Source organism: Pagrus pagrus (assembly GCF_965226575.1).
Source record: "Pagrus pagrus genome assembly, chromosome: 22".
In the NCBI taxonomy this organism is placed as follows: domain Eukaryota; kingdom Metazoa; phylum Chordata; class Actinopteri; order Spariformes; family Sparidae; genus Pagrus; species Pagrus pagrus.
This window is the reverse complement of record NC_140204.1, coordinates 5,950,880-6,021,690: the sequence shown is the minus strand read 5'-3', so window position 1 is coordinate 6,021,690 and position 70,811 is coordinate 5,950,880. Positions and strand designations below refer to the sequence as shown.

At 43.2% G+C, this 70,811-nt stretch overlaps 2 protein-coding genes across 2 annotated transcripts in view; both read right to left on the bottom strand.

Moving 5' to 3' along the window:
• LOC311251876 (actin-binding protein WASF3) overlaps positions 1-32,053 on the bottom strand; it is a 38,395-nt gene extending 6,342 nt beyond the window's left edge. The window contains exons 1-8 of the mRNA XM_084344524.1: positions 32,038-32,053; positions 30,327-30,627; positions 9,990-10,134; positions 7,574-7,708; positions 3,026-3,179; positions 2,214-2,331; positions 586-654; positions 12-56 (exon numbers count right to left, since the gene is read on the bottom strand). Of these exons, the coding sequence (XP_084200650.1) occupies positions 12-56; positions 586-654; positions 2,214-2,331; positions 3,026-3,179; positions 7,574-7,708; positions 9,990-10,122 (654 nt within the window). The 5' untranslated portion in view covers positions 10,123-10,134; positions 30,327-30,627; positions 32,038-32,053. The remainder of the gene's footprint in view (positions 1-11; positions 57-585; positions 655-2,213; positions 2,332-3,025; positions 3,180-7,573; positions 7,709-9,989; positions 10,135-30,326; positions 30,628-32,037) is intronic.
• Positions 32,054-40,520: 8,467 nt separating this feature from the next.
• htr2cl1 (5-hydroxytryptamine (serotonin) receptor 2C, G protein-coupled-like 1) lies at positions 40,521-64,601 on the bottom strand. Its single transcript, XM_084344922.1, has 6 exons — positions 63,553-64,601; positions 52,708-52,908; positions 45,419-45,582; positions 45,158-45,311; positions 43,289-43,524; positions 40,521-42,429 (listed from the first exon to the last, which is right to left on the bottom strand). The coding sequence occupies exons 1-6, from the start codon at positions 63,965-63,967 to the stop codon at positions 41,857-41,859; spliced, it is 1,743 nt and encodes a 580-aa protein (XP_084201048.1). The 5' UTR covers positions 63,968-64,601; the 3' UTR covers positions 40,521-41,856.
• Between the last annotated feature and the right edge of the window lie 6,210 nt (positions 64,602-70,811).

Below are 70,811 nucleotides of genomic sequence, written 5' to 3'. Positions count from 1 at the left end.
TGTGTACTGACCTTCTTCACCTCCCTGCTCGGGTCCTCAACCTGCCTCTGCTGCTCCTAGAGCGGAGACAGAGGAGGACAGACGGATAAAACAGTGGAGAGAAAAGTTAGCCGTCGATTACTGATTTCTCTGGGGCAGAGGAGGAGAACAGGACCCCATCACCAGCTCCTTCACCATGGGGTTAATTCACACCAAACCAACCGCGCACACACACACGCACACACACTAGTCTATTCACCACCCAGTCACTGTTAGACACACCAACACACATTAGCAGACAACGGAGCCAAAAAAACGTCCGGGAACACAAGACAGGAACCAAACCAAACCAAACCAAACACGGAGGGTTAGAGAAAGAGGGTGAGGTGGCAAGCGAACGCAACGCGACACACACGGACACAAAACAGAAGGGGAGGTGGTGTGTTGTTCGTGTTTTTTCCCTATGTGTGCGACTGCGTGTGTGTGTCTTACCTGCGTTTGTACATCTTGTGTAATAGGTGAGTGTGTGTGTGGTGTGTTAGTCGGGTGCACAGGGGTGAAGTGGGGAGCAGGAGAGGGCAGGTTAGGGGTCGGGGGTTGTCTTACAGAGATGGACAGGGGGCTCCTGGGTGGGGCCTGTCTGGAGTGGGGCCTGTCAGGGTGGGCCGGACAGCCCTATGGAAACATGGGAGAAAGACAAGCTAGTGCGTTAGACTGAGCAGAGGTGGAGGAGGAGGAAGAGGAGGAAGGGTGGGGTGCGCGTGTCGAAGGCGAGGTAACCCTATGGATAAGAGTTTTTTAAAAAAGCAAAGAGGAAGAGAGCGTAGAGGAGGTCCTCCTGCAGATCCTCCGGTACACAGACCTGTTGTTTAAAGACTGACGACTACTTTGTTTCTGAATCTATCTTTTTACTCTGCAGAGTTTCCAGGTTGGAGGGAGGGAACAGAGAAACACGTGAGCAGCATTAAATCGTAACAGAAATATCGACAAAGTGCGGCAAACACACACACGCGCACACACACGCACACAGCAGCAGTTGTTCAGGGGGTTTGAAAGTGATCTGATGGAGAGAAGCAGCGCTGCATTTTAAATTGAGTTTGCATCAAAGGGGGGGAATACCACTGAAAACCAGCTCTGAAATATTTAAATCTCTCAGCCGGCAGCGTCGCTCGCGAGCGGACAGAACTAACTGGGAAAGACAGAACTGTCAAAAATGATCACGACCGCTGTTTCCATTATTTCCCCTCGGATTGAACAAATACCCACGGCCGGATTAACCCACAAGGGCGCCAACTAGGTCCCTGCCGAGGAGCCAAACCTCCCGCTGCTGCTGGAGATCAACGCCGTCCGCCCCGAATATCATCCGTTTAACTTGTACCCTCTAGAGTGCAGAGCGCACCATCCATAACACACACTGGTCTTAGCTTATGATCCTGAACTGTTACTGGCCCGTTTATTTGTACCCATCTCTGCTCAACTTGGCCAATGAAGCTGTATCCTGCAGTGGTTTCTTGTCATTATCACACTGTTTACATTTGTTTATCCACAATATTGAATTCTACCATAATCGGGTTATTAAAAAAAGTTTAATTGGCTACTAAATGTCCGTCAGCACATAATATTTATGAAATTATAATAAAAACCTTCTGTTCCATTCTGTTAAGGCTCATTTTTACTCATAATAATAATAATAAAAACTGTGTTCTACCATCTTTCATTTAGTTATTTCCGCCTGTGACCGTCTGAATGACTCTCGTGAAGACGGCCCATTAACACACACGCTTGCGCAATAATAGCTGTGAACTGATAAAACAGTAGGCTCTTCATTTAATGTATAAATGTGTTTACATCATCGCTCGTGACTCATTCAATTCATTGTTTCGAGGCAGTATTCCCCTCAGGCCGTTTGTTTGTCTCTGGATAATGAGCCCGGCCCAACTGCTGCTGTATCAATAACCAATTACGCCACAAAGCGAAGCTAAATGGTGAGCACGGTGCGTCAACTGAAACAACGGCTTCAAAAAAAACAACAAAAAACATCTAGGCAGGAAAAAACAGCAAATTAGCAAATTAAAGCAGAAGATGAATTTAAATTTTTACTGTCTCATTCATCGACACACATCCAGCACACAGCATGTGTACAAATACGCACACACAGTACAAACACACGACGATAAACTCCAGCAACACACACTGACACGCACACACACTGACACACACACACACAGCCACACCTTCTGCCGCCTCTTCTCCTTGCGTTTGTCCTCGGTGGCCTGCAGCATCTTCTCCTTCCACAGGTTGAAGAAGTACGACGGGTCGGTGTAAAACTTCAGCGCGTCCTTCTTGTCGTCCCTGAACGAAGACGTGTTGAAATGCAGCAACATGTTTAATGCTAATTTATTCAGTTGCTAAATGACCCACATACTTAACTGGCTAATCTGCACTGAACACCAGAGTTAGCACAGAACTTGTACTAATTAAGTCACCACAGGGGAGGTGTTTAAAATGGAAAATATTCAGAGCGGCGACCTTTGACCTGCGAGCATCTTTACGACTTTAAGTGTTTGTTTTTCTGTACATATTCAAGGCTAAATGGGCTTTGACTGCTAAAATGGCATTAAAATGTGATCGACGAACCAATTTGACCAACTTAAATCAGCAACATCTTCCCAAAAACAATCAAAACTGTTTGAAGTTAATCAAACTAATTACGTGAACTAATTCTGTTTACTTGTAAAAATCCAGATCAATGCAGGTCCTGGTTCAGTTGTATTAAACTGGAAACTGACAGTTTCTGTTCTTTGTCTTCATCAAGGTTATGACAGTAAATTTAAATGAAATATAAAAGCAAAACTAGGTGTGAACGAAAAGAAAATCAGACTTCAGATAACTGGAAAAAACAGCAAAAACTGCATTTCGGAAAAGAAAACTGGACAGAAAAAACAAAACTAACTAAAATAAAATAAGTGCTTCCTTAAATATCAAATGTAAAGAGTTAAAGCCGTACCGAACTACCGGTATAAAACAGTTGGGCTGAATGACTGACCTGTAGGGGCTGAGGATGTTGAGCGGAGGAGGTTTGTCGCAGCGGTGGTACATCTCCACCACGGGGTTGGGGACGGAGGTCCTCGACACCACCTGCTGGTCCTGGATGGTGCTGCTCTTGAAGGCCTTCCTCATGTTGATATCCTGCAGGGAGACTGGGAAGAGGGAAAAAAAACAGTTGAGTAAACAACGTGACAATTAGGCAGAATTATCTGCTGCGTATCGTTTACAGTTTGTGACGAGATAATCCCCGAAAACATCTGTTTTAACTCTTCATGCATCGGCTTAGCGGCTAAATCCCGCATGTGGAGAGCTGCTGTCCTCTGATCTGTGGTCTCAGCTCTGCAACGTTTAGGATGATCTCTTGTTTTGTTTATTTAATGGACGTATTAATCAGGCAGGACTTGATTACTTCACTTCAGAGTTAGTCGGCTTTAGTGGTCAAAGATAGACTAACTTCTGCCATTAAAAAGCAGATTCATCATCACTCTCGTTAATCAACCCGACTGCGGCAGCGACCCACAGAGGTGACCTCCGTCATCAGGTGTTTATGTTCTGTAACGTCGACTGCTGACTGGAGCTGGAGGGGAAATGTACTTTACTTCATGAACAACTTTACAGAGAGGAGAGGGGAAGAAGAAGAAGAGAGAGAACCAGAGTCTCTGGTGAGTGCTGAAGTCACTCAGAGTTGACCTACATCAAGGCGACAGATAACTGATAATCATTTGCAGTAAAATGTAAAAATCTTAGTGTCGAGTTATGGAAAGTCCTGTTCTTAAGTACGATTTCTCAGGTTCTTTACTTGAGTATTTCCATTTTCTGCTACTTTATGTTTCCACCCTGCTACAGTTATTTGATTAATGGAGTTAGAAGCAAGTTTATTTTATCCGCAATCTGACAAAAAAATCACAGATATTGTTAAATGGAAAAAATGCTGAATACCCGCCCCGATAGTCGGTCTAACGTTAGCTTACACAAATGATCCTGGGGGCAAACCCTCGCGCTGATGTTGAGTTTAGCCTCATTCACCGTTACCTGGAGTAAACCTGAGTTTGGCATATACGCAACTCAACAACATATTTAACAAAAGGTTTGTTTTTTGTACATTTTAATGCAGGTTTCCTACATATTATATCTTTAAGCTGGAACCTCAGAATGAATTTAATAGGATTGAAGAACGATTGTGCATGTAACCACAGCCCGTGCCACACTGGTTCTGAGAGGCTTGGACACTGAGATTTTAGGAGATTATGGATTTTGTTGAGGGGCAGAAGCGTAAATACAGAAGATCAAATATTAAGAAGCAAAAGTTGAAAAGTTTGGACACAAAAACATCCAACTAAAACACTGCGTCTACATATTTTATTGAACTGCTTTCAATCTACACATCATAATTAGGCGAACACCAGCTATCTGCTCAGACGTCCCTACAATAACACACACTTCACATGCACATCGACAGCTTACATACTGAACGCACTCTGACACAAACACACACACACACTGAGGAGGTGATAATAGGACGGTGGGGACGGATTAGTCCGAGAGCTTGTTGCATCAGCTTAACAAACACTCTCACACACTACTGCAGCAGCGGCAAGCATGCGAGGTGTGGTGCGGGAGCAATATGGAGGTTGCGTGCCTCTGTTCGAGTCTCGAATGCTTTGTGTGTCGTTATACGCAAGCGTGTGCGACGGTGTGATGATACGTGATACGCGATTTGTCTGCGTACAGCCGGAGTGAGAGGGAGAGCGGCAGACAGAGAAATGCTGCACGTATGTGTGTCAATCCCTCCACCCCAGAGGAGATTTAGCGATACAGCTCTGCAACGCTATCCAGGATCTGACAGATGGCCACACACACACACACACACACACACACACACACACACACACACACTGGCATGTTCAGTGTACATCAGCCGCCCCAGTATATAATAAGGTTAAACCGTGTCAATGAGACATATGTTCCTACCAGTGATTTACTGGACTGGACTGTCGTGTGTGTGTGTGTCTGCTTGTGTGTAACCTCAAGACTTGTTCCTCAAAAACTAAAGAGCGATTGGCTGTGTGATGTGTGTGTGTGTGTGTGTGTGTGTGCAGTCAGCGCAGCCTCCTGACTGTCTGCTCGCTGTTTGATCATTCCCTCCTAAGCTTCGGTCCCCGCGGCCAAATGAATAATCCACAAAACTAGCAGCTAATGCAACTTTCATTCAGACACGTCTTCAAAGAGACCTCGAGCTCCCCGACACACACTCTTCTCCCAGCATCCTCTCTCCCTCACACACACTCATCTCGCTGATTTTAACATCCTCTCTGCACATTTGCATGCATACAAACATGTTGATTACTGCTCATTAGCAGATTAATGTATTAAAAGGTCTCATTAAGGGACTTTTCACGGGTCGTTTTCGTTTCACCTGAATTTACGTGGAGGGGTTTTTAATACGTGGCAGGATGCTTCCTTTCTTTCCTATTTACGTTAATTGTCCGCCTTTCCTTCCTTCCTCTCCTTCTTCTTTCTTTATTTCTTCATTGTCACCTCGTCCTTCCCTTTCTTCCTTCTTTCCTTGTCATTTCATTATGCCCATTTTTCGATCCTTCGTTCCTCCCTTCCTTCTTTCCTTTTCCCTTTATTTATTCCTTCTCTTTCCTTCCTATATCCTTTCATTTTCTGTCTTATTCCTTCCCTTTTTTATTCCTTTCTTCTTTCTTTTATTGTCCGTCCCTTCCTTTGCTCCACACCCCATTCTTTCTTCCTCTTTCCTTATCTTTTTTCCGATTTTCTTTCTCCTTTCCTGTTTCCTTAATTTCTCACCCTTTCTTTCCATCCTTCCTTCAACTGTCTTCTTTCCTCCTACCTTACTTTGTTCCTTTCTTCCTCCCTGCCTTCCTTTTTCCTATAATTGTCCCCTTCTCTTCCTTCCTTTCTTTCAATTACCTTGTTTTCTTTCTTTTATTTCTTCGTTCCTTCCTTCCTTTATTTTTTTCTTTCTTTCTTTCTTTCTTTCTTTCTTCCTTCCATCCTGACTTCTTTCTTTGTCACAAAACTTGTATAGCATCTCTCGCCTTCCGAGTTTGAAGATAGTGAGCCGAGAAAGAAGGAAGACGGACAAAGAGCGAAATAAGAAAGAGAAGGGAGAAGATGTGGCTGAGATGCGAGAGGGTAACAGATGACAGAGGGAACGACGTGTGGTCGGAAATTGAAAGACAGACGAGTTTTTTCGTGCGTAGGAGGAAGGACGAGGCGTGGAGATGGACGGAGGAGCGGGGAGGAGATGAAAGAGTGTGAGCGGGAGGAGGAGGAGGAAGAGGAGGATAAGACAGAGAGGAGTGCTGAGCTTTTCCTTTTCATCCCCGTCTGTGCTGCTCGATCTGACGCTCTCCGTCTGAGCCGCCGTGCTGCAGAATGACTGTGCAGTATCAGCAGGAGGGAGGGAGGGAGGGAGGGAGATAAAGGGGGAGAGAAGAGAAAGAAAAAAGAGGAGAAAGGAAAGTAGGAGGAAGATGGAAGAAGGAGGGAGGGATGATGGGATGGAGACGATATAAAGACAAAATGAAGAGGAAGAAGAAGAAATAACGAAAACAGGAGGGAGGGAGAGAAGAAGAGGGAGACGGGGAGGAAGAGGAGGAGGAGGGGTGAGGAGTAGACTGAAGGTTTCTCAGATCTCACATTAAAGTTCAGTCTGAGCCTCTGGGGCCACCGTAGCCAGCTCTGAAATCCTCCTGTCAGTCTGCATGTGTGTGTGTGTGTGTGTGTGTGTGTGAAGGCCTATCAATTACCGCATTAAGAGAATTGACCTTCAGAGTTGATGAAAAGCTTAACGACGGCGATGATGACTCTGACTCACACTGCACACACACACACACACACACACACACACACACACACACAGCAGAATTAATAATAATAACCAGAATTATTGAAAAGGTGCGATCACGATTTCCTCCATCACGAAGCAGTTTGATGTGACGGTGACATCACGGCGTCCTGCTGATGGGACAATCCAAGAAGAAGAAGAAGAAGAAGAAGCCAACTGTCACACCTGCTTTCCAACAGTTCGTCAGCAGCCCGTCTGGCATTGCTGACCTCAGTTTCATACTTTTGGCTGATCTCTTGGTGTGAAGCTGGGATCATCTCCAGCCTGTCTTGGTAGAGCTGGAGCGGACCTGTGAACTTCTTGTTGAAGGAGTTTCCTCTGCTGGACTTCCTTCTGAAGCTCACGCTGAAGAGTGTCCGTCCTTTGGCTGATCTCTTGGTCGATATATATTGTGCATCCCTATTACGTACTGTACCTTTAAGTATCCACAGCACAGGAGACAACATCTATATAATCCTTTTGGGAGTGATAAACTCTGGACGAAGCTAATTTATGTCTCAACTCATTAAGAAATACTTGATTAAACTGTAAAAACGCAAACATACTGACACACGCATTCTTGTTTTTGTCAGTTGTGGGGTCTATCGGTTTGTGGGCCCCTTGTGAGGACCACCTTTTCAACTGGTCACACATGCCTGTACAAAAAAAAAAGTAAAAACGCGTCCCTACCTTCCTCCACAGTGGAGTCGAGCTGGGTGACTTTCACGGCCAGCTGGTCCACTCTCTCCTGCAGGCTGCTCATCCTCAGGTAGAAGCTGTTGGCTTCGTTAAACAGCTCGCCGAAAATGTCTTCAGCATGGCGACCTGGACGGACACAGAGAGACGCGGTTAGGTTTCATATCTTTGATTTCAGTTAAGTTGATGTATTTCACTCTAAATTGGACCATTAAATGAACATCACGCTGTTCTGAAGAAGACTTGAACCAGCGATTGAGACCATAAACTCATTAGGAAACTGTTTACTGAGGTAATAAATCAAGCGAGAAGTGGCGTGTTTGTGCTTCCAGACATATTCAGGTTCGTATCTGGAGAAAGTTATACTGTGCAATAACAGTGGGAGTGATACAAATGGTCTCACAGCAGTCTGCTCTAAATAATGGCCTTTTTATTTGGAAACAACGCGGGGAATTGTTCTCTCGGGCAGGTTGGGCATGAAGGGTTGTGGACAACAACACGTGTTTTAACGACTTCCACGGTTCTGTGTGATACCGCCCAGATAACGAAAAATGTGCAAAAACACGGAGATGGATGAGAGGGGACGTTCGCATGAGATTGAGGTCAGTCGATGCCTCCCCACGTCTGTCTCAGCAGGATACGCTGCATCCTGCCGTGCACCTGTCGGACCGAATACTCGAAAGGACGTTTCTGTCTGCGAGTGTGTGTGTGTGTGTGTGTGTGACATAGAGGTACAAATATTTAAATGCATTTACTGAGATGTAGAAATGCACCTCTGAACCGAGCAAAACATGCAAACACCTGCTGCGTACCCTCAGTGTCTGTCCATGTCGTTCCCTCTCTTCTCTCTCAGCCCACGACGTGACAGATGGAGCAGAGGCAGAGCACTCACTCATTCGTAGCGAGCTGTCGCTGAATTTAATTTAGACCCCGAACTGTTAATCAAATTTAAACAGCCTTTTTTTTTTTTTACCCGCTCTTTTCTGGCAAAGAGTGTATGCTGCAAAACACAGCAACTTCAGCTGTGACTCTCTGCTTTCAAATGAAGAGAAGATAAAAGAGGATAGATCGATTATGATGCATCTGGGCTGTGAACCGTATTGACTCATCAGATTGGGTTTTTACTGGAGGTCAAACTTCATGGCTGAGTCACTCTCAGTATTCTGGCAGCTTGTTGTTTATGTTTGTTATTGGATTTCATAAAAATCCACCTTGGATCCACCTTTTTTTTTTCCTTCAGTGTCGACTGCTTCCTCCCAGCAAACAGCTGCCGAAATACATCTAGTTAGCGCGTGCAGACGCGGCCATGTTCACACTTAACAGACACATCTTGGGCGATCGGTTTTCAAGAACATAGCTCTGAATTCATTAGCTTCGGGTGTGATTGCTAAGGATGACACATCTGGATCGTGATCAGATTATGAGGTTGGATAATCAACACCAACTCGACCACCTGGCAACTTTGAAGTCGAGTTAAATCAAGTGTACAGATTGTTATGACAATCCTGATTTCTGCGATGACAATGTTGGTCAGTCGAAAGTAAATGTTAGCACGCTAACACACTATTGTGACCATTGTCATTATGGGGACATTAGCGTGAACACATTAGCATTTAGCTTGAAGTACCACTGTGTCTTTCAACAACTGGCATGGTTGTAGACTCTTAAAAAGTCCACTTTGAAAGAAAGTTGATCTTTGAGTCTTATTCCCAACTCATTATATACTGATGATGACGTCCAAGTGTTTGACGAGTCGGGAATGAGGCTCAACGATCAACTTTCTTATAAAATGGACCTTTAAAGCCTGAACACCAGGAAGTGGTTCATCAAAACTAATAATCAAGAAGCTTGGTGATGTGGTGACTGCACATTGCAGGGCTAGTTGGTGAACTGCTCCAGCTCTCGAGCTAACTGCTACCTTCTGGTTTGCGCCAGCCAGTTACAATAGCTCCCTGGAAAGTCTTTATTTTTAAAGAATAAATAACTGAAGAGGGATATAAAGCTGTCCAAGCTAACTAGCTTGCTAAAGGTCAGTTAGCAAACTCACAAGGCTACCATCTTACAACCTATGACTATCGACTCCTGACTTAAAACTGGCTGCAAACCATTGCCCTTTTATGAGGCACTTAATATTCCAACAGAGGAGTTTAAATAAAAGGTTATGTATGATAATAAGCCACGAGAGCTTCCTCGGCTTGAGACTCATCGCTTCTCCTTCCTCCTTAAAGGTCAGCAATGTCAAGGTTGATGAGATCATCCCGCAACAGTTCAAACTCAAGACGAGCCGAAAATTTATCCGAACAAAAACTTCTCCTTCTGCTTTGACAAACTCGTGAATTTCACATGATTTTTAGCTAATTAATGTGCCAAACAGGAACATCACTCTTGTGCTGAACCACAGGATACTCACTCAGACTGCCCAGCTGTTTAATGATGGCCGCCAGGGTGCTGTTGGTAACACACTCTAGTTCACTGGTCACTCCATCTGGCAACGCTCCACGGCACAAGTGCCTGGGCTCGATGTTCCTCTTCACCAACGGCATGCTGGGCTACTCCTGAGGAAAGACAAAGGAGAGGCGATTGGTTTATGGTGAGAATCAGCCGTCCATCACTGCTACCTGTATCACCATCATACCCTAAATATGTCCTGCAATGTGTGTGCTGCATTACGCTGTGTATCTTCTGACACAACATGCTGCGGCTTGTTATTTAAATTCCCTCTCGGGGGGAAACGAGTACACTGACAACACCACAGCTCCACACTGATGGATAGTAAAAAAAAACGAAAGCCGAGGAAAAATGGTGCTCAGCTGTGAGTCCTGATGGAAACGGAGGTGTCATGTCCGCCGCGGGGCGCAGTCGCTCATCACACTGCTTAATGTCAATGCGGCGGGGATGAGCCAAGAGCCAAATGAGCCGGAAAGAAGTTTCTAAATGGTGCTAACGAGGCGCAAACGTAGCCAGAGAAACCACGGGGGACAGAGAGAGGGAGACAAAGAGAGACGAAGTGAAGGGTTGGAAGATGACAGAGTAAAGGATAGACTGAAAGAATGAGGGTAGACGAGCGGCTGACAGACAGCGAGAGAAGACAGAGGACCGAGATCTGAGAGAAAGACTGTGTCAGTGTGTGAGCGGCCGGGCCACGAGGGAGGAGCTGCATATAGATCTGGTATGTCATATGATGTGAGCCAGCTGTGAAGAGTGAAGCCTCAGCTGTCAGAAACATGGAAACAAAATGGGAAATCTGACCTCGAAAACTAGCATCAATCAATATTCTTTCATTTTAACATTGAAACAAAGTAGTTCACGTGACCGACAGAGTTCAGTTATGTTGCCAAAATCACAGGAAGTTTACATCCAACGCTGCAGTTCAGTGGAACGTTTTAGCCACTTTTTGCTAATTGCATTGGTTTTAATGATCAGCTGAAAGCTAATGGATGCTCCCGAGCTGCTCTTTACTTTATTTTCCACCAAACCCTCAGAAACAACTAGCAGACAAACATTTTTTACAGAGTGGATAAGAGGATCGTCAAACACTTCGTCAAACAGCATCTAGCTGTTTATTGTTTTTACACTTTCACCCTTTAGACAAAAACATCTGCTAAAATTAAACAGTCTAATATTGAACTCTGCCAAATAAAAAACACACAACAATGACAAAAAGATGTACAAAAAATGATCAGCCAGCAAACTGAACCTTTCATTATACCCTAAAAACTTTGAAAGCTTTCTTTTGTTTTTATCAAACCGTGAAGCCTTTTTGTTGAAATGCGCAACTTCTGTGTTGAACTGTACAACATTTGGGTTGAACTGTGCATTTTTTAAATTACATTGTTCATTTGTTAGGTTGTAATGCTTAAAGTTTGGGTATAATTGTTCATTTTTGTGGTTGAAATGTGTAACTTTTGGGTTAAATTGTGCGATTTATCAGTTGAAATATCTGATTTTCTTTTTTTTAACTGCAACTTTAGAGTCAAAGCGCATAACTTTGATTTCAAGTGTATGACTTTTCAATTTATTCGTTCGTTTGGAGTTCAAGTGTGCACCTTTTATTTTGAAGTAGATAGGTTTAGGTGAAAATATACAGTTCTTAGGTTGAAGCGTGCACATGTAGGTTGAAATATGAAACTACTGACTTGAAGTGGTGTTGGAGAAATTCTGACTGTCTCATGACAAAACAAAGAAACAGAAACTCGAAGCACAACAGCTGCCAGGTATGTAATCAGTGGGAAGGGATCATCTAATAACTGTCAGGAAACAGGAAACACATGTAAATGTGACATTAAGTGTAATTTTACCCTCCACTTTGAAGCACATGATCACGACTGACACAGTGAGAGAAAGTGAGAACGAGCTATCGACAGAAACACGTGAGGAAACTGCTTCTCAGTTTGAAGTGAACTCTCTATGTGGGACACGCTTGTTATTTTTGGGCCGTGATTGTGTGTGTGTGTGTGTGCAGAATTAAAGTAAGTGTGGCTTCTTGGAGAGTGTGTGTGTGTGTGCTCACTGCGTGCACGTGCATATGTGCATGTGGGAGGTGTGTGTGCTCCCAGGTCAGCGCTCTGGAAACGTGCCACTCTCTCTCTCCCTCCCACGCTTCTAATATAATCGCTGGCACAATTAATGTTTCCGGGATGAGAGGAACGACACAATGGATGTAAACAAAAACATGTGAGGTTATTGCCAAAATGTGTGTGTGTGTGTGCGTCAACTCTGAAACTGATTAACACACTTGTCAGGCACAAAATGTCTGCATTCGCGTCTCACGTGCTTTTTAATTTGTTCGTCCAGATTGAACCACGCGCGCCATCTTTAATAAAAACTGACGTGTTTGTCCTCTTTACGTCTCTTCCTCCCTCTAATAGCTCCTGACGTTCAATTACATGAACCACCTCAGATTGCGCCGACTCGTCTTAAGGGTGTGATCGAGCTTCCCCCAGTGTGTGTGTGTGTGTGTGTGTGTGTGTGTGTGTGTGTGAGCCAATATCCAACCCCTCCCTCCAGCTGTTGTAAATAATCTAACACCACGGCAGTTTAATAATACATCAACACTCGCCTCGATAGCTGTTCTCCTTCTCTTATTTGTCTCATCCGTCCGACCCCTCCTCGCCTTTTTTACTCACTTTCCTCCGTTTTTTTTCGCGCTCCAGATCTCCTCTCCATCTCTGCCTGGTTTCATTAATAAATCAGGAAGGGCAAATATCTCTTCCTCCGACTCCCCGGTGTCCGACGCAGACCGGGTATTCCCCACCTCCGAGCTCATCCGCGAGAGTGCGTGTGCGTGTTTTTATTCAGCGCGAGGTAGCGGAGAGGGATTGTGTGTGAGGGGATGCGGGGCCACTTCGTCTGGGTCGAAATGCAGGTTTACATGCATGAAAGGCTGCTGATCCTCCCTTACTCTGACACTCATATAAACACACACACACACTCTGACTTCATTTTGACCCAGGGGCACTTACTGCTCCACCCAAACACTGTCAGGTCAGCTGCAGGGCAAAGCGACATCCGTCTGGTGTGCTATACCGCTGATATAAAGACAGTGGAGACGAAAGATTGAAAACAAAACAGCGACGATGCTTCATGTCTTGAGCTCGTACGTCCCTTAGTGATCTCAATATGCCGGTTTAGACGACTTGGCAGAGAAACATGTTTAAAATTCGGGGTGTCACACTGAATAGTCTAATAAAATGTAGTGGAGGTGAAGTATAAAGCGGCAGAAATGGAAATACTCAAGTAAAGTACCTGAAAATTGTACTTGTTCATAAATTTGACACACAGATTTTCATTTTTCTAATTAGAGAATAGATTTCTAATTGTCTGTATCAGTATCGGCCTTGAAAAAGCCACATCGGTCGACCCCTAAAGATATAAATTCAGTTTGTTACAAAGAAAATTAACTCAACATCACTGACGCAGTTGGAGTTGCCTCCGTTACCCGTCAGTTTAACGCCTACAGGATAAGCGGTAAGTGCCGGCCACCGGTAAGCTAGCTGTGTCGTCTTTGGATGTTCGCAAGTAGCTGAGGATGGGGAGGAACACTGCTTATCTCGTCAATAAATACTGAGCTTCAGAGTCTCCCGGAGGACTGAACGCGTCAGGCGAAAAAGGTATTTGCTGCCCTAACATGCTATTGCATTGAATTATTAAAATCGAGAGCATGAACTATAAAATCGCGCACATGAATTAGTGATTTCCACAACTCCTCAAGGGATCTCGAACAGCAGTTGTGTCATGACACAAAGTCTGACTGCCGGTCTTTGTGTTGGGGCGTTATGAGGCGTCTTACATCCAGACGCACTTGCAAGCCTCAAGTTGTCGTGCCATTTTCATTCACAACGCTCCCCAACTGTCAGCTCAGGCCATCTGTATGCTGACATCATGCAGTCTAGTCCCAGATTTCAGTCATGTTGCTACGCAGCGATGCTACTCGGCCTTCAGATGATGCATTTTAGTGTGCCGAAGAGCGTTTACAGCCTCGAATTTGGGTCATGCTTAAGACTTTTTCGGGACCAGAGGAACACAGAGGGAAGGCGAAAAAAAATTAACAAGATGTAGCAGGAAGGAGGAAGGCGAAGCCAAAAGTGTGTCGTGGAGCCGTGGGAACGTTGTCATGGCAACGGCAGAGGAATCCGCTCCGCCGCTCAAAAGTGGAACTCGCCGCGACTCCGAAAATAGTATGAAAGAGAGTCGGAGAGAAGGAGGACAAGGAGAGATTAAGGAGGAGGGGAAGGTAAAGGGAAGGGAGGGGAGGGAAGAGCTGGACCTCCTTTGTGAAAACTAGAAACTTTAAATTTTTTAAAAGTAGGTCTCCAGACGATTTATTGCAGCCTGGCACCTGCACTCATTCAACACAGGGGAGTTTAGGGTACAGCTCTGGAGGTACAGGACGGAAGATCTTTGTCTAACAGTTCGGGAAATAAAAAAACCCTAAAAGGCCACTTCGGATGACAAACAATTTCATCTTGTCATGAATCTGAGGAGACTGCAGAAAAAAGCTGCGGCTGCATGAATTAGCCTGTCAGAGGCTGTTAGCCGCCGGTCACTAGCGTCTTGGAAAAGAAGGAGGTGGCGGCTTGTCGAATACAGCACGCCACATTGGTTTAAACTAATTTAGGTGACCTTGAGGAGAGAGTAGGAAGCTTAGAGAGTTTTTGGAATGGAAATGCTTTCCAGACCAGTTTCCGTCGAGTGCTTTGGCTTTGATTGATCAGTTTTAGAAGTCATTTTGGGTTTCTTTTGTAAGACAGCTTCCACTTACAGTTCTGTAATTTTGGGAAATATGCTCAGTCACGTTTTTTGCCGAAGGTTGGACGAGAAGATCGACATCATGCTGCAATCTACCTTTTGAATATGAAGTGAGACCTTAACAACCTTAGCTTTGCGGTAAACAATAATAAAACATTTAAATTGTACCAGTTTCATACTAAAATTAGCACCGAATGCAGGCAAACAATGTTCGAGCACCACTTGAACGGAAATGGATTGTATTCGTGACCGGGATCTCAAAAAGAAGTTGACCATACATCAGAGCATCGCACCAGAATAGGGGCGAAGATTAGCGTGTCCACCCAGCTGTCATGTTTCTGTCACTACCAATCGAACCTAGAGCTGATAACTTCCTGTGACTACTGGGGATGACTGCTGACTGTACCCTTTCCCGTTGAAGACAAAATCCAGATGTTAGTGGGTTTTGTGTCCAAGAGGTTTAAGCGAGGATTACAGCTGCTTGTAGGTTGATTTCTGTTGGGCTAGCTGTTTCCCCATTTCCAGTTGTTATGCTAAGCTTCCGTCTGTAGCTTCATTTTTAAATCTACAGATATGAAGGAAGTCTCAATCTTCTCATCCAACTCTTGTCAAGAATGGTTCGGTTGTGAACCTAAACTTTCAGATATGTAAAATATGAGCCCCTGCCTACATCCTACAGCTGATACTTCAAAGAAATAACATCAAACGGTAAGAAATTCACGCTTCCATGCCTCAATGCATTAAAGCCACAGAGACCACGGCAACACTATCATTAATGGATGAGTCAATCCTCCATCTCCCATTCCCAACTTATAACTTAAATTGATATTAATTACACGTTCCTCTGAAAGCTGGAACGATTCAAGTGTTTCAAAATGCATCAAATAAACAGGAAGTTTTTCAACATATTATTGAGCTGCCAATTGACAAAATGCAACAGTTGCATCAGAGGAATCAGCTTCCTGCGCTAACCACCAGGATGCTTTCACGCCCGCTGAAGGCAGGTTTACGCCACGGCACGACTCGTGTGCACGTCTGGGAAACCATCCAAAGTTCACCTCTTGGTCATGTCTGTTTGTCACACGTCTCCATCCTCTAGCACATCTTCCTCGCTTCGTGTTTTGATGGCTGTGGGTATAATTACAGCTGTAATCAGATAAGACTTGATCCTTCTGATCCGGAGCAGACCGGAGCCTGTTTGCGAGGAGGTGCTAAGACGATGCACCCAAACATCTCTGCAGGAGACGGCCTGCTCTTATACTCTGCGCAGAAATGCAGCCGTACACTTTCTAATATTTTAAAGCATTTTGGGTGTGTAATTAATAATTTTCCTTCCGTTGCTTTAGATACAGGACCGTGTTTTCTGTGTGAGACAGTCAGATAAGGACGGAGACGGTATTAATTACTGTTCTTAACCAAACTGATCATTCCTGCAGGCAGTCAGGCAAGCATCAGCTAATGCTATTACTGCTCCGTCTGCTCGGCCATGTAAGTACACAGAGACACACGGACCCCGACTGTGCTGCACCGAGCCTCAGTCTGTTCTGAGGGAGGTTAGCATGCCGCCCTCCACCCTCTCACCATTACCCCTCCCCTCCTGCTCCATAGGAGGGACCTGTATAATCACAGCTCATTAGCCTTCTACAGTAACTAATGGAAACGACAAGCACTGATTCCATATGATGATGCAATTAGATGATGTACTGCAGGAGGGATCGAGTTGTAGTCCCTCGAATGCTGCAGCTAGCTGGTAATGTATACTGCATAAATGAGTGTGAAAGCTAATGTGACATGATCGTTCTCTGGAGCATATAGATTCATTCTGCAGTAGCTTTCCTGAACGGCAGAACATATTTCTGTGAGAGTAAATCTGAAGATCATCAAGACGACATGACAATATTTTTAGGAAGATGATGATAAACTAGAATGGCACTCAGTAGAGTGCATACCTCCGCCAATGCCCAACAGTCCCATTTAATTCAAACAAGCGTGATCCAATATAAAAAAAAACATCGCCAGAACCAGATTTTTTTTATGGATCTGCATCTTATTGTACTCACTCACAGATACCAGCCACCTAAATACATCAGATTTTTTTCATCAAGCTGAGACCCATCCTCTATTCTAGTTTCTTGGAAATCTGTTCAGTAGTTTTTTGTGTAATCCTGCTGACAAAACAACCAACCAACCAACCAACCAACCCACAAATCAAACAACCAACCAACCAACCCACAAATCAAACAACCAATCACCAACCAACCAACCAACCAACCAACCAACCAACCAACCCACAAATCAAACAACCAATCACCAACCAACCAACCAACCAACCAACCAACCAACCCACAAATCAAACAACCAACCACCAACCAACCAACCAACCAACCGACCGACCAACCCACAAATCAAACAAATAACCAACCAACCAACCCACAAAATAACCAACCAACCAACCCACAAAACAACCAACCAACCAACCAACCGACCAACCCACAAAACAACCAACCAACCAACCAACCAACCAACCAACCAACCCACAAAACAACCAACCAACCAACCAACCAACCAACCCACAAATCAAACAACCAACCACGAACCACCAACCAACCAACCAACCAACCAACCAACGAATCACAGGTGGCTTTATCAGTACCTGAAAACTTCTATACGTTCGATATCACTGAATTCTTTTGAATTTTTAAGGTATAACATTGGTCATCACTGTGCTGGTACCTCAAAACAAATCATGTCCGTACCTTTCTGTTTTTAGTTTACAGTTTTATAACCTCAACTATTATATTTATGTATTTATTCATTCTTTAAAGTGTGCATTTTAATTAGACAGTGACAATAGTCCTTTTATTTCAGTGAACAATCAGCACTCCACCTCCATTAGTCGACCCTAGTACAGTATATGCTCTGTCTAATCATATACTCTCCACCGGCTACACGATACACACTTTCAGCTGCATCCCCCCAGTACTACTGTGTAAAACACGCAGGCTAATTAGCACAAGCAGCGCAGCTCATGTGTGAATAAAGAAGCGCAGCTTATGGAGGCTAAGAATAACACTGGGAGGAGAATGTATAATTAAGAGTGTTGGTGCAAATGAATTAAAGGCAGCAGTACAATGGAGGCTTAATGAAGGGTTGGACTGTGTGTGCTGTGACACCTAGCTGAACTGCAGATTGGGGTATTGTTTTACATAAAGGCTGAAATGTGATTTCTAATTACTGCGGTTTGTTCATTTTCGCTTTTTTTTCCAAGACAACATACTGTAGTAGTGGAATAAAATGCACAGAAAATATGTTTATTTTTGGAAATACAGAGGTTTTTTGTCACTATAATCTGTACTTGTGCTCAAAACGTACCTCAGGAACCTCATGAACAGCTTGACATTAATAGATTTTTTAAAAACACAGCTCAAGAAGACAACCACCACCAAACAGATATTCAGTTTACTGTCATGGAGGAGGAAACTTTGGGTTGTGGACAAAACGAGACATTTGAGGAAATTTTTCACCATTTTCTGACATTTTATAAACCAAACAACCAATCGACTGATCAAGAAAACAATCAACAGATTACTCACAAATGAGAATAAGCATTTATTGCAACCTTATTGAACTTGATGTGCCTAAAAACTGCAAGAATTAAAACTAGCTGAGCTGAGAACGGTTGAAAAATCAACGCTTTCACAAGCTTTATTCTACGATACTGGTCTCTGAGACAAAAATTAGGTGTTTTAACGGGTGAGATTTTGCAACATAAAGTTTGTTTTCATCCTTTTCGATGTCACTTGGGTGATTTTTGCCAAACCAGAAAACCAAAACATTTTAAAAACCACAGGAATATATTTTTAAAGTCTTATTTATGACAGTCTTTCCATCATGCTTTCGTGGATCAGGTAAAAAACCCCACTTTCTCCGACACCCCACAGAGTTAATAACAAACTGCTTGAATTGGGTGTAATATGACAGTATTATAGGCCTGACTGGCAGGCGGTGCGAGCACACAGCTATGAAAACAGGAGCGTGAGCCAACACAGTGAAACAGAGATAATGTTTTATTCTGAGTCAGGATTACTCTGGTTTCGCTCTGCGGGGCCCGGGAAGCTCTCGGCTTGGTCGTGCGCCAAAAGTCAGCCGACAAAGAGCGTGAGCGACTGAGGAGCAGAACAAAGCGGATCTAAAAAAAACATAAAATAAAAACCTGCGACGAGCTCTCAGCTGTACCCAGAAAAAATATCACATAAGGCCGCCTTGTTCTGTTTGATGTCACCAAAATGGCAGAAAGCCGTTTTTATGTTTGATGTTTGCTCGAGCCAGACGCAGGAAGATCATTCGAATTTAAACCGCCGTGATTTCGGCAGCAGCCTCCTCCTCGTTCGTCCTGGCCTCCTTTTTTTTTTAAACTCCTATTGAAACCCGTTCTCCTCCATCCTAAACGCTCCGGCTCCCTCATGCTCCCGCCCCTCTCTCCTGCGTCTCCGTCTTTGATGTCTGTATTTGTTGATGCTCTCGGGGTGAGGAGCCATTGTACGAAATGATCACAATTACGACGGCACTTCCCCCATTTTTTTTTCTGCGCTAATCCTCCCTAAAAACAAAATTATGCAAAGCAGAGTGAGAGGAGCAGACGAGACGTTTCTACACTCGTCTCTTGCTTCCTCTCTCTCTCTCTCTCTCTCTCTCTCTCCATCTTTTCTGTTTTGTTTTTTTTTCCCTTTTGGCTCCGTGGAGTTGTTGTCATGGTTTCTTTGGAAGTATTTTCATTTTTGGCCGGATAATGAAGCGATCAGAGCGAAACTCAGAGAGGCAGAAGAGAGTTTAGATCGAGGCGATGAAGTCCTGTAAAAGATCTCAGTCACTTCATTGTCTCTGGTGTGTGTGTGTGTGTGTGTGTGTGTGTGCGTGCCTACAGTACCTCTTAACTGCGGCTGAATGCAGATGAAGTGTTATGAAACAGCCACTCTAATGAAACGGTGAATAAAACATGTGAGACAAAAGAGCCAAAGGCCACGAACACACACACACACACACACACACACACACACACACACACACACACACACACAGTAAAACTCCATCCAGATAGTCAAATGCTATTTGCAATTCATTAGTGGTATTTGTTTTTGTCCACTGGGAGTACCAGGCGGGCGGAGTTTAACCACAAACACGGAGAGCCAGGAGAGATAAAAAATTAAGCTTATGAATGTTTCTTTCAGTTCAGAGTTTCAGCACAATGTCAGTGAGACGATAACAACTTTGTGCTTCTGTGTTGGTCTTGTGTTAAATAACAGTCAGTCGACGTCGCCCCGCTGGTATGATGGTGGAGAGAGTCTGTTCTTCCTTACAGCTGATCCAAACCTTCCTCCCTCTGCTTTTAAACTGCAGAACGGTGCTGATTCTGTCTTGTTTCAGCTCCAACAGGCCGGGCTGAACATGTTACCGAAGCAGCTGGCATTTACATTTGTTTTATATCAGCCGTGCATTAAAATATGACCCACACAAACTCTCTCTGGTGGAACAAACAGTATGTTGCACTGCGGCCGGGCCTACATCGCCTCACCTTTCTGCTTTCTCTCTACCAGCAACGTTATCTGCCTGCCTCGTCAGCCTTGTGTTTGTGTTGTCATAACAGCAGGTGAGTCGCATGTTGAGGAAGCTTGTTGATTATGAAGCCGCTGGATGACATCGCGACAACCAGGTGCACTGGTCTGGGTCTCCAGATATACCTGGGTGGCCGTCAATAAGGGGTCGATCGGTATGGCTTTTTCCAGGCCGATATTTACTAATTTACTAATAAAATAGTATATTGTGAATTGTTGATTTTTTCGCCCAGTCCTAGTATTTATGAAGTGCTTTTGAGGAAGATTTCCCTCGATGTATCATGATGTAGCCCAGCCCTTTACTCACACCACTGACTGTTAAAATAAATGAAAAGACGGCTAGCTTTATGCATCTGAGTGCCGAGTTTGTAACGAATCATGACCCAAAAAACTGGGACTTCTTCCTTTAGGTAGCAGCTGAGGGAAAGTGAGTTAGCAGGAGATGGTTGAGGCGTGTACCGACTGTTTCCTCTGAAGTCTAATATCATATTTCATGATGAGACGCTGCCCGCCCCCCCACCGTTACACATTACAGGAGACCCTGGTGAGTGCTTAGATTTAAGCTACAGGGCTAAAACATGCTAACACACTTGTCGGGTCACATCTAAAGACACTGAATATCTGCACAATCTAGCTGTTCTGGTCCGCTCCGTTCTCTGCTGATGTGGTTAGTAAACAGGTCAGCCACAGCATGAATGCAATGTGCCGTGTGTGTGTGTGTGTGTGTGTGTGTGTGTGTGTGTGTGTGTGTGTTGTGTTGTGAGAACCTCCTCGTGCCCCTCTATGACCCCGTCTCTCACAATTAAATGTGTCGGCGTCAGCACGATTGCAACAAGTCATCCGGCAGAACCATGTGACCTGACACACACACACACACACACACACACACACACACACACCCCCCCCCAACATAAACTGGGTTTACTGGTGCCGGGTTAGTGGACAGTGTAGCAGGGCAGTGGGATGTGGAGGGTCAGGTCACATTAAAGCTTTGATGCGATGTGTCACAGCGTCCCAGTTTCCCTGCTCCCAGTGTAAACTGGGAGGGTGGGACAGGACAAAGAAACCAGTAGCACATGAAGATTGTTCAGAGGCTTGTTGGTCGGCTGGGTAAAGATGCCAGAATAAACAATCATCTGCATCATAAACAGCTGAGCTCGGTCTATGAAATCAATCCTTCTGTCGGCATTTTTACAAAAACAAGCTACTGTAAGAAGCTGCCCAGTTATTTAAAACATAACAAAGACAAATGTGATATATATTAAATATGATATTTATCTGTCATATACTGTACAAACTGGATGTATGTAGTATATATATTGCCACATATGACTATAACTAACGATCCTTTTTGTCTTTAAAGTGGAAAAAATGTAATAAATGCTCATCAAAGTTTCCCAGAACCAGAAATAACACCTTTAAATTCTTTTGACCAACCAAAAGTCTCTTCGTTTACCATCATAAACGACAAAGTGACAACAAAAAGCAGCAAATCCTCACGTTTAAGAAGCAAATGTTTGACATTTTGGCTTCAAAAAGGACTGAAATGATTAATCAATTATCTAAATAGTTGTGGATTGATTTACTTTTGATTGATTAATCGTGTCGTAGCTGCAGTTCTCTGACCAAACAACGTGAACACTCTTATAGTTTCACCTATATTTGAAAATTAACACGTGACAACTGAGTTTAATCGAACACAAGAAGCGAAGTTACTGCAAAACTGTAACTTTACGTAGCATCCTCAAGAGCTGCAGATGGAGCAGAGCTACATTTCTCACAAAGTGTTGTGTGTGAGTGTTATTGTTGTGTTTGTGTTGCCTTGAGGCCGCTGTGAGTTTAGTGTAACTTCCCTGACAAGTTCCCCATCACTTAATGCTTCGTGACAGGCTCACACTTTTGGATTTCCTGCTCAACATGTACGAGTATGAAACAATATTTATCTAAAAACAGTAAAAAAAAAATCTGTGCTACAACACGGGAGACTTGTCGTCCCTTCAGTAACAGACACCGCACAGTATCTGCTGGGTTTTTGTGCCCAGATGAAATCCGGCCGCAGCGTACGAGGGAACGCTTCTCAGCTCACAGGAAGTGAGGAATTGAAAGTTGAGTGAAATCCAAGCTGTCTGCTGAGCAGCAGCGAGGGAGGAAGCTGCTCTCGCCAACGTTACATCTTCCACTTAGTTTCCTGCTCCCCCGTGGTATTAAAGCAACAGAGCACCGACGAAAAGGGAGCAGGAGTCCGCTTTACCGACATCATCTTACCTGATTACCAACCGCAAGTTCTGAAGCTGAAGATGCCGACTTGTTTTGTTCCAGCAGGCCGAAACCAAAATATATTCAGTTTATAATGATGTGAAACAGACAAAATGGAGCCTGTCGTCACATTTCAGAAGCTGGGATCAATCGTTGAGAGTAGATTTCCAATAATCTCCAACTATTTTGATTACCAATCGATCGTCCGAGTCATTTTTTATGCAAAAACGTCAAATATTTCTTGCTTCCAGCTTCTTAAATGTGAGGATTTGCTGCTTTTCTTTGTCATTCATGACAGTCAATGAAGAGTCTTTGGGTTTTGGACTGTCGGTAGGACGAGGGTTAGCTTTAGCGTTAGCTCTTGCAAGTCATGATGACAATAACTAAATGATTGATCGATCAACCATGACAATAACAGGCAATTTAATTTAATTCATTCAAACTCCACAGCTTTCCTGTCATAAATGTGTCGCGATGAGTTGTGTGAAACAGGTGGAGCGCTCGCTTATAATTTGCAATCATCATCGGCATACAGATGCATATTTATGTACAGATGGTCCCGGCAACACAGTGAAACAACCTCGAAACTAGAGCTGCATAAATGACTCGATTAGGTGACAGAGATTAAATTAATCACCATAATTCATTTTCATTTCAAATAGTCTGCTTCTTTAACGTGAATATTTTCTGGTTTCGTTCCTCGTCTATGACGGTAAACTGATAATCTTTGTGTTGTGGACAAAACGAGACATTCGAGGACGTCATCTTTCACCATTTTCTGACATTTTAAAGACCAAACAACTGAGCGATTAATCAACAATTAAAAATGAGTCATCAGTTGCAGCCCTACTTCCGACCCAAACACTTAAACCTCCTGTGGTTTCAGGCCCTTCCCTCCGACCTCCCTGTGGACGGAGGAAGCTTCACCACAGGAATCAATTAAAGAAGCATCATGTTGAAGATGCGGTCGCACCAGCAGCTCCCACTTAAATTCCCCTCATTTTAAATCACAACGCTTAACACAGCACACACTCACACACACACCGGATCGATACGCCGTGATCCAATAAAAACCAGCAGCGACGCGAGCGGGATGACGAGCCCCGGGGGAAAAGATGCTGAGTAAGGCTGACATCTTGAGGGTGTGGCATGAAAACGTGAAGGTGGAAATGACATCATCGATAACGGTAAAATAAATCTCACGCAGCAGCTTTATTAAATAACCTCCCCGTGGCTCGGAGAGACGCGCACAAAGCACGGACGGACACAAAGGGAAGCACACACACAGCAGCAGATTGAGAGCTGATCAGCGTCATTGTACAGTTCAACACCCATCAATAGACCGGCCTCGCTTGCACTTTGAGAGTAGGAACAACAAAAGGGGCGACACAGCGAGAGCGGCGAGGTCGGGGCGACCAGGTGAAAGAACGATGGGCGACGTTCCCAGCAGCAGCGAGAGAGGGAGAGGGAGGGAAAGTGCCTTCAGACAATATATATCTCCTGACAGCAGTAATGCCCGAAAAGTCTCCCCCGTCCTGTCTGTACCTTGAGGAGTAGCTTCATAATAAATGGAGTCGGGCAGCGCTGCCAGCAGTCGTTAAAAAAGCACGAGTGGAGTAAGAGTTCATATCAGCACAAAGATACATGAAAAAGAAAACTGTTTTCTAAAGGTTGGTCAGTCGAAGACATCTTTGACATGATGCTGCGGTTACCTGTGTAGGGCTTCCTCTTGCATCACGTTGAATATCTTTGATTTTCGACATCAGTTGATCTTAACTTAAGTAAATTATCACGGTTAAATTATCACAAGTTGTAGTTCGTCGAAAAATATGATAACGGTGATGAAACCCTAACCCTAACCCCATTTCTATACTTAGAGGCTTTCACTATGACCACCTTCCTGTAACTAAACCATCTTTCAATGGGAACAAAGTGAAATATACATGCATGGAAACCCCGTGACGGACGGCTCCTATTCAAAGTGTCAGGTGGTTATTCAAACTACGAATAGCCCTGGAGAGGACGTCTAAGTGGCCACATCACTCAGTGAAAGTGCACCCTGAAGAGGCTGCTGTGTATCTTCAGAGTTAATTCAAACCATTAGCGGCGACGAGACGCGGCCAACATGTGTTCGAGGAGGGGGGGGGAAGTCCGAGGAAGGTGGACATCTGTTCGAATAACACGATCAAATCCCCGCTTCCTCCGCACCTGGAAGCGTTTTGAGATCGACCGGATCTGGTTCAAAGACGGGCCGAGGAACAGAACGAGCTCCTCGAGGGAGGAAAGAATAGAAAACATCCATCCGTCTGGAAAACGTATGAGCGTAGCAACGCCTCGTACCCAGGGACAGAGACGTGCTCCTGAGCGGTACGCTCCTGAAATACAGATTACTGTGAAAACACACCGCGTACCTCTGGAATCCTAATCATCCTCAGCGTTTCTGCAGAGAAGCAGCTCCGAGTGCATCAGCAGCTTTACAATCTGCAGCAAAAAGTGCCGGCAGACAAAAAACACACAGAGCGTTCAAGATGGGAGCGAGTTTTCAGTTTGGCTGACATCCATTTTTTTTTTTTTTTTAATTATACAGCCGACATTTTATGTGGATTAAAGCAGCTGTTCATGTTTGGTATCACTGTCCGTCCTGAGTGATCTGACCCCCCCACCCCCGAGACGTTTTGAGGACGAGATCCAAACCGCTCAGAACACATTCAGAGCGGGTCTGGACCGCATGTGACCACAGTCTTTCAATGTGTGCCGGGCCACACTGAAGAACCGCCTACTCAACTGACATCCTCCTCGAAACGAAAAGAAGCAAGAAGTATCACAACATCCCCAGACTACATTACAAATTGAGCGATTTTAAGAGTCGTTGTGCGAAGAGAAACTTAACAAACGACTACAGCAAAATGGATATGACAATTTCTAAATCTCTCGAGCCTTCTTGTAAATTCGGCTTTAAATGCATCACATGAAGTTATTTCTTTCCTTGTAAAAAGTGTCAGTTTGTTGAGGTATTGCTGTACCAGCCTGTCTGCCTCTGTGTCTCCCTGAAGCTGTTTGAGAACACTGTTTCACCTGATTTTCACCATTTGCTCTAAATATATTAAAGACAACATTTTACTGACTGTAAACATGTCAAATTTTACCAATACAGTAAACAACACCTGATAAAGCCTACTTTTTTAGTTGCCCGTGGGGAAAGTACCAGACTCCCTTAAAAAAATCCTTAATTTTGAGAATTATTGCACTATGAGAAACTATACAAACCTTGAGAAACAACGTCTACAACATATTCTTAACTGTTTGGGCTTTCTTGTTAATTCGGCAAATGTTACACACTTTCTTTCTTTGTGTAAAAAACTTTTCAGTATCACTTTGTTCCAGTGATGTAGGTGTATATTTGTATATGGAGCAGGGATGTGAGATTGGATGACAAGTGGTCACTCGGGACACGTGCCAGGTGTGAACTGATGGGCTTAAAGCTGTCTACTTGTGATCGGATCACTCAGGGCGGATGGCGGATAGCTCTGAGAGCCTTAACCTCAAGTACAAGCATAAAATAACCAGTTAACCTGATATTGCAGCAACCTTCACCAGAGGAAAAAAGAGTGAAGAGAGCTTCAAAACAAAGCTCACATCTGAAAGACTCACAAATGAAAAGAAACAGAGACATGAGGGAGGAAGACCAAAGAGTTTGGGCGTGTTTGATACTAAAGTAAAGGATGCACTGTCCTGGTATATAACACACCAGACAGGCACCATTGTTCAAACTGATTACTCAGGAAACCGAAAGGAAGATATCCTCTAAAATACTGCTGCATCTTGTTGAGAGTTGGACACAAAAATCTGTACCACTCTCATGTTTGTATGCTAAACGTTAAGCTAATGGAGACTAGCTTAGCCTAGCATAAACATTGAAAGTAGGGGAAAACCACTCGTCTGGCTAGCTCCAGCTAACAGCACTTCTTAAAGTTTAATAATTTGTTTTACTTGTTTGTTTATTGTAAATTGTTATGATTACTTGTTGTTTTGCTAAGCTAATCGCCTGCTAGCTGCGGCTTTATATTTAGGCTACCAGAGCTGCACTCATGATTATTTCAATTAGCTAATTAGACGTTGCAACTCTGTTTTTGACATTTCAAAAAGTAAATGTTTAAGCTTTAAAGGAACAGCTGGATGTTTCAGGATATAAGATTATTAGCTTTCTTGCTGAGACACACAAAGATAGATACCACTCTCTTGTCTGTATGCTAAATTTGAAGCTAGGACCAGCAGTTGATTAGCTTAGCCAGTCAGTGGAAAGCTTCAGCCTGGCTAGCTCCACTTCATTCATCAACCTAGGTCTTGCTTGTTTGAAGATATGGGGAGTAACTTGTTGCTTTGCTAGGCTAATCGCTTGCTAGCTGTAGCTTCACATTCATTGCAGAAACATGAGGGTGGTACGAGTCAGTGACTAAACATATTTCCCATAACTTATTGAGATTTTTTTGTTTCCAGCATCAACAGAGGGTTTTGGAACAAGCTAACTAAAAAAAAAACCCATCCTCCTTTCTGCATAGTTTACCCTTCAGAAGTACAGTATGGTGTACTGTGTGGAGGGTTGAGGATAGGGCAGAACAAGAAAAATCTGAAGATACAAACAAACTAGAAAATCCTTCGGGGGTAAAAAAACAAAACAAAAAAAAAAACGGGAAGGCTGCATCTAAAAGGAAATGCAGAGAAATGCCCCTTTGTGTGCCCTCAGCAGAAAACAGTCTTCTGTCAACCAGCACAGCATCACCCCTCCTCTGTCTCTGCTTCACCCTCGGTTAAGTAAAGTTACTGTGTGTGTGTGTGTGTGAGTGTGTGTGCATGTGTGTGACTATGTGTGTGTGCAGTTATGCATCTGTGTGTCCCTGTTTGAGCCTTTATGCTTATTTAGCGCTCAGCCGTCTTTTACTTCCTTCCTCGATGATTCGCTTATGTAAGGAATCAGCGCAAGCTTGTCTGAGCACTGTCTCTTATGAATACAAGTCTGTACTGTACAGCCGCTACACACACACACACACACACAGACACACACAAAGGAAACCTATTATCTAATCACTGTTCACCCAGGCTGCAGTCTAGACCTCAAAGGACTCGGTTGTTGTTCACAGAAGTGGCCTCAGTATGTTTGTTAATGACAGAGTTGTTGTTTTTTTCGGTGGTTAAATGTTAAATAAAAGCGGTTGTAATTGGCGTCACGCTCACATTTACCATCCAGTTATAATGTTAGTGTTGAGTCAGGTTCACTCTGCGGCTGCTGTGTCCAAGTTACAGCGGTAACGTTAGGAAAATAAAACTAAATTCCTCAACGCCGACTTCCTGGTAATTAAAAAAAACTGAGCCTTAACTGGCTGTGAAAGCAGATAATTGGTTTAAAAGCTGAATTAAAATCAACAGAGTGGGATTACAAGAGCAGGGAGAGAGTCGATGTCTTGCTCAAGGGCGCTTCTGCAGGACAGATAATTGCCATTAAAAAAGGGGCGTTACACTAACTTTCCCTGAAAGTGTTTAACAAACGATAGAGATCAGATTTAAACCCCGAAACTGAAGCAATTATTGTTGCGAGCATTTATTCAGAGCTTTGAGTTAGAGATGCAACTAGTGATTATTCCCATTGTTGGTTAATTATTAACTATAAAATGTCAGAAAACTGTCAGAATGTCAATCAGTCCAAGACGACGTCCTCAAATGTCTCGTTTTATTCAGTTAACTGTCACACAGGAGGAAAGAAACCAGGAAATATTCACATTTAAGATGCTGGAACGTCCCAGTGGACACAACCTGGACTCGATGCATTTCGCCATTTAATATCTTTAAGTTATGAAATATGTTGAGTTCAGACTTTGGGGACGACAGATCACAAACTGTCCGGAGAACGAAGATTGTGATTTCTATATTTTAAGTTTAAAAGGAGAAGATACATAAAAAGGAAGTAAAAACTGATTTAAAACTTTAATTTCAGAGATAGCTTCAGTTTCATGGATGCATCTTCTTCGTAATAAGCCGTCTGCACATGCCGGCCACTCTCTGACTAGCTGACACTAACAATCACAACTGATTAATGATGGTAGTTTGGGGTATTTAATTAACTGTTAACTGAAAATAGTTACAAAAAATGTCCATTACTGTCTTGAGACAGACGCTCACATTGGAGGAAACAATATTCAAGAGGTTTTTAGTCAAAATGGATCCAGGGGTGCCCAAACGTTTTCCCTCGGAGGACCAAAACTGACACTTATTGTGTTTCTACGAGCAAAACGCTCCTCAGATCCGGAGCTCTCTTAATTAGCTGGCTTCCTGCACAGTGTCACACTGCCTGCTGCTAAAAAATTATGAAAAGTAATTAAGAAGAAGCTGTTTTACATATTTGAGGAGCATTTTTTACCTCACAGAAATTAAAACAGCATAAACAGCCATTCATATCAAAATATTATCGCAATCCCAATATGGCCGATATGTTCAAATCGTAGGCGCTGGATGTTTTTGATGAAGGTGAAATGTGACAAACAGCTTTATAGTAAGCACTGTGGTGCTGCAGAGACGTCCTGGCCTACAGATCTGATGGCAGGCCAACTTTTGCCCCACTGTGGGCGGTGCTGGACTCATCGATTAATCACCTGAGGTCCAGTCTAAACGATCAAATCATCAAATAAATGCTGTTAATTTACATTCCTGTATCCATGACGACTCCCTCTTGCAATATCGGGCTATTTCTCTGCAAGACGACTGCTTCATTTCCCCTTCTATCTACTTTAATCATCATCCGCCTCTTGTTAAATCATCACGCCGTCATTATAATCCACACAAATCCTCCACCTGGTGGCTGCTGTTACCTGCATGCAGAGGCCTTTTTATTTCACAAAGCTGTGGACATGCACGGAATAAACTAGCAGAGGTGAGCAACAGGAGCAGCAGCAGAGCATGAGCCCAACACCAGAGTCCAGAAGGCCCGATAATCAAAAATAACACCTTCAACACACATCTGAGGATAAACCCAAACGTCCACAATACAGATATCTACATAAATGTCAGCACAGAATGGGTTTTAACATATGTGCTGCAGGTGGAGACACATTAAAGCCCATTCATCCTGTGATCTCCATACAGAACTCCATTTGAAAAACGTGCAATTTAAGCAGCATACCGACAGACAGCCTGGGTCCCCTCTGGCACGCACTAATCCTCTGCACGCCTCCTCTATAAGCCCCGCTGCTCTCTTTTTTTTTTTTTTTCTAGTCGACGTGCAGCCACGAGCCAAAACCCTGTGACACATCCGACCGGTGACATTTTGTCGGGGACACACCTGAGCATCGCCGGAGAAGAAGAAACGACGCGCGGTCACGATTTCAGGAGGAAAAAATGGAGTGGAGGAGAAAAAAAAAAAAAAAAAAAGCATGCAGATGAACGGGCTCTAATTAATAAGCATGCAACCCTGTGCGGGGTGCATTGTGTTTTGTGCGTGTGTGTGCGGTGCAATAACAATAACAAACGCACCCCCACCACCACCACCACCTCCTCCTCCTCCTTCACCCTCCCACAGGAGACATGTGTCCACACCGTCCCTGTCACATGCAGAAGCCGATTTAAAATCCGGGCACATTTACCTGCCGTCACCTGCTCCCTCTTCTTCTTCTTCTTCTTCGTGTCTTTATTTAAATGGCTCCCTCGCTCCTGCTCCGCGTTTCATTCCAGGTCGTCCATGTTCGCAGCTCGATGGATGGATGGATGGATGGAGAGGAGGTGGTGTTGGTGGAGGAGGAGGAGGTGGAGGAAGAGGAGGAGGAGGAGGAGAGAAGCCTTTGAAGTGAGGAAATCTGGGTCCCCGCTCACAGCCCAGCTGCGTGGACTGGATTCATGTCGTTTCCAAGGCAGCGTCCGTCGAGCCGACGGCCGTCAAGCTGCCGCCTGTCGTAAAGAAACGGCACTTCCGGTTACGGTTTCAAAAATAAAAGTCACAATTGGTGAATCTTTAATCTGTCTTAAAAATGTAATTAGCTTGTTTTAACTCGCTTGTTTTGTGCTGCAACACTTATATATATATATTTACAATAAATAAATAAATAAGCTTTTAATCGTTTTAATCAGAAAAGAAAGATCTTCATTGACTGATTTCTTTTATGTCCAAACAAACTAAATAAACTATCTTTGTTTTAATGACTGAGTAAACTCAATAAACAAACTGAGCTTAAAGGACAACACAGTTTCATACCGTTTTACTTAGTTTATATGTGGCGGACCCTGCCACCTTTCTAGTTTCAAACAGTGTTCTGGGGTCTTATTTTCCTCTGAGAACAGCTTGTTTATTAACTTATGGAAAACGTTAGTAGTTCTTAGTTTAAGAGTTTGAATTTCCTCTCCAAAACTACATAGTGCCCCTTTAAATAAGCACATAAATAAATATAATTTTATACAAATACGTTTAATATGGAATATAGATATTACTTATAGTACACTTTTGGTGCGCTAAAATATAACTTTTAAAAAATGTATTACTTATTAAAAGTTATTACTTATTTTTGTAAGAGGCTAATGTCCCTTTCCAACAGGAAGTAAAGCTAGACATGACTCAGTTTTTAAAGCTACAAACTAACATTAAAGGTGAATTATAAAATTAAATACAATTATTAACAGAATGTGAAAAAAGAGAAGTTTTGAAGATATGACGTGTATGTACGCGTTAAAAGATAAATAATGAGGTTAGCATGAAAACCAGCTAGCCCCGACCAGAAGTGTAAAAAACAACACTCACCTCAGCTCGGACTGCTAGCTGCACGGCTAACTGAGCTAATTAGCTAACAGCAGCTACAGTTAGTACATAGATTGTAGGCCTACCTTTAAAATTTAAGCTATTTGGGTTTTTTAAGCCTGTATTTTTCCAGAATATAATGCAGTTTAACACAACTTGATGAAGGTTATAATCAGTTTTTGTTTATACAGTTTCATAGAGGTGTTAATTTAACTTTATTGTCATTTTGAGGATGTCTTTTTGATTAGCTGTTAAAAATATCCTTAAAAGTGTCTATTTACTCAGCTTTAACTGTTCATTTCAATCATAGAGGACAAGTTTTAACCAGCTTTTGTTTGATTCATATTTTTAACCTTGTATTTCACTTAATTTGTCACGTTTTGCTTGTAAAGGTGTGTATTTCTGTGTAATGTCAAGCAGTGGTGAACAGGATTAGCCCACCAACATCAGGCTAAAAATGCTATATAGCTCCAATTAAATGTCTCAAATAATCACATTACCGTCATTTTATACATTAAAACTAAAGTAAATTGTACAATAAAGCTATAATAATTTAAATTTTACTTTACATTGAACGCTAAATTCCTTCACAGCCCGTATTTCCTCGGTGCCTGCTGCTAGCTTGACGCAGCACAAGAGAGCTGCAGCAAATTGGCGCAACGGCGCATGCGCACCCGAAGCTCCCCGACGGTCGCCGATGAGAGCCGAGACCACCACCCACTCCGTCGGACGAGCCAGGCGGGCTGAGGAGGCAGAGGGGCCGCTGCAGGCCTCCGGGAGCATGACGCGCACATGTGGAGCCTCGTCTCCGTTTAATTAATGAAGAAAATAATCAGCACACGTTTTATTTACTGCAGCTTAACCGGATAATCACACTGGCTGCAGTCAACCTATATGATTACAAGCTAAATAAAGACATATAATTGATTTTAAACAAGGCTTTCTCCTGTATGAAGGGATCTGGTGCATATTTAATTAAAACAGTGTGGGATTGTAAGGATTGTATTTGTAAGTGCTTTTTAAGACCATCTAATGGAAGTGTGAATGTTAAGAAATGTCAAATAATACCAGAAACACTTGAAATAATACAAATTTTATTGTGTATGAAAAGATGTATTGCAGGTATGTGCAGTACTGATAGTGGACGGGCTTTCCACAATCAAAACCACATGTTTAAACACACAACAAGACAATATAAGCCTGTTATTTTATGTTTATTATGAGGAGAAAAGCTGTTTTAAACACTTTTCACACCTACCTGACCAATTTAACAACCCCACTGCATGTCAACAACTTGTAGGTGTATGAAAATGTTGGGAAAAAAACTCCAACTGCATCTTTTTCTTTAAAAAAGATGAATTTAAAGTGCAGTGCAGCCGCTATAAGTTGCTATTCTGCAGCTCCACCACTCAGCGGCGCTGTTGCTTCGTGCTAGCGTCTCCTCTGGCTCTGTCCATGGTGCTGATTTAAAGGGCGCCGCAAACAAACATCCTGACGCTGTCCGTGGTGGTGATGAGACGCCACTAATATTACTCCCATGTAACGCTGTGCAGCTTCTCTGTGTGATGTGACACATTCAGTGATGGGTTTTTAAGGTATTTGTAGTTTACTTGAGTATTTGCATTTCCTGCTTTCTGCTAAATCTGCTCAACTTTGGTCCACAGCGCAAGAACGGGCTTCAAATGTCGCAATAATGGCTTTAAAATGATCAGATACTTACTTTATATTGTTCTTCTTGAAGTACGCCAGACTTTGAAGCCAATATGAGCTCTAGGTCTTTGTTTTTTATTGAAAGAACATCATCAAACATGTAGATGGAGTAACAGCAGCCACCACAGCTACAGTAGGAAATGTTGCATTTGAGATATTTTCTGGTAAAGCTGGAAAAATCTTTGTAGCCTAATGACTAACAACCTAACTAAACAAAGATCAGGGAAATTTGGATTACTTTAGTTACTAGTTACTTTGCAGATCGCTGCCTCAGACACAAAGTTTGCGTTTTCAAATGAATTTATTTTATCAGCGACTGGAGTCGATCAGAAGAAAAGCTGAATACCAGGCTAATATAGTCCGCAATATATACTGTACATGCATGTGTCATTAACTTTTGATACTCAAGTACAATTATTGCCTGAAAATTACTTTTGATATCTACTGTAAATACATGTTATATCACACGTTTTACTTTTACTCGAGTAGGCTTAAACTTTCACTAATTTTTATCACAATAACTTAAGTTTTACTCGAGTATGACTTGTAGTGTTTTTCATGACTTCCTGAGGTGTATTCGGATGCTTTGGTTGATGTGGTGCCATCCTGTGGCTGTGTGTGATATGACTGTGAGGCTGAAGCTGTGCAGGATCTCTGCTTTTTGAAAATTCAATGAGTAATTTATTACCGTTATCGATCTCTGTTCGTTGGACGAGCAGAGAAGTTTGCTTCAGATGACTGTGGATTGTTGAGGAACGAAGTTTTCAGTGCAAACAAATCAAAACGGAGATCAAGCAAAGCTGTGACAACAGTCCTTTTAATCATTCACAACCCTGCACTCCTTTATTTTATGGTCCTTTTCTGCAATTAAACTTTAACTATTAACTATTTCTTTTGCCTCTTTTACCAATCAAGTCCTCTGAAACTCTCATACAACATAATGTAGACATTAACGTCACATGACCACATTGTGTTTAATTTACTGTGTTCTCTACTTTTAGCACATCTGCATCAAACTGAGCAGTTCGTACAAAAAGTCACACCTCGCTCCAGCAGTGCGGGAATAGCACTCACAACATGAGGGCTTCCCGCGTTGGCTCGATGGGCCGGGCGTGACACTGAAACACAGCCGAGGCTGAGGACTTAATGAGCTTCTGGTTCGGCTCTTTTCACGGCGCTGTGAAGCACTTTGGATAAAAGCTCCCGCTGATTGGCAAATGTTTGGAAAGGACATAATAGTTGAGCGGACAGGGAAGCCATCCGGCGACCTATACCGTTATTATCTCATTCCCAATATTACACAGCTTGGTTTGTAGCTGTTGATCATCAGAGGGTTGTTGTACTGATGCTCTTTGGTTTGGTACTGTGCTGGGTTTAAAGTCCAAACTTTCCCCCTTCAATCCGAACATTTCACCTGAGTTAGTGCTAAATGCTGCTAACAGTAGCGACCGTTTGCTAGTTAGCTCAGGTAGCGTTGGAGCTGTGTCTGCGTGGGTTTTCTCCAGGTGCTCCGGCTTCCTCCCACAATCCAAAGACATGCACAAAAGTTAGGTCAATCGGTTAATCTTGGTCGTTTGTCCCTATGTGTCAGCCCTGTGATGAACTGGAGACGTATGAAGGGTGTACCGTCTCCCAGTGTCAGGCTTCAGATAATGGATGGATGTCATCCATGTGGTTGAGCATGTGGTTGCTGTACAAATAAGACAATTGTCCACACATTAGAATTATATTTTAATAAATAAATAGCAGCATCACACAGAAAAAAAAAGAAAATATACATTGTGTGGATGATGGCGTAATCGTTGTATAAACTTAAGAAGATGTGTCGTAGACAAACATTCACAATTAAAATGGTATAAAAACAAAACAAAAAAAAAACAGCCACTGCATAACAGAAGAAGGTCCAACACATAAAAAGAGCGCCGGATCATACAAGAGCGAGACAAACCAGACAACCGATCCGCTTCACGGGGTGCTGACACCTCAGGTCCAAGAGTCATTGTTAAATAATGCAGGGGGGGAAGGTGCACTGAAGGAGGTGGGTTTGCCGAACTCTTGGATAACCTGCAGCTCTGGCTATTTCTCGGAGACGTCTACTGACAGAGTTCGGGAGGATAGGTGTAGAAGACAGCTCGGACAATCGCGTCTTCAGTTTCCACCATTAGGTCTGAAAAAGTCTGCTTACTTCAACTTTAACATTTAGATTTGAAACTTTAAGACGTCGTGTGATCTTGTGATTGATTTAAACTTCTGGGTCTGAAAATTAAAAGGAAAAAATCCACCCTCAGTTTATTTGGCTTTGCTACGTCTGATCAGCGCGTTACCTGACTTTTTTTTCGGTGTTGCGGTTTAGTGCCACGTACCCCTGTAATAGTTTAGCATGTTGGAAAATACGTTTAAGAGCTTTTTTGATGAGAGTTTGATCAGAAAATTGATACCGCGGTGAATATTAGCTGTCAGTTAGCATAGCTTAGCATAGAGACAGAGAACAGGGGGACACATTTAACCTGCCTCTGTCCAACGATACAAATTATCTACCTACCAGCACCTCCAACGCTCACTAATTAACACGTTATATCTTGTTTGTATAATTCATACAAAAACTAAAGTGTAAAAATGAAGTTGTAGTTTTTCGCAGGAAGTCCCAACACAAAACGCCCCATAAAACCACAACTTGTTGACTTTTGTGCAGACATAAACAAATTAAATATAATGTCTTCATTTGTGAGTTTTGGTTTAAATTTTTGGTCGGAGCCAAGCTAGCTGTTTCCCCCCGCTTTCAGTGTTTATGCTAAGCTAGGCTAACCGCCTCCTGACTCAAACTTCATAGTGGGAACAGACTCAAACGCAATGCCAACAATTAGAGCCGCAATGTTTAGTCAACAAATTGATTTGTCAACCGACAGAAAAATAAAAGTATTCTGATAATCGATGAATCATTAAAGTCATTTATCATATAAAAATGGCCGAAAATGCTGTTTTCAGTCATTTAAATATGGACTTTTTGGCTTTTCTCTGTTATATATCATATAAAACTGAATATTTTGGGGTTTTGGACTGACAAAACAAGACACTTGGAGACTTCACCGTGGACTTTGATAAACTGGAATGGACATTTTTCCCTATCTCTGTCCTTTTACTGACCAAACGATTAATCAATTAATCAAGAAAACAATCGCCGATCCGATAAAGACAAAGGTTAATTGGTTGCAGTACTATCCACAATCTCAAAATATCCCTTTTATGTCTAATTTAGCTTCATTTGATGTATAAAAAAAGAAAGTGATCCTCACTGAGAGAGCACAAAATGCACATCACCACCGGCTCACTGCATTTTTAGGGTGGATTTCTCCTTTAAATTTTCATAAAAGCTCAGATTGTTTGAGCATGAAACGTAGAGTTAGACTATTTTGAAATACACTACACAGTTGCATAACGCATTGTTGCCTGCCAGCAAAAAATAGTCCTACAGGGAGACAAAAAGCCCAAACCAGGCCTCCTGAAATGCATTAAAAAGAAACTCTGTCAATAAACGTCTCCAACTATTTCTATACACACCAGACATGGATCAAATTATCAGCTGAAATCCTTCCAGATACCTTCCACCGCTGATTGCTTTCATCTGTCTGGGCCGCGAGCCGGACAGGATTGGCACCCGCAGGGATGACCCGGTTCAATTCGTCGCGCCGGACGCGATCGATCGAAAAACAGAAGAGTTTCTGAATCAATCTCAGGTAGCAATTTGAGCCAGGCCTGGTACACACACAGGTACACGGGAAACATATAGTTATTACATTGCGACATACTGAGTTGGCTGGCCTGGCTGTAGCTCTTCGCTGTGCCCACACCCGGACGGATCAAACCTGACCCATTCAGACGAGTTCAGAGAGTCCTCTCTTCTCCTTTGTGTTCTCTTAGTTATGTTATGCATTTCTGATAAACACTGAAACGCCCGCAGGCCGTTTGCAATGTGCATTTTGTTGATTGCTCTTTGTTTGTTCTTTCCTTTCCTTCCTGCGCCGCTTCGTTCCTTCCGCGTTTAAAAAAAAAAAAAAAAGAACAAAAGAGCAGAGTGAGGCAGAGAGGACCTTTTGAACGTCACTTCAAACATGCACGATATTTGTCGGCCCAACGCCTCGGCAGTCGGCTCGCCAACGTTAGCTCATGTAAGACCTCTCCTTGTGGAGAGAGGAGTGGTGTGGATGACCACCGTGTGAGTCTGTAGCATACGAATAGTGGATAAATTATACAGAGATGCATACAATCAGAATGAAGCGACGCCCCAGGTTTCATTCTGATTGTATGCACCGGTGGCTGCAGACCTCGGGCTCTGGGTTCGATTGGTCCACTGCAGGCTCTGACCTTTGCCCTGTGACCTTGAAGAGGGATTATCGATTATAAAATGGGTTGTACATTCAGGTGTGATTGTGGCTGAAGGGATTATTACCAGAATGAAGTATTGATCATTGGGGAAAGTGACATCTACTTTGATGAAATAATAGCTGAGCTGGCAGGAAAACGGCATGTGATTCAGTGTGATTTTGAGCATTTAAAGGGGCACTCCGGCAATTTGGTGCTGCACCTCCATAACTTGAGACAAAGTTGACAAAGATTGGTCAAAATCAAAGCTGAGACATCCTCACTTTTAGTCTCTAGTGTGGGTCAATGTCTAAAAAACACTACAATTCCCATAATGCAGCAGAAAAGATTATTTTAAAGGACTCTCTAAGTGTTGACATCTTTCAAAGACCTCCAGTGTTAAAGAAGGCATTCTGCTAAAAATAACAATAAAACTAACATCATTTGTTAAGAGGTTTTGAGCTTCAGCCGAGATAACGCTGATGACATCACTATGACATCACCAGTTATTTATTTTTTATTTTTTTAACAAAATGTGGAAAGACACTGAACCTGATGTGTAAAATTGTTGGAAGTGCCCCTTTAAGTGATCTCTTAAAACGTCACTTTTCTTGACGCAGTTCCTAAAAAATGCAACGACTTAAAGGAACAGTTCGCCCGAAAATAAAAATTCAGTTGTTATGACCATTTCTGGAGCTTGACAGCAAAATAACGTCGCAGTATTCTCCTAAACAAACTGAAGTAGATGGGGACTTGTTTTAAAACGTAAAAAACAACCACCAAAAAACCCATAAAATGACTCTTTACAGCTCGTCCAGCATGATCCAAGTCTCCAGAAGCCCTGTGATCCCAAAATTGATTCGAAAGGACGATAATTACTCAATTTTTAAAGCCAAAATCTTCACTGTAGCTGCAAAGCTAACATCATTAGCATGCATTTTATGTGTTTTTTCCAGTTGTTTTTCATGTTTTCAGACAAGTCCCCATCTGCTTCAGTGTTTCCATCTGCAGGAGGTTAATAAAGAATGACTGAATTTTCATTTTGTGTGAATTGTTCCTTTAATAACTGGTACCTCCTACATTGTCCCCTTGAGGTGATTTTTGATCCTTTTAACTCCACACATCGTCTAATCCTTCCTCTAAAGTGGTATTTTGCAGATATTTTCAGATGATGGAGCTGCAGCGTGGAGGAGTGAAGCCGCTTGTCAGATGTCGATGAAATGGGGGAGGAGGGAGGGCGAGAAAATCAGCGTGAAGGAGCTGTGAGGGTCGAGCGACCTGTCTTGATGGAGTCAGGGGGTCTGTCTCTTAGCGTATCGACTTCCTGTCTGTTTTCTGCGACAGCTGGAATCTCAATGGTTTTCGGTCTTTGAGTCGACAGCGACTGAGATTGCGAAGCCGCCGCAGATCAGAGAGGCTGATTTATGGATCGTGAGCATCGGCGGGAGATAGTGGGCAAGCTTTTCATCATAAAAAACATCATCAGAGCATTTATGTAACAGCGGTTTGGCCTCAATGTAAACTTAAGTGTCCTTTGTGGCTTTCACTGCACCGATTTAGTGGATTTTGACCCGTAGCGAGAGTGGAAATCATGCAGCTGAGGGGTTTTTGGAGCGAGATCACTGACCCGTGAATAAAAATCCTTCATTTTTTTAAAAAAGTAAACAATGGTGGATTTCTTGTTCAGCCAAGAATGTGTCCTTCAGAGACGATGCTCTGAATCTCAACCAGCAAAATACTGTAAATACTCTAGTTGTGGGAAATAGTCGTCTTTAAGCCTGCCACCATGTTATCTGTGCATTACGGGGAGACACTGCAGGTGAAAAGGGTAAAATGTTGAACTAAAAGATTACTTGCAATAAGTAATTATGTTTTGTATTACAAGTTTGATAGAAGTGTTATAATTTAATAAGCAAATGATGCGTTATTTGATTAAAAATGCACTTATTTGAGCGTATTTGAGGAATCAGAACGCTGGATGAAGCCAGCAGAAAGTGAGAGGAGGACTTTTTTTTGTGGTTGTGCACTACAAGAAAAAAGTGGAAATGTCAACTCTTCTGGTTCATCAAATCTAGTCAGGGGAGCGACTGACAGCTATACGAGCTGCCTGAGCCTACAGTCTTGTACCATTACTACATCGTTAGAGTGCAACAACCTCTTCAAAGTCTGAATACTGACAACTACGCTGTGTTTATGAGCTAAAAGACAAATAATGTCTTTATCACTGAAGCGGACTCTGAAGTAGTTTCACCGATTCATCACCACAAGGCATTTTGTTGAGGCAGTCGATGTCTGATGTCGTCTCAGAAGGTCGACTTTAATCTTGAAATGTCAACTTTATTCTCGACATTTTGACTTTTTTTCTTGAAAGTCCACAAATAACTTCCTCCTCTCATCTTTTCCCCCTCACCCCTGGCCCCGTAAAGAAAATACTCTCAACAGACTTGAGAAAAACCCATTTTCATCGTGTTTTTAAGAACAAAATGTTGTATAACTCAGCTTGTGAATGAAAGAAAAACCTCTGTAAAAACCTTCAGTATATATAAAGGAATAAACTTGGGGAGGTTTGGTGAATGCAAGTGTTACTGAAGTCGAGATTTCTGGCTCACAGTGTGAGAACATTCATTTCATTTTGAAGATATGTGTTTGCAAAATCAGACAAATCAGAAAATTCTCTCAACTGACCTTAAAAAAATCAGACTTTTACAGAGTCTGAGATGAAATTCAGAACTCATCTTTTTCTTTTACAGTGACGCAAATCCTCTTTTTTATAAAATACAAACACTTTTAAACAAAAAATGGCGAATAGGGTACAAGTTCTTTGATATTTTATGTTTAAATAAGCAAATCAAGGTATCCAATAAAAATCAGTGTTCATTGTGTACATTTCCTGGACGTACATGAGCGCTCATGAGTTTGGGGTCGCTTAGAAATGTCCTCGTTTTTGAAAGAGTTTAAAATAATGAGTTATATTCCACTTAGCTACAATTAAAATGCCTTTTCTCAAGTGGCTGAGCTTATTAAACGGTGTCTAATTGAAATGCACACATCGTAAAGTAAGTCTGAACTGAAATAAACACCTTAATGTGTAAGTTCAGATGTTTTTTGTGGAAGCAAAATAGCCCAAAAATCTCTAAATTGACCTGAGCAGCGAGTGAAAATGGTGTTTTGACCTGTAGTGTCTCCCCTGTATTTGACTCAAAACCTAAAATCCTTTATGATTTACCGGTTGGCCAGATGTTAATGTCAGAGTTGAGAGTGATTTGATCGCAGCTGAGGAAGATCGTGGAGTTTTGATTTTGTTTGATGAGGCTGAATCAGTGATGAATCCCTTCTTACGTTGAACATATTAGAAGTTGAGTGTTTGCATCGGTCAGAGCCTGACAGCTGTGTTGGACCAAAAGGCCTGCGCCATGTTTTTTTTTAGCTCTATGAACCCCCTTGTGTCTGATCCAAGGGGAGCAACCTCTCTGCGTGGTGCCACCACCAGATGGCACTGTGAGTCCACCAGAGACCAGTGGTCGTTGTACATTCCTTCATCTTGGTCCTCTCAGTGAAACTTTTTTCGACTGCAGCCTCGAGAGAGAGAGAAAAAAATCCCATTTTCTGTCGGCTGGACAGTTTGATTATACATGCTGGAAAAAAGGTTCATTCAGGTATATTTTTATGACTGTTGTCGTCAAGCTTGACCGGCACAAAAATAGATTTGGTTTTTTGGTTTTTCGCCTGGCGTGGAGGCTGGATCCACGTAAAACCAGAGCTCGGACTGCATTCTGACTGAAGGCGGCGTGACGTCGTGGTTTGACCCCGGGTGACCTCGGCTGGTCGGCGCTCGACTCCGTAACCTGCATCAGTGGGACTCCGTTGAGGGCCGCTTGACTTCATACCAGGTTACCAATGAGAGTAAGCTCTTAACTCGCTGGCTCTTGTCCACTTTGTCCCCGATGAGGTTCCCCACATTGTGTGACTGACGAGCAACGGCTTAACAAACGCTTTTATTCTGTAGTTACGGTCTGAAAACCGACATTTCGACACCACGTGGAAAAACAACCACGTCTGAAATATCGGCTTTCGTTCCAAAACTCCCTCCAGAAATCATCACTTCATCCTTCTTTTCTCTAACGTGTAAGTAGTGCACTTCAGTGTGGTGATAAGGCTCCTCAACCCGAGAACAGTCCTTTCACAATAAAAGCACCCTCTTGCACCCGATACAAAAACGCCGTTGGCTCCCAGCACCAGCTCGTCGAAAACGTCGCTCGGCCCAGCGTCTGCAGGTTAAAAAGAAGACGTGAAACGACGACAAAAAAAAAAACACGCAATCACACGCTGCTTGTGTGTTCTCTGGGGGCGGGGCTGTAGCTGATGAGCGACAGCTCCTGCTCCACCTCCGTCTCCGGCTCCGTTTCTGAGAGCATGCCGGCATTGTGGCACTCGGAGAGGCTCTGCGACGCTACTCCGATTTGTGTCCCGTCATCGGTCATGTCCTCCGGGTCCACCGTCAGCCTCCCGTTGTCCCCCCTGCCGCCGTTGCGACAGTTACTATTGCGGTCCATGCCTGCTTTGCCGTGACTGCCAATCAAAAGTGGCGTCACGGCGTGCGACGGGCACGGCGGGGGGACCAGGAGGGTTTTGCAACTCTGTCCGGCCGCGTTGGCCCCCACTTTGTACCGGCACCTGATGTAGCTGGAGAACGCCCTCCTGTAGGTCTTATTGAAGAGGGTGTAGACCAGAGGGTTGACCCCGGAGGAGATGTAGCCCACCCACACGAAGACGTTGAGGAGGTCGTGGAGCAGCGACTCGTTGCAGGAGCCGCGGCACAGGACGAAGGTGACGTTGGTGATGAAGAAGGGACACCACATGATGAGGAAGAGGAAGAAGACGATTCCCAGGACCTGATGATAGAAGAGGGAGCAAAAGGAAAAGAAGAGAAGAAGTGAAGATGCTTCCTTTTATTTACTTAAAATTAAACTGCCCTTTCTCTCAGGGGGTCAACACACATAGATTGATGTTTTTAATAACCAACTTAATAACCAAGTGTGCATCTTCTGCTGAGATTTACATTTTTAATTTAGGTTATAAGATAGCTCTAGCCTCCGTCCAACATGAATCTGAATGCCACCGCTGAGCGTCCTGCGACTCCAGCTTTTTGACGTTGTTGTTAGTGTCTGGTTGGATTCGATAACATGAGCTCCTCTAACCATTCGAAGTTCCTCGGAAGAATGTATCTTAAATGAAATACATGTCGGGATGATGTCTCTAAACACAAAGCATTTAATATTGATAGAAGCCTTCAATATGAACGTTTAGACACCCCACTATCTAGTTTAGCAGCTTTAAGCTCATTGTTTTGGGTTTAAAGCCCACAACCTTGCATTTTTGGGTTGTTTACAATAAAAAGTCGCTAACCTTCAACAATTAATCATGCGACCTTCTAATTGCTCTGAGAATGAGGATTAGCGTCCTGCTAGTATGGAAAACGGACTAGGAATAGGGTGGACATTAAGATGGATGACGCATCTCCACTTCCTCTCACTGTACAAAAAAAAGAGCTGTGATGTCGTCCGTCTTTATTTACAGTCAGTGTGTTCAGCTTTTTGTGGAAGTCAGTATGATTAAAAAGAGCATTCATTGATACTTGAAGCTGAGGACACGTTTTGGTGCATTCATCTGTTTATCTCTGTTCTTGGCGCCGTCACAACGACTGCGCTTTAAATCAGCCGACAGGCACTCAGCTCCACTCTGCAGTCTCACCTTGGAGGCCCGCCTCTCGTTCTTTATGGCCTGCATCATCCCCCGTCGGCCGTGGCAGCCCGACGCGTCGCTCCGCGATGGCCCCGCTGCCGGCGAGCTGAGCTGAGACGCCACCTCAGAGCTGGGGATGATGCTTATGCTGTCTGGTGTGGAGGCGCTGAGCAGTGTGCTGGGCTCGGCTCCTTTCAGACAGCTCAAGGTGTTTCGTCTGCTCTGAGGAGGCGGGGGCTTTAACTCTGCGGGACGGGCGGAAGAGGCATCAAGGAAACATGAAAATCTGATTTTATGATATATGAACTGAAAATATGTTGCGTGTAAATGCACAATGTATCAGTTGTCTGAAGTCTGTCAGCTGTAAAGTGTCCATTACTAGGACAACAACCAGAGAAACTGTGTCAGTTTCAACACTGCAGCACAACACTGCTGACATTTTGTCAGGAGGACAACGTATGAAAAGGTTAAACACGAGGAGAGTATTTCCTCACGCTTTCCTCTATGTCTGGGGTGCCAGAGGATGAGGTGGAAAATGGGTAAAAAGAGCCACATCATGCAATTTCATGTCTGCTGGAAATGCTAATGCTCAGCGTGGAGTCAGGAACCAGCCGTCCATGTGCTGTCCAACCTGATCGGAAAGATAGCTGCTCAGCAGCACGACCATAATGCAGCACACTGCAGGTGAGTTACATGATATATAATCTGCTTTTTTGCCTCATCCACAACTTTTGACAATTAAGTGTAGGAGATTGGACTTTATGCTTTGCCCTGGACCCCTGAGTTGCAGTTTCGGGCCTGTAAAGCTGTGCTAATGTTAAGTCAACGCTAAGAGATTTACCACTCGAAATTCTTAGTAATTTTTATAAATATAAGTCCTTAATTTAAGACAGAAGAAACCAAAAGTAGGTTTCTCTTTTCTAGCATAAGACAGTGGATTTTTGCCTGCTGCCAACAGATTTCATTAGTTGGGGCTAGCTAATGAAGCTAGTGTTAGCTTACTTAGTTTGCTGAAAACACTGTCTCTAGCTGACTTTTGATGTCTCCAGCACATTTTGTTTTAGAAACAAAAACCATATAATCTTAAATATGCCCTTGTTGGTTACCCAAGTACCAGAACAGAGCTGCTAACATTAGCCTACTGATATAGCTTGTTAGCTTCCACACATTGGAGACGCACTACACATTCAATTATCTAGCTAGTGTAGACCTAGGTGGTAAGCTAGTTAGCTGGACATGCTAGAGCAGTTAAAATAACAGTTTTAAACTTTTGTTTTTGTGCTTTTGGAAAGGCTAGCAAGACTACAGCGCTAATGTTTGGAGAAATCCTTTACTTTGCTGTGTTTTCTTACAGTTGCTAACCAATCGTTAGGCTAAAACACAATGCGTTAGCTAAACTAGCTTCTCCATTAACCTGTTTGCTTTGCCTGTTTTCAATGACAGGCGTTGTTGTGTTCCAGTCTTCTTGTCGTACAGCCCAAAGTGTCGACAGTCACTTGAAGCCAAATAGAGATAAATGGAAAAAGACAACCTAAAATGTTGGTGAAGGACTGTGGTGGAGTCATTATTCATTATTAAAATGAAAATAAAAAACAACTTGGACCTCAAGAGTTTAATCAACCATCCCACAAGTCCAAAACAGCAACAGCTTCAATCTGTTTTGTGCTTCTGTTGGTTTCATTTAGGGATTTTTAAGGTTTGTCGAGGGATCAAAATCTCCAGAAAGGGAAAAACAAGACAAAGTACCAACATACGGCACAACAGACGGGTAAAAACGAACCACTGATGTTGTTTTCGTCCTTGATTTAAAAAAAAAAAACAGCTCTTCTGTTGAAATAAACCACATTTCAGCAGCTGAACTACCTGATCAGTTTGTACCTTGTGAGTCTGAAGGTGAAAGTGTGTTGCTCTGAGGGAGGTGGAAGGTGCTGGCGGGGGGTTGTAATGTATTCGTCATTGCTGGTGTGTGCAAAGGCTGCTGGGAGGAAGTCTTTGCCTCGTACAGGAAGACGGTGGCCTGCCTCTGGAGCACCTGGGGACAAGACGGAGCAAAGATAATAAAGAAGAAGGATGTGAGAGTATAAACAAAAAGAAAGGTAAAGTAAGGACATGAGGGGAGGCGCACAGAGACCAGAATACCTGTATGGTGAGGCAGTACGTCACCACCATGATGACCAATGGGATGAAGAAGGCCACGAAGGAGCCAATCAGCACGAAGCGCTCCTCGTTGAGGACACAGCTGCCGTTGACGAAGACCTTGTCCTCGTTGTGGAGGCCGATCACTGGGATGGGCATCGATACACCTAGACAGAGACACAGAGAGAGAGAGAGGGTCAGAGGAGTCGGTGTCGTCCAGGCGCCTCTGAAACCTCGTCTTAACTTCGGATCACATTTAGGATTATTGTAAAATACTGCTGTGATTTCCTGTCTGTAAACGGACCCATTTAACCATGAACTGCGAGGGTCAAAAACATGAATCAGAGCGGAGGGAAAACACCCGTTTCCACTTAATTTCATGGTTAAATTACTTTTAAAAAACAACACGGATGATCATTTTAGCGCAAAGGGCGCTGCTAAATAATTTCCCCGCGACCAGCCCTGAACACATTTGTCGGTTCTGAAACATCACGACTTCATTATACACCATTTTTTTATAAATCGGGCTCGCTCGTGGACCTGTAGAGCCTCTTTCTATCATCATTAGAGTAGTTAGAACAACACAGATGGAAAAACGAGCGCTACACCTGCTATGAATCAATAAGCTGTTGAGAGTATCAGAGAGTCAATGTGTAATGGATGTTCATGGTGTTATAATAGCTGCTTTGGTGCTGGTGGAGGGCATCGACCAACAAAACACCGAGGTGAGAGCGAAGCCTTTCTGGGTCGAGCTGATTTTTTCTGACCCGTGATAATAACTCTGACTAATGTGCTGCTTCTCATTTTCAAAGAGCTGCTTCTGGTTGAAAGCGCTGGCTGACCCGGGCTCTGTTTCAGACACTGAGGAGAAAAAGAGACTCTCCTGGCAACAAGAAAGCGTTTCACAGACAAAGTCGAGACAGCCTCCTCTCTGAGCCGTCCGCGGCGTGGGCTGGCATAATTCATTTAGGTCCAAGGTACATCATTTTCTATCTCACAGCTGGTGACCAGGCGGACGTCAAAACGCAATTTAAGGAGCCGTGGCAGCTCTCCTAATGCAATCGTTGCAATCGAGTGCACTCGCAGCGCCCGGGAGGATGAATTTGTTTGCATTAATTGTAAACATTTTCTCTGCGAACGTCCAAATAATCCGTGATGTGCAAATTGTTCCGACTAACGAGGCCGTCCAGTGGTCCGAGTCGAGTCGTTTATCCATTGCGGGACTCGACATTGCTGTCCCAGCCTCAGTTTCAGAATGGTTACACCCCCTCATAACAAACAGATGTTAGCAGTATCGTTTGGGAAAGGCAAGGCAAGTTCAAACACAGGGCAACGCAAAGTGCTTTTACTGGGGCATGAAATTACATTTAAAGTTGAAAATAGAAAAAACAAGCTAAAATAGAACAGGTTTAAAAGGTCATTGGAGAAAGTGTTGGTGCTGTTGAATACTTTAAATCTCCGTGAGCACCACAGCAGTAAGACAGGCCTTGTACCGGACCGCTGTGGTGACGAGGGAGCGAAACTGGAGGGCAAAGGTGTCGATTTACCAGTTACCAGTCGATCGATCGAGAAAGACTGAGTTCAAAGATCAAATCAAATTTCCGAATCAAAATCGAGGTCGCTGCGCCGAAGAGAGAGGGGTCAGGACCTTGGAGCAGCGGAAGGTAACAGATTCCCGGGTCGACCCAGAACATTGCTGGAGAGATTAGAGCTCACCTGGCCTGGGAACACGTGACGGAGTTGAAAAACCGATGCCGGAGAGAAAGACGTCCTTGCTTACCCTGGACACCAAAGAAAATGGATGGATTGATGGCGAACACCACAAACATTTACATGAAATTGGTTCTGGACTAAAAGGAAAAGAACAACTGGGCTGTAAGATGAAGACGAGAGGGTACAGAATCGAGGGGAGTGTACCTGGGACGGCAGATATCACCGTTAAGACCTCTGGAGATGTCCAAGAAGACGGATGCCACTGGGACTGAAACATCAAGTTCAGTTTGGCTCTTTTCACACACAGGTTGCACAACACGCTGAGCTGTTAAAAACTCAAACTTCAGCAGATTTCCGCTCCCTCGGGTGACGACGGTTATCTGCTGAAGCCAAAGCTGCTCGCCCACTCTGTAAATGCACAAAGCGCACGACCGACACACACTCGCTCTGAGGCTGATCACTAGCCTGGCTCGACTAAAGGGCTCTGCTGCTGCTGGAGGAAGATTATTGTACCCGCTGAGGGAGATCGGGGAAAATCATCGGGGTATGAGCTGCTCTGAAAAATGTTTCCCCCGTGAGCGCCGCACACCTCAAAGAGAAGACTCCAGCTAAGCTTGGGGAATAGAGGAAATGAAGCATGCTTATGCTTCGTAGCTTATAGAAAAGTAATGGAGGGAATCATGGAAATAGTTAGAGAAAGAGGAGAGTTTAATCTCGCCTACTGTAGATGCAACTGGTGATACGGCCTCTGTTTGATTCCTGTTTCATGTGTAATTGTTGCGACCGTCTGCACATTTTGCTGCCATCTTTGTGACAACAAATCCAGATATTTTTAACAAGGCATCGGGCAGTTTTCCAGCCTTGTTTGAGGCGACAAAACCAGCGTCTAAACAAGACAACTGCCAAGTAAGAGGCTACTGTTCCCTTCCTGTTTCAACTACTTATTTTAGTGACTACTGGAACATTTCGCTGCCGTCTTTCTGGCAACAAATCCTGATATTTGCTAGAAGACATCAGCACATTTTCCAGTTGTGTTTGTGGTGGCAGAACCAGATGTTTCAAGCCAAAACTAAATCTTTTCCTAACCCTAACCAAGTGGTTTTTGCACCTAAACCAAACAGTGGTAACGACCAACATCACAGAACAACCGTTTCTTCTTTCATAATGGAGACAATGATAAATTACAGCAAAAAACGTGTCTGTTGCCAGATTAAGAGCCTCAAGGCTTCTTTTAAATTGTGAGATTAGACGTTGTGTGGTGATAACTGGAATCATTGTTCGTCTCCAAGACATCCGACCTGTTTAAAATAGTTTGAAATGATTATTTAATGCAACATTCAAACCCTAAGTCAAAGAAATACACTCATATATTCAATATATGTGCGTTTAGTTTCCGATTATATTGATTCAATCTCACATTTAATTTTTTCACTTGCTCCTTTGCAGGTTTTTTGGCAGTGATATGTCTCGGTAGACGCTCCATGACCCTGTGATAAGCCTGTTGTTGGCAGAGCCTTTGTGTGAAACTGATGTGATGGTGTATTCAACCATTTCAACAGCGAAACGTTCAGAAATCTAAAGCGAGGCGCAACAAAATCAGGTACTATCATGTTCATAATGGTTGCATAACGACGATTTGTTACGTAAGCTGTAGTAGTACCGCACCTACAACCTCCACGTCGAACCAGAGTGTGTTATTACAGAGATCATGGCTGCCAGGATCTTCTGTCAGATGTTCTGCTGCTAATCCTTCAGCATTGATCGCTGTAAGCCCTCGCAGACCTCAATCACAGCAGCATGTAGCGGGGCAAAAAACCTTCAGAGGGGTCAAGGAAATGGCAACGGGAAGAACAGGGGATTTCTCATAATTCAAAGGCAGCCGGTTGTGACGGACCGCAGAGGAAGACGGACGGATGTAAAAGCTACTGTACACCTACATGTGGCGCCCGGAGGCGTCAATCAACTTGATCTGTCGGTGAAGCTCGTAAGATTTTTATCTTTCACAGCAGAACAACTTTTCACAGAGATATGCATCAAAAGGAAGACTGTTGTTCTTGCTTTTCTTGTGTGAGTGTGTTTTCTTTTTGTTTCTGCGCTGATAACACTGAGATGAATTCCTATAGAAAGTGATCTAGAGAGGAGATAGTTGTTGTAAATATGTTTACTTTATTACAGATTAAATCAGGAGTCAAACAATCAGGAATTGTTTAATTGTCAATTTTTCCATGAATTTAAGATTTAAATTAGATTAAAATATCTTTATCTCCTTTTTAATCATCAAGAGAGATTGTTGCAGTTTCTTTTCGAAGTCAAGGTTATAATCGAAATAAATTGTTAATAAAGCGGGAGAGAGTCTTTAATTTTAAGTTTTAATACCCCCTCCACCCAGGTAAGAAGCTCAAATTCAATCACTCTGACACGTTCGCTTCATGTGGGAATAAAAGTGATCAAACTGCACACCAGATCTTTGGTCCAGATGTGATCATCTTACCTCGATTAATTCTACTTTGAGATCAATAGATTATCTTGCTTACTGACAGGAAATGGATCAAATGTCTGGCACCTCCAACATATTTGTCTTGTAAAGTACTGCGTAACTTTTGCACAGTACAGACTGTGGTCACATTTCACAATTACTGGGAACATTTCAAAAACAACAATATAAAAATGTGTAAATGTACAACATTGCCACAGCGATACAGTTTGCTATAATTAGCTAATGTTAGTGAACATAAGCTACAGGTCATACCAGGTCAGGTAAGGCTGCAGCAGTGATTGTTTGTGAATTAAACTTTTCATTTGTAAGAAGAAGTTTGTGTTATTTATGCTTTGAAAAGTTGCATATTTTCATTACTTTCGCTTTTGCAGCTTTACAAAGGTCTGCTAACAGATGTTCACGAACTAATACAGACGTCTGCAGGCTGTGATGATAAGTTTTTAAAGTGCATAACACAAAGTGAATAAAAAATCGCATCCATCTGCTGCTTTCCTTATTTTGGATCAGCCAGGTGAGGTTAAAAGGAAGACGGCGATCCACCTCATTGATTTCATACTCTGAAAACCATTTGGGTCACGGAGGAGAGGTGTGAATAAATTAGTGGAAAGGTGGAGAAACTGAGATTATTTCCAGCACAACAGTAAAAAACATGGTAATGTGTGCACGATTACGACTCTTCTACGAAACTTGTGTCTCGATTGGTGCTTCACTTTCGCTGAGAGTGGGTACATCAGATCTAAGTGGTGTGGAGTGGAAAAAGGGAGACAGAGAAGATAAAAAGAGTCAGAAAATCTCTCTTTTTAAATGTAATCAACCCTCTGTCGGAAGTTTCCTTGCTAATCCTCGAGCATTGATCGGTCTAAACCCTCTCAGACCTCAATCATGGCCCAACGTTGCGCTGCAGAACGTCTCGAGGGGGGTCAAGGAAACGAAGGAGTGCAGGGATTTCTTACGATTTAAAAGCAGCCGGCATTGAATGTTTGTACAACTCTACCTGGTATCTCGAGGTGTCAATCATCGCCATCTGTCAAGGCCGCTTTAAAGACGAAAACAAGTCAACAACAGTCGGAGGAAATGCACTTAGGAGGAGAATACCTCGGCTTTTCGTTAGGAGTGGATGTACCAACCCACACAAGAATGTGAAAAGAGGAAAAACACAACATGTTTATGTCATTATTGTACATCTGCTGTCACCGAGAGGCATTCAGAAAGGTTGTGGAGTATAGTTAGTGTCTTTACTGTCGCAGTAACCAGTGAGTTTCCAGCTGGCTGCAGAGGAAGAGGAAGATGTTCGGCTTTAATCTAAAGACTATGTGTTCTTTTTACAGAGATAAGGAGGCTATCAGAAGGAAGATCCTCTTGCTTTCCCGTGTACATTTTTTACAGTTTGTTTTCTGATAACATTGAGATAAAGTCCTCTACATTTATTATTCTCGGTCAACACGGAGGATCGGATCTTCAGAGGAGATAGCTGCTGTAAATATTTGTTTAAAGTTGCAAGGAAAATTACAGGTCTCAGACGAGGGGGGGAGTTTTAATATATATACACACCTCCTCCATATGTACAGTCATTATATTAAGTCACCTGACTTCCTCCTTTGCGCCATCGTACCTTAAAATGGCCACTAGAGGTCGCTGCCTAACAATAAATGTAAATATGAGTTGTCGCTTTGTCTTGTGTGGATTTACATGTGCAGTGATGTATCTTTCTTTTTATTTTGTACAACAAGTTCGATCTTTAAATAAATAAATGACTCGTGTTTCTTAACGCTGGATATAAAGTGGTCATGAGTTTTTGTCCTCCATTACAGGAACGTGTATTTTGTCAGAGTTGTGATATTTCGAAAAAAGTCCACAAAATCAACTCAACGGTCACTTTTTAATCCTTCTAGCGATTATTGTACGGTAATCCCTCACTCAAAATGTACATGTAAGGTTATTCTCCGTTTGTAAATTGCACTATGTCAGCAACAATCAGCTCTGAGGGCAGCGAGCTCTCGCATTCAGGATGTAAATGTACATTTTTTATGGAAGAAGCTTCTACCAATCTACTGTATCTGAAGCGGGTAATGACTTAGAGCTGCACGTACTGTAAGGTCGGAGCTAAGGATACGCTCAGACAATCTGTGTGTGTGTGTGTGTGTGTGTGTGTGTGTGTGTGTGTGTGGCTGTAATACGTGTCGGGCCCTCCTGGGTCCTAAAGGGCACGAAACAACATGAACGGAAGCCGGAGGTCAGACAGACAGAGGGAGGTCTGAAAGGAAAAGTTTTAAAAGTCATCTGATCCCTCAACACTTTCCCTCAGAAGGAGGCTCGAAGTCCCCGCTCGACAAAACAGACACACACAAACCGATTACTCCAGGCTATTACACAGCTGAAAAGACTGCTCTAACGAGGGGAGATGTAGAAGAAAGGGGAGAGCAGGATCTCCTGCACGTACTGCTAATAACACTTACATTTCCTGATGACACAGCTGTTTCTGTTAAAGACGAATATGAGAAGTGCAGCGAGCGTGATGCGAATCAGCCCCGACTGTGACAAGAAGCCGTCAGACGCTCTGAGCGTCAACAAGTGTTTCGGGGAGTCAGTAGCTGCGCTGCTGGGACCTTTGGAGAAAGTGCCAGGGGATCCCCAAAAACTCATTAAATGCAATAACGCTCATCAATCTGGAAACTCTGTCTGGGCCTGAAGGGGACCGACAAATTAACAGTAACAAATCCAGCATCAGAAATGACCAGAAGAACAAGATACATCGTGGGAGGTTTTCCAAAAGGTTAAAGGGTAATGTCACCCAAAACACAAATGCTGAATTCGCCTCTACACAATGGAGGAATAATGGATTCACGTGGCGCTAAACATGTTTAAAAAGTACAGTTGAAACTGTCCACGCCTGCTTTTAACGTCGTGATCAGTCCCTCAGGTGAAGTTATCATAGAAGTGAAGCAGCGTGTAGAAAAAATATGTCTTCTGTTTATTTAGGTGAACTGGCCCTTTAATATGTCATTTGTTGGGTATCTTTAAAACTATAGGAGGCAAACTTTCAAACGTTAAACTGTAAAATATGCGTATCGTGCATCCTGACCTATAGATATGGTCCAGACCGCGGCGATCTTCATCATGGCTTTGGTTCTGGAGTTGAAGCGGCTGTGCTCTATGGGGTTGCGGATGGCGACGTATCGGTCCAGGGAGATGGCGCACAGGTGCATGATGGAGGCGGTGGAGAACAACACGTCCAGGTAGATCCAGATCGGACACAGAGCGCTGGGGAGAGGCCAGGCGTAGTCTGGAGGAAAGAGAGTGGAGAGCGTTAGCAGTCCAGCAATACGTATCACAGTATGTTCAGGTTACGTGTATATGAGCTGACAGTTATGAGATGGCAGCAGACCACTTGAAGATCACGTTACAACCAATAAAACCAGGTATTTTAAAGAGCTGTCACAACATTTTCCACCTTTCTCTGTGGCAACAAAACTGGATATTTTATGGAGACTTGAGGACATTTTCCAGCAATATTTGTGTCGACCAAACACAGTATTTTAAAGAAGATGTCCCGACATTTTCCAGCCATGTTTGTGGCAACAAAATGAGGTTATTTTTAATAAGATGTCTGGATGTTTACCACCTGTCTTTGTGGCGACAATAAACATATTTCTAAGGAGACGTCAGGAAAATTTCCAGTCGTGTTTGTGCCAACAAGCCACAAAACATGATCTGCTCCCGACCCTAACCAAGTGGTGTTTGTGCCTAAACCCAACAAGACCTTAAGAACAGAGTTGTCCCGACATAAAAATGAAAACTGAAACGTACAATGCCAACATTTAGTCTGGGGATTGGCGGGTATGTTACGCAGTGTTGAGGTTTTATTGTCCTTTAAGTGTGAAAATGACGGTTTCATTCACTTCAAAGATTACTGGACGGTTTACTCTCAAATGACAGACGGATAAAAATGATGCTTTGCCGTCAGTTTATTCTCTTCTTCTGCTGTTGATACACAGTTGTCTTTGAGAGCAGCGATGTAAATCTGTTCAATCTGAGCTGAGGGGCCGGGCTGAGTGAATGTCATCAGGGTCAGCGGAGTATGACGGCTTAAGATGCAGCAGGCAGAGGCTGACTGAACTTTAATTAAATCAGACACATCGAGGCACAGCGCACTAAACTCCCCACGTCCCATGAGGAATCAGGTGAACGCAATAGTTTAACTACAGCATTTACATGGTTTACAAGTATTACCCTGATTATTATGAGATGATTGGATTCGTGGTCAGTGCTACAGCTGGAGTGGAAAGGTCAGGATTAGATAATTGGGTTGCCTACGAATGTTTCCGGCAGGGAGAGCTCCGGTTTGGATACCGACATTGTCATTTATATGTTTCTGAGCGGGGCCAATAAGCGGTGGATTAACGCAGGGACATACGGAGGGATGAAAAATAAGAGCATAAAGCTCTGCTGTGCCTGAAGGCTTGTGTGTGTGTTTGTGTGAAGTGAGTGGTGCTGGCTTTGTAGACTCAAGGTTCGATTGCAGCCTGCTGATACTTAGATAAATAAAACGCTGGCAAGATAATGACAGGGATACAACACAAAGGAATTAATGAATAACAATGTCGATTAAGGCTAATTATTAAGATAACTCTGACAGATTAATATTGCAGCCACGATCCATTTCATTGAAGACTTCGTTAAACAGTATATGAACAAAAAATATTCAGAGAAGATGAAGGGCCTCATGACAAAGATTCGAGGTTCATGCATGATTACAGGCAAAAAAGATGCTGCAAAAGTGCCCTCTTGATAGATAAAGCATGACACATGGCCCAAAGTGCCAGGGGGTGCCCTTTCAGTACGGGAAACAGGACCGAGTGCCATATATAAGCTGCCCTACATGCAAGAAAACCATCTGCACAAATCAGCTGGCATCCTTTATACTTTTCGTCCCTGTCCCTCGGACAGCCTCCATCTCTGACGTAACGGTTCATTAACCGCAACTCAAATGGTTATTCAACTCCCAGCAGGCCAGCGTCAGACACGCTAACAATGACTAGTCGTTATTTCAGCGATGCTCCGTCGATCCCCGAGGCTGAAATCCGTCTTCTTTGTCCCGCACCACAGGGAAGTCAGAGGTCACAGCAAGCAACAGTGTGAAACCCTGTGATGCTGGTCGTGAGCCAGTATCTTGGCTCGGCGCTCTGCGGGGTGAACAGTTTGGGTCACGGGGAATGAAATTAGTCTCCATTATCTCAGCAGTGGGCCGGTGTGTTGCCTTGGACGCCAACACAGCAGCTGAGGTAAGTAACAGAAATACAGCAGGGAGCAAATTGGCAGAGAAAAATTGAATCAATGAGTTAAATTTTGCTTAAACGGGGGTAAAATTAATTAGCTTGATCGGTGAGCTGGTTGCTTAGCAGGCGAAAATGATATCCTGGCACCACTAGCAGCCAAGCTACACTGGGGATAAGAGCCATGTTATAGCATATTGAAGCATGTTGAAGTTGAAGAGATCCTCGAAGAAACCCACAAACTCTGCCATAATACTAAATTTATGTCGGTGGTTGTTACTTTACTGTACATTAGCCGTAAGCGAGTGCGTCTGTGTTTGCATTCAGGTCAACTCTCACTGAGCTCTGCAATCACCAGACTCCATTTCTTGCTTTTCTTTCCCCCCCTCTCCTCTCTCTAACGTTACATTCATGAAGTTAAGTACATTTCTTTTCCAGCTCCACTCAGCAGTCGACAATGGAGGACCCCGCCGTGGATTGCTGCTGCAGTCAGGTTGATAAACAGGAGTGAGGATAAGTCCAGAAAAGTGATCTCGGTATACGTCTCTGAGAATCCGATGTTATTCCTCCAGAGCTGGCCAACAGTTTTTGAATTTTTTTTCTTACACCTGCCGAATAAGGTTTAACAATGACTTCAAGCTCAGTTTGTAAAGAAGAATCAAACGCTGAGTGACCGGGTGTTTATTCCTCCAAAGGTCTGGCTCTGCATTTTACTCTTTCTATCCATAGCCGGCCGCCACTGGGCAGCTGAAAAATGGCAAATGTCTTATGCTTTGTCTTGAAAGAGACGCCCCTCGAGGCAAAAATTACAAAATGTCTCAGTGTGTTCAACTCTCACTGAATCTCTTTGCGGTTGGAAGTTTAGTTAGTCAACATTTCTTTACGCTCGGCAAGACAATCTTCCTGTAAACAGATCTTTTCTCTTCCTTCTAAGAAATGTACAGTTTGTTTGTTCCCTGAAGGTTTTCCTGTCTGTAATATTAGCAAAAATAAAAAAAATGTAATATGCAACTGAAGAAGAACATCCAGAGACACTGATGGTGCTCCTGCGCACCTCCGCCCTCTTTTATTTCCAGCTGTGTCAGCTTTCTGAACGCGGTACGTACTGCGAACTCGGCCTCGCTGTGTCTTTCTCCGCCTGCAGCTATTTATATGAACAGTCCTTTCTTCACAGAGGACGAGACCTGCGGCCAAACACGCGCGCACACACACACACACACACACACACACACACACACACGTGCACTCCTTAATTTCATCTCTGATTCGCCGGACAGGACGAGCAGCGTGTATGTGATGCATGTGGAGTGAATCACACGCCTGTTTGTGTGTGTGTGTGCGCTGAGTGGGAGGCAGCTTGCATAACTTTCTAGAGGTCAAACACTTATTGGGGGCACTGCATGACACACACACACACACACACACACACACACACACACACACACACACACACACACACACAAGGTGTTACTCAGCTGGCTCGCGGGTGCGCTGGATTTCCTGGTGAATACACTGGGAGACTGAGGTCCGCTGCAGCTAAACACTGTTTATAAATTACTTAAACCCTCAATCATAAAGCGGCATTTCGCTTCCTTCGTATCGTGCTGAAGCGGTGTGCCGGTGAAGGTCTAATGCAGGGAGATTATACAAGATTCAAGCATACAAACATAATCAGGTGTTACTCAAGGAGGGTTTAGCGATTGAAGTGCATGCTCGAGTTTAGCTTGATGTCGCCTTCGCTTCCGAGAGCAGCTCATAAAGACCAGCTCGGCGCTCGGTCGCATCAATTAGGCGGATTATATCACTGCTTGTGAGACATAATAGTGACACGTATCGACAGCAAATGCTCTTGAGGTCACGTAGAAGCTGTCACGCCGCTGTTCTGGTGAGCTTTACCAGATATCTGCTCATGGTACATGTGTCTTTAAGATGTAGGATGTGTGAGTGTTTACTTGTATTAATTATTTATGTGTTTTCTGCCCTATGAAGCCGGAGCGCGGTAGCTACAGGAGCTGTGAAGTTGAGAAAAAAGGTTTGAACTTCGGGCTGGAAAGGCTCTTTTAATGTCATTTCAGGTGATACAGATCTGAGACTGCCTTTGGATAGTCTTCACTAAACACTCAAGAGAAACTTACCAAAAAAACGGACTTTCTCATGAGTTTCATTACATTTATCACTCGAGTACAAGCACTTTCCACCACTGTCTTTTTAAAATGACCTTTCGACAATATCTGCGGCGCGAGCTAAAGGAAAGGTTGTGGTTTTGATCAATAGACTCTAGTTCAGGCATGTGAACACTTGGATAAGATGAGGGAAAGGTCGTGGTTAGATCAAGCACATTTACTCAAGGCACCGTACTCGAGTGAAAAATCATTCGAAGTCGTTGTAGTTTACTTGAGTCTCTTCTTCTCATGCAATTCCTGCTTCCACATTTCAGAGAGAAACACTGTATTTACTCTATTACATTCATCTGACAGTTAGTTACTTTGGACACAATTATGCAAAGAGCTCATAAAGTCTGATGTTTTGTGCTAAATCGAATAATAAAAGAGTTAAGGATTAGTTGATTGGCTCATTGGAAATTATTCTGTTACTGGTTTGAATCATTTTTCATAATCAACACTATATAAGGGCACACTACTTCCTGTACTGGCACTGGATATTGATACTGGATTAGACATGAATGCAAATAGGCAGAGCACACTAAGTAACACTTGCAGGATTATTAACCTCAGAGCTTCTAATTACATTTTTCCAATTAAAAAGGTGTCTCCTTTGAAGTTTAATGAGTCTGGGTCCGTTCTGTTCTCATATTGTTCGAGGGTAAAGTGTCAGCGAGCCATCGTCGTGCCCCGCGTCGGATTTCACATCACGCTTCGTGACGAGCTGGTTTTCCTCTTTCCAATTCATCACAGCAGAGACGACACATTTCGTGTTAATCCACTGCCGGGGAGGAGGAAGTCCGACATCGATGTGCGTGTATGTTTTTGTACACGTGTGTTTTGCCAGTTTCCAATTTGACCTCCACGCTGAGGACGGCCTCCAGCGCCTGGTTTTGATTGCGTTGGCCCCGACGGTCACATACTTCTAGGCTGTGTGTTCCCGTGTGTGTGTTTGCGATCTATCCCCATCTTAATTGAGTCCGTAAGATCTCATCTCCGTCGTCCGCCGCTTCTCTCGCCTCTCATGTTCGTCACCGCTCCTCCGTCCTCGCCATCCGTCTCCTGATGATGACACCTGATTCCTGTAAAGCCTCATGGATGTGTGAGATTTATTCTGCGATGCATTTTTCTTTTGTTTATGTCACACGCTTGTGAATTCCCCACTTCGTATATTATCAGTGTTTTATTCATCACTTATATCACCGAGCCGAGTAAGGAAACGAGCCAAACGACCCTTAATGTTTGCGTGTCCGTCTTCATTTAAGGTAAGATCGCACTTTGAATGAACGGAGGACGTCAGATGAGACAGAAGACACGCCACCGATAGACGGGTTGCTATTGAACTGGAGCAGAAAACGTCTCGAGGCTGAAAGATTTACATTTTTGTTTTTTAAATCCATGTATATAAATATGTATGTCGCAGCTTCTGTGTTGTTCATCCGTCCTCCAGAGGACTTGGTGTTTTTATGGCAGAATTAGATGAACGCTTCCCCCGTGTTTGACTTCTGCAGGACTTCTTCTCCCCCCCCACTATCGCACAATCTGCTCCTGCCAGATATTTCCAGCCATTTACATGCTACACATGACACAATGAGGTCATGCGTGTTGTCCGACGGTGGACAACACGCCAGGGGTGCGTGAACCCAGCTGAGGTCGACTGGAGCTGCGGCATTTACACAGATTCATCGGAAAAAAACACGATTTAAAGCTAAAAGCGTCCACCGATTGAAGTTAATTGTCATAATTTCTATTAAAGAGGTTTAAATATACTGATCAAAAGCTGTGTGTGTGCAGGCAGACGACTGTGTGTGTGTGTGTGTGTGTGTGTGGATAAAAGTAGTTAAATTACCATCCACATCAGCTTCTATCATGATCATCATCATCATAATCATCGTCATCATCATCACCATCGTATCGTTAATGATTCATCGTCGTCGTGTGAGAACATTCAGTGACTTGTCTGTGTGTGTGTGTGTGTGTGTGTGTGTGTGTGTGTGTGTCTGGTCTATCACTCAGCCAGCCGTGGGGATCAATGCAATCAAGTACCCGTGTGATGGCCAACACTGCCGGTATAGATCCAGACTCCGCTCGTATGTGTTTGCAGAGGTCGGGTGATCTTCTGCTGGTGTGTGTATGACTGACAGACGGACTCTATCTGCCTCAGTGTGTGTGTGTGTGTGTGTGTGTGCATGTGTGTGTGCAGCAGAGAAAGAAAAAGACAGACTTGTCAGTGTGTTTGTTTGAGTGCAACATTGATTAACGCAGCAGCAATCAGCAGCAGAGCTAACAGACAGTTAGTGTGTCCGTTGACCATACTAGTCCATTAAGCAGCAATCAGTCCGGCCCCGTCCCGTTTAGTATTCGTGAAGGATAACGGCTACAGAGCGGAGACGTGGACGGAGCGAGTTTGGATAGAAAAGACAAGACGAGACACAAGGGAGGGGACGTGTAGACCCACAACTACGTTTTTTTTAAACTAGGATTTGTTGCAGCATTATTATTGTTTACTTGTTAGTCACAGGCCTGACTTTTAATGCCTTCTTTTCTTTTTAATCTAATTTAATTTTCAATTTATTCTTCTGTTTTCCTATTCTACTTTCAATAACTCAGGTAGAAGATGGCTGAGACTGCTCAGGCAGCCTCTCTTCCTACTCTCCCCCTTATTATACTGAGATATTTCGATGTTTCTCTGCTGGAAATGAAATGACACAGTATCGTCAACAGAAACAAAGAGTTGGTGTGTTTTCTTGCCAGACACGTTCAGCTCCCTGGTGACATCACCTCTGTATGAGTAACTCCTCATTTAAACATCTTTAATCCACGATCCTCATCCATGACGCTCTTTCAAAGCGAGCAACAGGAATGAAAATAGAAACAGGTGACGAGCTCAAAACAGCTCACCACGTCCTCCATGATCGAGCCTTTCTTCAGCCTTTACGCCCTGTCCTCACATCTGTTTTGAAATTATTTGTACGTCCTTTGTTTGACCTCAGATTAATGATGCTGACTGCTGAGTTCTCGACCTCTCATTGATCCCCACTTCAACCTTTTGACCTAATTCACCTCCTCATCCCTGATTCGCGTGTTATCCCTCCACTCTCAGCGCAGTCATGTCAATACATGTCGATGGATCAGCGGCTGCATGCCACAAAGCCGAAAGGAAGTTGTGTTTACTGCTGCGTTTATTCATGCTTGCTAGCAGGTTAATATGATGTTCACTTTAAGGAAGAAGTCCATGGAAAATATATCTGTCTTGATCAACTTTAAAATAATATTTATATATTTATATATTTATCCTGGGTGGTGAAAACACTGTAATGTGCACAAAACTCTCTAAAACTCCAAGTGAAGACTGTCAAGATGCCATCTATGCTGTCTTTTCCTGAATCTGTCTTCCCCCGCTGTCACACTGCTGAGATGGCACACGTTACCCTCCTCCTCTTTGGCTAATACGCCATCGCAGTTTGCACTCAAAGGCAGTTAATATAAATGTGACACATAATGACCACACGTGACAGCGGCTGATAAACGAGAAGGCTTCGCATTAACGTCAACGTCAGACACACAACAACCTGATATGAATAATTCAGCACCGACCGAGCTTAAACATCTATTTTTTCAAATTTCTTCACAGCAACGTATTCATATTTGGCCCGACTCGGCTGTCAGCGGACTGGGACGACATGTGCTCTGTCATCCTCTGCCGTCACGTCCTCACACCTCACTCCTGTGCAGTCTGAAGGGATTTAGACAAATGTTGCATCAAATTAACTACATATGTGATTAAGGCTGAAAATAAATGAGATTTTTTCACATCTTTGACACGAATAATGGAGCCCTGTATAGATAGATAAGCTTTTAATAGTTTGTTTAAGATTCAAGAATCATTTTGCAACAGGGGTGTGTAATGAGTGCGGGGGTGGCTATAATTATCCATCCATCTTTTGCTTCTCTGGGACTGGGTTGTGATAGTAGCTGGCTAAGCAGGGTATTCATCCCTCACCCCAGCAATACTTCCCAGCTCCTCCTTAAGGATCCCGAAGCGTTCCCTGACCAGATGAGATACATAATCCCTCCAGCGAGGTCTGGACCCACCCGGGGGTCTCCTCCTAGATGGATGTGCCAAAAATCCTCTTCATAATCCTCATCATAAGTCCAGACCACCTCAGCTGGCTCTGTTCAACATTAAGGAGCAGCAGATCTACTGCGAGCTGCCTCCAGCGTTCGAGCTCCTCTTCCTATCTCAAAGGAAGAGCCCAGCCAGCCTACAGAGGAAACTCAATTCGTCGGCTCGTATCCGCAATCCATTTTACCGTCACTTGTGAATGGGACCCTGAGAAGCTTTAACTGCTTTGCTTGGGGCAGCAACTCACCTCAACCCAGAGGCAGTGATCCACCATTTTCTGGCAGAAAACCACAACCTCAGACTTTGAGGAACTACTCTCAATGCATGCTAAAGGTCCCGGTCCGATGAAGAGAACAGAATCGGGTCATCTGCAAAAAGGTGAGGCACTCCCCAAACTGGACGTCCTCCTCACCACGGGGGCACCTTGAGATCCTGTCCATGAATATCACAAACAGGATCAGAGACAAGGGGCAAACTACCAATGACCTTGGTATCCATACTCCCGCAGTACCCCTGACAGGACTCCCATCACCACCCCAACAAACTACCAAGGCTGAAGAGCTGCAATCGGTCGGAGCCTCCTTTCCATCACCCTGGATGAAACTTTGCTGGGGAGTGTGAGCAGTGTGATACTCTGATAATTTCAGCACAATCTTCTGTCCACCTTTTGTCAAAATGGGAACCACCACCTTGGTGAGAGAGTCAGCCAAGACAGCTTAACAATCTCAAGATCCTTCAGCATTTCAGGGCAAATCTAATCCACACGTTATCGCTCTGAGCTTATTGCGATGCTGGGATGTCTTATTTTCTTTCAACATCCCAATAAGTGGATCAGAACGCTTTTAAAAATGGGCCCAAACCCTGGATACAATAATGAGAAACTGCTCTGAGTTCTTAGAAGTAAGAAAAGTGGGCATAGACAAGGATTACTGCACTGAAAACCGCAAAAGGCCAGCTCTCACTTACTATCAGCTGTATGATCAGCTCTGTGATGGTGACATTTCCAGGTACGCAGTGAGGAATGGACTTCTCCTTTGTGGTGTAAATGCAGAGAGCTGGCTGCAAATGTTAGAGGAAGACAGCCTTTCCTTTAATTCAATGTTTTTACTCAACATTGGAAAAGATATTCAATAACACATCCCACCATAAAACAACCCAACATCCGATTAAACTAATGTGGGGGCGTTCATGCAGGATCCTGGCAGGGATATTGTAAGCAAGAACAGCAGTTGATCGCTGACATGATATTGCAATCATCAAGTTGGCATCCTCCGGCTCTGGAAACACTTGCAATATCGCAGTGTGCAATGTCTGAGAGAAGCAATAATTATTTCAATAATTGCACTGTAAAATGTTTTGAAGTAATGACAGGGCCCGTGTCACACAGTGTGATGGCAACAGCTGTTGAGTGGGCGGGTGGGGCCCCGAGGATCAGGGGGTAGAAACCTTCAGCGAAGATTGTTTAAATGCCGGGTGAGATTTATCGGCATGTATCTGTCTTTTCATGATTAAAGTAAGAAGATGTAAAGAACAAAATCAATACGAGCTTTGTTTGCACATTGGAGCATCTGCTTTTATATTGAGCAGATGATCAGCCAATCAGACGTCCGAGACTGATGTAGACAAACTCCAAACCATTGTAGCCTTTCTTTGGCAAACCAGAAAAATATTTCAGTAGAATTTGGGACTTTTGGAAAGAGAAGTTATCGTTGTAATTGTTCAGATTTCATGGTCAACTAAATACTGGATATCTTTGTCTGACTAAAACTTGTTTCTAACATAGAGCAAACCCAGGAACAGAAAGTTTTAAAACTTTTTTGCACCTTTCTTTGACTTTACAGCTAGAAATCATACATTTAAAGAGAGCCAGTTCACCCTCATAACAAAAAAGGATCATTTCAGTAGATATGGGGTCCTTCAGAAAGAAGTTACTATTGAATTCTTAGCGACATGGCTCTAGAGATTGGTAAAAATGGCATGGAAGACGATAAATCCTAAAGATCTGAGTGATCAACCAGGTCAAAGTTTTCACTTATTCTGTTAAGCAGTTGAACATCTACTACATTGATTGACATGAGATTTGGTGCATAAACACTGAGTGTCTCCAGAGGATGAATCCTAGTAACTTTGGTGATCCCCTGACTTTTCCTTTTATTGAGACAAACAGTACAACAATTAGATGATTGCTATGAAAATGCTATGAAGTTGACATTCTTGCCTCCATGAATATAATATCTGCAAACAGATATATACAGATATCAAGCTACATTTTCATCCCAAACAACAGCGTTCCCTGCTATAAATTATCATTTTCTATCTTACATGTCAACCAGAGCACATTTTCTTTGTGGGTTGTCGAAACTCACCATAGAGGATGTTGATGAGGGAGATCGGCATGACCAGGATGCCCACGAGCATGTCCGCCACGGCCAGTGACCTCAGGAAGAAGTTGGTGGCGTTCTGGAGCTTCTTCTCCAGCGACACCGCCAGGATCACCAGGATGTTGCCACCGATCGTCAGCGCGATGATGACGAGTATGAGCAGCGCCGGCCAGTTTTTCTCCTTCATCACCGCCCTGGTGACGGACTCCTGGGTGAAATTGTCCAGCCCTGCGCTCATGGCTGCCGCACCTCCACCGCTGCCTACAAGCCCTATCCCCCATGACAGGGATTGGTTGAGGTCCAGGGGGTTGTTGCTTGGCCAAGCCATCCGACTTCCAACCTCTAGGGAAGAGGTGGTGGTGCTGAACCCGCCAAGAAGAGCTCTCGCTGGGCCTCCCATCCCAAAGAGAGACCCTCACCCTATCGGTGGTTGACAGAGGGAGTTTTTAATTCACCTTCTTCAGAGGGAAGAAGAAGGTGGAGAGAGAGATGTGCTCAGCATTGAGACAGACTTATCTGAAGAGTTTTGAAGTTTGTCGATCGATGGAAACAGGATCTGGGGAAGGGGAAAAACAGGGAGGAAGAAACTCTGGGGATCGGGAGTGAGAGGGAAGAGGGGGTTGGGGGGAACTAGCTACAAGTGCTCTTGATAATATTCCAGTAAAGTCTTGCTAGCTGCAAACAGCCTCCAATTGTTCCCTGAAGTTCGAATCTCCCATTTCTTGCCAATAAGTCATTGGCGACGAGTACTAAAGGTGTGCAATGAGCCAGAAACGTCCTGCGATGCTTCGTGGTGTTCAGTCACATCCACCTCTCGATGGAAGATGGAGTTTAAGAGTTTTCGATTGAGAGTTTAAAACTGGCTCGCTGAAATCCATGGTTGCTTCCTGCTCCCGTCGCAGATCTTCACCAGCTCGTTTGCCGATCGATCAGTTCAAGTATCTGCATCCAGCTGATGACCATCTGCTGTTCATGGGATGTTTCCAAGGTGTTGCGAGAGGCTTTACGTCTTTCAGGTCAGAGCGGATGAACAGGTTGATCTGCGGAAGAAGCCAAACGAAAGAGAAGAAATCAGATCTTTTCTTTTGAACTTCCTGTTTGCACAGTTTGTACTCACCTCGTCATTCGTCATCAATTTAATCAATCAGCGCTTCCTCTCTTGCATCTTCCTCGTGGTATTAACATCTCAACACCATCAATACATACATTGATCTCTTTTACCCTCCGTCATCCCTTCAAATCAGTCCTTTCCTTTTAGATTTCCTCCTGCTTTCCATCATTCCTACTCCCTAACTTAATCTTTTACGTTCTTTTAATCTTCCCTTCCCTTTCTTTTTTATCCCCTCTTTGTTTATTTCTTCTCCTCTTGCCAGACTTATTCACGGTATTGTCTTTACTCCTAATAAAAGTGCAGCAGAGAGAATGACTGCCAGTGTCACACACCACGGTCGTTTAAAATAAACTAAAGGAGATAAAGCGAAGCAGAAGCTTTGATGTTTGCACCCTCACATCGCAGTGTGTGTGAGCGCAAAAGTACAGGCTGTCCTCTGTATTTACCCTCACCACTCAGACGGCTTAGCGATTTAGCACCTCACAAATGTCTTCAAGGATATGTGGAGGAGTCAGCGTGTACTGTATGTGTGTGTGCGTGCGTGTCTTCGCATATAACAAACAGCAAGTAAGGCGGTGAAAAGCCATGTTTTTGAGAATGTGTGGGCAGATGTTTAAGAATGAAATGTGAATGAGTGTGTGTGTCCATATGTGTGTGTGTGTGTGTGTGTTGAGATGAAAAAGCCAACACATCTCCAGACGGACTCAGGCCTCCAGCTGAGATAGTTCAGTGGGCGGTGAGTTTACGCTAACATCAAGCAGAAGCACTCTCAATGTGTGTGTGTACATATTTGTCTCAGTGCTACGAGCACAATACATTTTTTAAAAAAAACAATCCCTGCTTTGCATTTGTTTTTCCCAGCCTGTGCGGGCACGTTAACATTTGTGTCGTTTAATGCGAATCTATTACATCTGGATGCGCGAGTGCACCGTTCTGTGTGTATAAAATGACTGTGCATGCATAAATTCATCGTCTAGGTGTGATTGTGTGCAAACATAATGCTTAATTCAGATTATTCATGCGCGTGTGGGCAGATATATTGCGTTATCTGCTACAGATCCTCATCTCGAGATCTAAATGACAACTTAATAACAGCAAAGCAGCCCATACATTATGAAGTGGTGGAAAAAGCACTCGGATAATTTATTTAAAGGTTGCATATTGTAGAAAATGAGATTTCCAAGTCGCTTTTGATTAGAAAGCAACATGTGTCTTGGTGCTATAGAAATACTGTAAAAGTATTAAAATGCCTCTCGTAATTTTCAATCATTTATAGGGCAACTTCACCAATAACTTGCGCTCTGCCTCCTCCTTCAAGAAACAGGAAGTACACGGTCGAGTCTATATCTTTACTGATTAACGGAGGCTGCAAAAACCCAGACTTTCTGTCAGGATTTATTGATCATTTGTCTTGTCTACGCTTGAAAAAACAACATTTTGTGCTACACAAAGTCAATAAAACAGGAGAGCGGAGTGGGTAAAGCTAGAGCCTTTTAATGAGATTGCTGTTAACATGATTCTGAATAATGGTAAACAACGTTGTAATGAGGTCTGGGGTTTGAAAATCAGCGATCCTGTGATTTTAAAAACGAGAATAAGATAATGAGGAATTATGCGTCTGTGCTTGTTTATCACCTCTCGCTGCTCGGTGTGTCTATCGCCTCCTCTCAGAGCGTCAGCATAGTTCACAGGAAGCTGAACAGCACTGCAGGCGAGCCATTTAACCCGGCTGACAAAGCAGCAATACAGCACAGAGACGTAGAGAGTGAGGAGACGAGGACGAGGAGGAAGGTTAGAGGACGAGAGGGTAATGACGATAATGATCTTTTTCCATTTATTCGTACGGTTTTATCCTCAAACCTGGCACGAACGCACACATTTCATCAGTGTCGGTACACATGACCGGCAGAGTGTGTCAAAGCTAACCAGTCACGTCGTCCGTAGGTTATAATTGCCGTTGTGGCTGGAAAAACACTCGGCACCTCACGTCTCGCGGGGAGTCACGAAGGATCACGCCGCAGAAGCCGAGTTAAGACGCCGATGTCCCCGCCGTCGCCTCCACTTCTCGCCGCGGGGGGACAAATTGCTGCCGCACTCGTGTTTGTTTAAGCCATTTCTGCTCGGCGAGATAAAACAGTGGAGCGTGGCGTCGAAATGGGATGGAGGGATTTTTCTTCTAAAGGCAAACAGCACAAAACTGCTTCTTTGTGTGATTTGAAGCTTAACATGTACAGGTTTATATATCATACACACAAATGCCAACAGCTATAAATGTTGGTGAAGTATTAAATGCCAACAACAGCACTTCATGTACTCAGAAAAGAGATGAAGTCTTTCTCAGTTTCACTACTTTAACGTGCTTCTTTTGCTTTGTAGGACACATTTAACAACAGATAGTAGCTTCTGCACCAGTTAAAGGTATCTTCGAATCACTTTTATTGTTTTGTATTTTCATTACTGTTTACATTTCTCATTCATATTTGGTAATTAAGATGTATAATACACTGTGATGAATCCAATTTTGGTGGAGTAAACCCATTCTGTTATTTAAGGCTTCTGTCATGTTTCACTTTTTGTTAATTCTCACTCCAGCAGTTCATCATTTCATCGTCATTTTCAATACTGATGTGTCACATTAGTATAAAGATCGCAAATATAAAATATAGCAAACTGGAATTACCACTTTGTGGTTGTGTCCCTCCATGCACCAGTCAAGTTGCTGTTTCTGAGTTATTGCATTAAATAATCTCCAGAACATTTTTTTGGCAGATTGTTATGATGTTACGGTGAAGTTGACCTTTGAGCTTTTGGATATAAAATGTTATAAATTGAAGCCAAAATGGCCAAAAATGTGTTTTGGATTGACACAGTGACCCGGAACTTTGACCTTTGACCTTCAAAATCTAATGAGCTCATCCTTGAGTCCAAGTGGACATCTGTACCAAATTTGAAGAAATTCCCTGAAAGCGTTCTTGAGATATCGCGTTACAAACAAAAGATCAAATATTCGGGAGGGAAGCAGCTAGCTGGTTAGCATGCTAACTTCAGATAGCATCTGAAATCTGATCACGTTACAAAGACGTCTTTGAAATTACGTCAAAACTTCTTCACTGTCTGTTGATAGTGATAATGTTTGAAATGTTTACATATTGCACATTTTTAACGTCTTGCACTTCCACACTGTTAGCCTCGCTAGCTAGCAGGCGACAAAATAACCCCTCGCTCTCTCCGTCTCGGCCCATCAAGATGAGCCTGACCTTTGCAGGAAGTGAATTAAATTTTGGGTTTCAGAACAACAGAATAATACAATTCAGTGTTTTTTTCATATCATTGTCTGTTTAGGTAGCATTTATGCTAATCGCTAAAACAATCAGTAACAAAAGTAAAATGAATCTCTTCAAGTGCCAGAAAGAAGACAATGTGCTGAGTCACTGTTGTGTTAGAGCAAAATACTGGACTATTATGTCCTCAGCCACAAACTTTCAGGCTAACAATGTTCTGAGAAACCTTTATAGAAAGTACTTTAAAGCTTCTTTAGTCAGAAATATTGAGCACTTTGAGCATCTGTAGGTGTCGCGTACAAAATGTTTGTGCTTTACAAAGTGAAGAAAGAGAAAATGATAGAAATGAGAGGCAGTAAAGGAGAACGATGGAGCTGCAGCAGCAACAGAATAATGAGAATAACACTGATTGAAAAAGCATCAGGTTTCATTTCAGGCTTCTACTGTATGTTTTCCTTTTATCCAAACGTTACGAGAGCACACCGTCGCAGGGGGATTTCCGAGCAATGTGTTTGCAAGATTGTCCAAATCGCATAAAGCCCCGAGGAGGTGATGCTGCACTACAGGATGTGCCACTATCTTGTATTAAAACAACAGTTTGTGCCCCGGGTGGCAAGCGACGCCCCCCATGCGCAGGTTCAGTGTGGGATTGTGTTGTCCTGTCACAGGGGTCGTTTTCATCAGTGCAGCCACTAAGCCACGAGGCCACCTAATGGACTGCACAGATGGAGGTGCATTACAGGAGCATGAGGGATGGACTGGGTGGAGTGTGGTGGGGGGATGGATGGAGGACGGTGGTATAGGGGAAGAAAAAGATTAAAGATTGACAAGAAAAACCTTCAAAAAAACACAAAAATAAAATAAAAATCATGTATTTTTTACTACGAACGCTCTGAAGAAGGCTCTATGCCGGGATGTGAGCCAAATAAACAAGTGAAGAGTATTTTGTCCTCCCTGACATGGAAATTTGAGATTTATTGATTATGTGTATATTTTGCCCCTCTTAGTTTCAATGCAGTTCCAGTATGAAGAGAAGATGGTTCAGCAAAGACAAGTATCATCAACATAACATCAAGTATCATCGACATAACATCAAGTATCATCAACATAACATCAAGTATCATCGACATAACATCAAGTATCATCAACATAACATCAAGTATCATCAACATAACATCAAGTATCATCGACATAACATCAAGTATCATCAACATAACATCAAGTATCATCGACGTAACATCAAGTATCATCGATGTAACATCAAGTATCATCAACATAACATCATTAGTATTTAGAGGCTTGTGAGTCTCACATTACTGCATGTAAAGTTGATTGCATGCAGAGTAATTGGGCAGTTTGTGTATTTACAAGAGCCTCCAAAGACGTCCAGTTGTTGCCGGATTATTTATAACCTCAGGCTCTCTCATTTTCCAGCCTCAACGCAGATATCCTTCAGGTTATTAAGTCTCTCTGCAACTCAATTATTAATCAAAAATGTATTTAAAAAAGAGTGTGTGGAACAAAACTTCAAGTTGAATGGTGCTGCTCAGATGAGAGTATGAGAGAAGCAGGCAGGGGAAGGGAAACAAACGGAGAGTTAATGAGATATGGGATTGTGAGAATGAAATCTGCAGTGTCATAACTTTTCATTAGAGCAGGGAGGGAAAGTCAACATCGGACTTATTGTCTTATAGTATGAGAAAGGGAGAGAGGGGTTTTTATTTTTTTTTCGATTTGTGAAACTTTTTCTTTCAATAAACAGGCAAACGGTTATGTTTACTGAATCAAACTGGAGGAGGGAGGAAGGCATAAAGAGAAATCGAGAAAGACAGTTGAAGAGACAGAGAGGTAGGGCACGGAGAAAAACAAGAGAGAAAGAGCACAGCGAACAAAAGGGAAGAACATTTATCTGTTTTTGTGTTTTCATGCACCAATTAACAAGTGTTTTACGTTACTGAGTTTATCTGTACAACAAACTTAAATGTATAAATGTGCTTTGTGATGTGGCTGGGTGGTTTTGTGCCACACTTTTTTTTTATTGATGATAATTGCCGAGGTAACCAGCTACTAGTGCAATCTTAACATGTAGCATCCAAACATGAGAATGATATCAACCTTTTAATCTAAATCTCAGCAAGAAAGTGAAGAAGCATAATCACCAAAATGTCAAACCATTCTTTGAACAGTAAATGTTTCTTGATGTTAAATATATTAATGTTTTAAGCTTAGCTTGTAGTGTAGTTTGCAACCTTTGATAAAATCCAAACGCAAGCATCAAAAGGCCGGCAAAGAAAAGTCCAAGGAAGAAAAATAAAGGTGAATACAAAAACTGAGGACAAACCAGAAAACCAAATCAGGAACACACTGGGGAACAGGCACAGGAGCACTGGAGAGCCAAGAGACACTGGTGCACACAGAAAAACGTCGGGGGAACAGACAAAGACAGGAAGTGGAGAGGAAAACAAGACACGTGAGGATCTAAACTACAAAATAAAACAGAAAACGACCAAAACAATAATCAAAATCATAACACCGCTGTATCTTCCCTGCTAGTCAGAGATAGCTTGTAGGTTAACCTGATACAGATTCAAAGTATTTTACACAACAGGATGGATTTGGAGACAAATTGATTCATTTAACAAACAGACAAACAACCAATAAATTTGGTTGACAGCAGCATTAAAATGCAATAATGCCTTGGAGTTGTTAAACCAGGCACGTCGTCACGGGTATATTCACATTAATGTGAGAAATTCAGAAACTGACTTGCGCACCAGCGCAGAGAGAGAGAGACAGACAGAAGGTTGAATGTGTTTAAAGAGTCAAAGCAGCAAAGTTTATTCTCTGCAGGA

Excerpts from the sequence above, each read along its gene's own strand:
- htr2cl1 (XM_084344922.1), bottom strand. The coding sequence starts at position 63,967 with ATGGGAGGCCCAGCGAGAGCTCTTCTTGGCGGGTTCAGCACCACCACC. Across the intron at positions 52,909-63,552 it reads CCTCATCAACATCCTCTATG|ACTACGCCTGGCCTCTCCCC; the intron begins GTGAGTTTCGAC and ends TCTTTCCTCCAG. Across the intron at positions 42,430-43,288 it reads ACGAGAGGCGGGCCTCCAAG|GTCCTGGGAATCGTCTTCTT; the intron begins GTGAGACTGCAG and ends TTCTATCATCAG.